Source organism: Glycine soja, chromosome 7 (assembly GCF_004193775.1).
Source record: "Glycine soja cultivar W05 chromosome 7, ASM419377v2, whole genome shotgun sequence".
Classification (NCBI taxonomy): Eukaryota; Viridiplantae; Streptophyta; class Magnoliopsida; order Fabales; family Fabaceae; genus Glycine; species Glycine soja.
In genome coordinates, this window is record NC_041008.1 from 40,341,131 (window position 1) to 40,404,683 (window position 63,553).

The 63,553-nt window shown below is 32.9% G+C and overlaps 4 protein-coding genes and 2 pseudogenes across 4 annotated transcripts; 5 read left to right on the top strand and 1 right to left on the bottom strand.

The window, feature by feature from the left end:
- Positions 1-5,279: 5,279 nt before the first annotated feature.
- On the top strand, positions 5,280-5,801 carry LOC114420687. Its single transcript, XM_028386518.1, has one exon. The coding sequence runs from the start codon at positions 5,280-5,282 to the stop codon at positions 5,799-5,801; it is 522 nt and encodes a 173-aa protein (XP_028242319.1).
- Positions 5,802-6,647: 846 nt separating this feature from the next.
- LOC114419671 (probable carboxylesterase 12) lies at positions 6,648-8,227 on the top strand. The gene has a single exon (XM_028385413.1). The coding sequence runs from the start codon at positions 6,922-6,924 to the stop codon at positions 7,834-7,836; it is 915 nt and encodes a 304-aa protein (XP_028241214.1). The 5' UTR covers positions 6,648-6,921; the 3' UTR covers positions 7,837-8,227.
- Positions 8,228-19,900: 11,673 nt separating this feature from the next.
- On the top strand, positions 19,901-21,206 carry LOC114419673 (probable carboxylesterase 2). The gene has a single exon (XM_028385415.1). It carries the CDS (start codon positions 20,120-20,122, stop codon positions 21,074-21,076), a length of 957 nt encoding a protein of 318 aa, XP_028241216.1. The 5' UTR covers positions 19,901-20,119; the 3' UTR covers positions 21,077-21,206.
- A 7,575-nt stretch (positions 21,207-28,781) lies between these two features.
- LOC114420688 lies at positions 28,782-31,793 on the bottom strand (annotated as a pseudogene).
- Positions 31,794-36,074: 4,281 nt separating this feature from the next.
- Positions 36,075-37,652, top strand: LOC114420689 (annotated as a pseudogene).
- Positions 37,653-53,047: 15,395 nt separating this feature from the next.
- On the top strand, positions 53,048-54,776 carry LOC114419674 (cyclin-dependent kinase inhibitor 7-like). Its single transcript, XM_028385416.1, has 4 exons — positions 53,048-53,432; positions 53,592-53,647; positions 53,787-53,942; positions 54,214-54,776. The coding sequence occupies exons 1-4, from the start codon at positions 53,148-53,150 to the stop codon at positions 54,278-54,280; spliced, it is 564 nt and encodes a 187-aa protein (XP_028241217.1). The 5' UTR covers positions 53,048-53,147; the 3' UTR covers positions 54,281-54,776.
- Positions 54,777-63,553: the final 8,777 nt, after the last annotated feature.

Consider the following 63,553-nt stretch of genomic DNA (forward strand, 5'->3'; position numbering starts at 1 on the left):
ATTACCAGAGAGTAAAAACTCTGGTAAAAGATATTTCTTGAAAAATTCTCTTGGACAATTTTGTGTTGCTCAATCTTTTCTTTGAAAAATTCTTTTTAACTTACCTTTAACTTACCTTGATGTTTTTTTTTAGGCTCTTGCATATCTTGAGTCTTCTCTTGAATCTTCACTTGAATCTTCTTGATTCTTTAATCTTGTTTGAATGGATCTTTAATAATATTTGGCATCATCAAAATAATCTTGGAAGCTTTGCTTCTACAAAGTTGACACGATCCTTGACTGCCTGAACGACCTCGCCACCTTACAAACCTCTTCTAATTCCCCCTCTCCCCCAACCTAACCTCACGTCAAGCTCAAAATCCTCATATTCGATGGACACGATCCTATGGGTTAAATCTTCAAGGCTACACAATTTTTTGATTACCAAGGGACATCGGAAGAGGAACGAATCACACTTCCGTAACAGATTCATCACATCTTGGAATGACCTTCTTCAGGCTTTGGAATCATGGTTTGCACCGTCATTCTATGACCACCCGAATGGGGTACTCTTTAAACTCTCTCAACACGGTTCTATCAATGATTATTTGACAGAGTTCGAAAGGCTTGCCAATCGAATCATCGGCCTACCACCTTCATTCCTGCTGAGTTGTTTTATTTTTGGCTTATTGCCAAACTTACACTGCGAGGTTTAGGCGTTGCAACCTATTTCTCTACCCCAGGTCACTGCGCTTGCGAAACTCCAGGAAGATAAGTTATTGGACCGACGATGCGGCCAACGTCCTCCATCCTTCCCGGCCAACCACACCACACACCACCACTTTCCCTTCTCCCTCTACTTCCAAACCCTCGTTTGTTCACTGTACCCCTGATGAAATAGCCTTCTGTCGCAAGAAAGGCCTTTGTTACAATTGCGACGAGAAGTGAAACTCGAACCATAGATGCAAAGGTCGTATTCTCCTTTTTATTGCCAACTTGACCCAGATCCCTCGCCTATTTCCTCTCCACCAGAACCCTTAAGCCCCAAATTTGAACTCAAAGCAACCCCTACCTTTCCCACATCAGCCTTAATGCCCTCTCCAGCCTAACGACGCTCGAGACATTTCAGATTCATGGCTCAATCAACCATGCTCGTTTAACGATGTTGACTGATAGCGGGAGTACTCATAAATTCATACAACCCAGAGTGGTTCGATTCTTGAACCTCCCCACTCAAGAGACATCTCCTTTGCGCGTTATGGTTGGCAACGGCTTTGTGTTGGACTACCGCTAGTTTTTCCCCGCCACCGTCCTGTATCTTCAAGGTCACACATTCACGGTGGCCCTCCACGTGCTTCCTATAAGCGGACCTAATGTCATTTTAGGTGTAGAGTGGCTAAAGATCTTGGGCCCAATTATTACTCACTACACCAGTTTCATTATGCAGTTCACCCATCTGGGACTTCCAGTGGAACTTCAGGTGGACGTTGCATGTGGGCCCATTTACATTTCAACTCAATAGGTTTCCCTTCAAAACCACTCTACTTCAGCCCTATTACATTTGTCTGTAATATTGATACCCAAATTCGAACCACCTTTAGAACCCATTCACCCAATACCCACCATCCAATCTATCCTCAACAAATTTGCTTCCATCTTCAACCACCCTACCCAATTAACACCACCCTGACAAATAGACCACCGTATTGCCCTCCATCCTTCTGCCTCCCCAGTGAACGTTCGACCGTATGGTTATCCTTATTTTCAGAAAGTCAAAATCAAGAAAAGAGTATCAGAGCTTCTCAATTCAGGCCTCATTCGTCCCAATTGTAGTATGTTCTCTTCTCTGGTGTTGCTTATTAAGAAAAAGGACGACAGGTGGTGAATGTGCGTTGACAATCGTGCACTTAATTCAATCACGATTAAAGATTGTTTTCCAATGCTGACAATCGATGAATTCTTAGATGATCTCAGCTACGCCTCGTGCTTTTCCAAACTTGATCTTTAGTAAGGATTTCACCAAATTTTAATAGTGGCCGACAATATCGAGAAAACCACATTCTGCACCCACCAAGGTCATAATGAGTATTGCGTAATGCCATTTGGTCTCTGTAATGCCCCATCGACCTTCCAGGGAACAATGAACTCCCTTCTCCAACCATTCTTGCGCAAATTCACTGCGATGTTCTTCGACGACATTCTTATGTATAGCGATACCTTGCCGTCCCACCTCGAACACTTGGAAATGGTTTTTGACACCTTATTGTAAGGGCAATTTTATCTCAAGCGCTCCAAGTGCTTGTTTTCTCAGAGGAAAATGGAGTACTTAGGCCACATTATTTTTGGTAATGGTGTAGAACCTGAATAGTCCAAAATCACTACAATGCTAGAATGGCCTATACCCAACACTTAAAGGGAATTACAAGGTTTTCAGGGCCTTATCGGCTTCTATCGTAAATTCATCAGAGGTTATGCATCCATTGCCTCTCATCTCACTTCACTTTTGTGGAAGGATAAGTTCGCTTGGACACCGAAATCACAAAAGAGCTTTGATTGTCTTAAGGATGCAATGACCAAAGCTCCGGTCCTGACCATCCCAGACTTCTCTTTATCCTTTATTTTGGAAACAGACGCCTCCAACAGTGCCATGGGGGTCGTTCTAATGCAATAAGATCATCCCATAGCTTTCTTCAGCAAACAGCTCAGCCCCCATCTACAACAAGTTTCCACTTATGTGCGTGAATTGCATGCTATGACTACAGCCATTCGGAAATAGCGACATTATTTACTTGGCCATCCATTCACCATCATCACAAATCACCAGAGTTTAAAAGACTTGATGTCTTAAGTGATTCAGACCCCAGAGCAACAATACTACCTCTCGAAATTGCTTGGCTACGAGTACAAGATTCAGTATCGGTCTGGATCTTCTAATGTTGTCATAGATGCGTTATCTCAAATTGAGATGCCCCGAGATATCCAAATGTTCCTCCTATCCATACCGAATTTCGTATTCATGGACCAACTCCATCAGGCTCTTTTCGACAACCCTGTCTTCCAAGAGAAGTTACAGTCAACAATGGCTAACCTTTCTTCCTACCCGGACTTCAAGATGCACAATGGGTTGATTATGTAAAAAGGTAGCATATGGTTGGATTCTGCTAATCCTTTTATCCAAGCTCTATTAATGGAATTCCATAATGCCCCATTGGAGGTCACCTGGGCGTTACCAAAACTCTCCACCGACTTCAGTCCAATTTCATTTGGGATCATATGAGGCGTGATTTTAAACTTTTTGTGAGACAGTGTCACACCTGTCAACAAATCAAACACATTTCCTAGCGTCCCACCGGACTTCTGCAACCTCTCCCCATTCCTTCCGAGGTTTGGGAAGATCTGTCTTTGGATTTTATCACCCACCTTCCAAGTTCACAAGGGTTCACGGTTATCTTAGTGGTGGTCGATCATTTTTCGAAAGGTGTCCACCTGGGAGCTCTCCCACCCAAATTCACGACTTTCAAAGTGGCTACACTATTCTTAGAGATAGTTTGCAAAATGTTGGATCAAGTGGCCTCGGAATAATTAAGAAGAGAGATTGAATTAATTATGAAAGTGTCTTGACTAATTAAAAAATTTATCCTTCTTAATATTACTATATTCAATTAGGTTTTACTACTGAGTTATGAGAAAGTAAAGAACAGAAATAATAACTTAGACAAAAGTAAAGTGGAAATAAAAAGTACACAGCAGAAAAGTAAAGAGTGTAGGGAAGAAGAAAACAAACACAAGTTTTTATACTGGTTCGGCAACAACTCGTGCCTACATCTAGTCCCCAAGCAACCACCGGTTCTTGAGATTTCCAATAACCTTGTAAAATCCTTTACATGCAAAGATCCACAGGGGATATACCCTCCCTTGTTCTCTTTGAACAACCATGTGGATGTACCCTCCACTTAAACTGATCCACAAGAGATGTACCCTCTCTTGTTCTCAGTATTACAGCCCAAGTAGATGTACCCTCTACTTGTATCATAAAGGATGTACCCTCCAATGTGTTAAGACAAAGAATTCTTAGGCGGTTAGTCCCTTGAATCTTTGTAAGGGAAAACAAAAGATATCTTAGGCGGTTAGTCCTTTGAAATCTTTTGTTTAAAGGGAAAAGAAAGAATCAAAAGAATTCTCAGGCGGTTAGTCCTTTGAAATCTTTTAGCAAGAGGAAGAGGGAATGAAGAAAAAGAATAGCACAATTTTTTGACCAATGAACTTTTCTTAAATAAAGAAAGTATTAAACAAAAACTCTTAGAAGAATGCTTTGGATGAATGAAAGAAATTTGAAAGTTCTCTCTTTAAAATTCGTGCCATGGCCACATATTTATAGCCATTTGATGGCTCTTGAAAAAACAAGTTAAAAGTTGTGACTCTTGGCAATTTCTTCAAAACTAGTCACTTTTTAAAAGTTGTGACTCTTTTGAAAACTAGTCACTTAAAGATTGTGACTTTTGAAAAAATCTTCAGAAACAAGTCACTTTAAAAATTGTGACTTTTGGTAATTTATTTTTCAAAATAAGTCACTGGTAATCGATTACCATCATAGTGTAATTGAGTACACATCAATAGATGTGACTCTTCATGTTTAAATTTGAAAATCAAAATGTTTAGAAACACTGGTAATCGATTACAAGTATTGTGTAATCGATTACACAAGTTTAAAATGATTTGAAAATATTTTATCACAAGTTGTGACTCTTGAAATTTGAAATCTAACGTTTTAAAATATTGGTAATCGATTACATGCTTATGGTAATCGATTACAGCTTTGTAAATCAGTTTGAGAAGAATGTTGGCTACTGGTAATCGATTACTGCCTTATGGTAATCAATTACCAAAGAGTAAAACTCTTTGGTAAAGATTTTTCTTTTTGAAAAATTCTCTTGATCAAAATTGTGCTATTCAATATTTTGAAAAAAATCTTATTATACTTATCTTAATGATTCTTGAAGTTCTTGCATATCTTGAGTCTTCTCTTGAAACTTCACTTGAATCTTGATTCTTGATTGAACGACTCTTTGATTCTTGAAACTTGTTTGACTCTTGATTCTTGACTTGAGTATTTGGCATCATCAAAATAAACTTGGAAAGCTTTGCTTCGACACAAAATTCATGGTATTCCACGAAGCTTAGTCTCAGACCGCGACCCCATATTCATTGGTGCTTTTTGGAATGAATTATTCAAGATTTTCGGCACCTCTTTGCGGATGAGCACCGCATATCACCCTCAGATAGACGGGTAAATAGAGGTGATGAACCAAGTGATTGAACAACACCTTTGTTCTTTTGTTCATCCACGACCCACTTATTGGCACAAGTTCTTGGCCTTTGCGGAGTGGTCCTGTAACACTTTGTTCCATTCCAACACAAGAAAGACACAATATGAAGCCACCTATGGCAAACCCCCTCCCTCTATACCTCACTATATCGTGGGGTCATCCACGAATGAGGTTGTTGATTCCCTGCTCGCCACAAGAGAGGTCATTCATGAATTGCTTAAGTGTCGCCTCCTCACAGCCCATGAGAAAATGAAGAAACACTCAGATATCAAGCGCAAGGACGAAGAATTTGGTATTGGACATTGGGTCTATGTTAAACTCCGCCCTTATCGCCAAATATCGGTTACTAGTGTCACACATAATAACAAGCTCGCCAAGTGCTTCTACAACCCTTCTGAAATTGTTGAACGAATCGGGAAAGTAGCTTATTGTCTTCGGTTGCAACTCAAAGATCCACCCTGTGTTTCACTGTTCGATGCTCTTCCCACACCATGACCCACTTGTTCGTGATTCAAACCCTTTGCCTCCTTATGCTATCGATAACCACCCGGTGTTGGAATCATTGTCTATCTTATCTTCCAAAATGGGTGAGACCTCAAATCCCCCGACCCGCTTGGTATTAGTTCAATGATGTGGTCTATCCCCCGAGGAAACTACGTGGGAGGAATGAGACAAGCTGCATCAACTTTACCACCTTGAGGACAAGGTGATTTTCTCATAGGAAGGTATTTTTAGCATAAGAAATGAGGACAACAACAACAAAAATGAAGGTAGCAATAAAAAATGAGACCCACTGAGAGAGGCCCAAAAGGAACATTAGAAGACCTATTTATCCGTGTGACTATGGATAAGTAGAATAGCACTAAGAATAAAGAAAGAGTGAGCAGTAACAGAATCCGTTAGAAATGATTTTGGAAACCAGTATTTGGGATTTTTAGATGGAGATTATAACACATTTAACCTCTATACAAACCAGTAAAAGTATGTTGATCTCCGTTAAAGTTTGAGAAAAGGTGACATGATATTTTAAATGATGTGACTCTTTATGATTGTGGGACAGAAAAATGAGAGAGAATTTAAATTTTAATCACTTATTATATGATATTTTTTTCTTTATTTAGTTTGAATTAAAAAAAAATATTTTATATTTCATCATCATATTATATATCACATTATTAAATACTATGAAAAGTCTCCCCCTTTTTCCTCCTTCCATGCCTAAAATGACGTAGATTCAACACCTTTCCATCCACTATTGATTTTAAACTGTTAAGACAAGTATTTTTTTTCTTCTTTAAAACTGTAATTAAAATGAAACAGAAGCAGTAGCTAGTGCAATTTAAAGTACTATGTAGTAATAAAGTTAATTGTTTGACGGTTAAAACAATGGTGAGTAACGTTAACACTGGCAAAGGCAAGATGATTCAGACGTATGGATTGGTGTATGCTTCAGGAAGGAGTTAAACCGTTCATTATGGTCTTGTCTTCCCCCAACAACCGTTTCCTTCTCTTTTATTCATGACACACCACACTCTCTCTCACATCTTCCATCTCCTCCATCTTTCTCACACTTTTCTCCCACATCACAATCACATCATTACGTTGCATTAATACAATGGACCAAACAACCGCCGCTGCCAACGAGGTTGTCCGCGAGTTCCCCGGCCTCCTCCGCGTCTACAAAGACGGCCGCGTCGAGCGCCTCCTCGGCACCGAAACCACCCCTCCCGGCACCGACCCCGGCACCGCCGTCCAATCCAAAGACGTCACCATCAACGCCGAAACCGGTGCCGGCGTCCGCCTCTACCTCCCTCCCACCGCCGCCGCCCAAAAACTCCCCCTTTTGATCTACATCCACGGCGGCGCCTTCTGCGTCTGCACCCCCTACAACCCCGCCTACCACCACCACCTCAACGCCCTCTCCGCCGCCGCCAACGTCGTCGTCGCCTCCGTCCACTACCGCCTCGCCCCAGAGCACCCCCTCCCCGCCGCATACGACGACGCCTGGGAGGTCCTCCAGTGGGTCGCCGCCTCCGACCCGGAGCCCTGGCTCAACTGCCACGCCGATCTAAGCACCGTCTTCCTCGCCGGCGACAGCGCTGGAGCCAACATCGCCCACAACACCGCCATGCGAGGCACCACACAAGGCTTCGGAAATTTAACCCTCAAAGGCATGGTCTTGCTTCACCCATACTTCGGGAACGATAAAAAAGACGAGCTTCTGGAGTATCTATACCCTACCTACGGAGGGTTCGAAGACTTTAAGATACATTCTCAGCAGGATCCGAAACTGTCGGAACTGGGATGTCCGAGGATGCTGATCTTCGTGTCGGAGAAGGATTTTCTGCGTGACAGAGGGTGCAGTTATTACGAGGCGCTGAGGAAGAGTGGGTGGATGGGGAAGGTGGAGATGGTGGAGTTCGAGGGCGAGGACCACGTGTTTCATTTGCTCGACCCCACTAAGGATAAATCTGTGGACCTCGTTAAGCAGTTCGTCGCTTTCATCAAGCAAATCCCCGCGCACTGTTGATTAATCCATTTAATTTTATTATAGTTAGATTAAGAAGCCATAATATATGATCAACGTTGTTGTTGTTGTTATGCTTTCGTTATTACTTCGGTTTTGTGAGTACTTTGTACTATCTAGCTTTGGAAGGATATGGAGTTACGTGAATTTGTGTAGGAACTATAGGAGTGATTTTGTCTGTGACTCTCTGTGTTCTTCTTCATCTGATCTGATACACTAAGTCAGACTTTTATTTCCAAATTTCAATCATCTTGTTCTGTGTTCTCGTCAGAATTCAAGTGCATAGAGAAATGGGCAAATGGCGTCGCTCAATCTGTCCAGGTTCTGTTTGTCGTTTCATATTGAATAATTGCTTCTGTCAGTTCTGTGTTTCAAAATTTCAAATTCTTATATATTTTTAAAAAACTCTCTGTTAGTATTATTTGTTTTATTGTAGTATTTTTTTATATAAAATACTTCACTGTAGAACTGGTATTGCACCCGTGTAAAGTGTAATGGTCTTCGTGTTTTGTTTTACGCATATTCCATTCATATACAGAAAATCAATCAATGACGTATTATTGGTATGAAAATATTGGGTCTTCCAGAAGATTTTTGACATATTAGTATATTTTATTGTTGTTTTAAAATGAATATAACTCCATCAATAACATGCGTGTATAACCATCATTCTAGCACATTTTTCCACTAAAACTAGCATTCTATTGGTTACAATCACTCGCTATTGACTTCCTATGGCTGTTAGTTCTATGCTCAAATGTTCCCAACACTACATTAGGCTCCAAGTATAAGGAACTTGTGTTACTTCCATCCCTAAAATTTCTGAATATAAGACTTTAATTAATTACATCTTTTAAAAAAATGGTTCATTTTACAAAGTTGAAGAAGGTTAGAGAATAGAGGTTCAAAAATTTGTGGCAAATTCTCTGTTTATTGTGACGATTTTTAACTACAACCAAATCTTGTTTTGGATTAAAAAAATGATACATTATAATTTTATGAAAAAAATAGAAAAAAAATTTGCAAGAAAGAAATTTGAACATTACGGATTTTACTTGGTCATAAATTTTTTAAGCCAAATTACCAATCCTATCATGGTTCAAATTAAATTTAAACTTTTATGGGCCAATCCATTAGATCCCGTCACCTGTATTGGGTCAGTCCACATTGAGTCGAATAGCTCATTTTGTTACCTGGGTTTTTCTTTGTGTGCCCAATAAATTGCTGGTACACCAGCATAACAGGCACAATTCCAATTTTGTTTTTCCCTAAAATTGATATGGATTTTGAATCTGTAAGTTTAATACGGATTGGTGTCTCATACGGATTAAATATGGATTGTCAATCCGTATTGGACTTAGATATTGCTAGTCCGTATAGGATTTACATATTCGCAATCTGTATCAATTTTACAGAAGGAAAAAATTGAAGTTGCGCATGTTGTGATGGGTGTACCAGCAATTTGCTGGGTGCACAAAGAAAAACCCTTGTTACCTATATAGACGGGCGTGATACTCTTCAAAGGACTTCGATTGCATAGGGTAAAGTGTTTTGAATTGTGTTTGTTAAGGGATGAAGGTGACCCATAAACATAAAGAAGTAGGAGCAATCTTCCTTTGGGCCCATATGAATTAAAAACAATTTTTTGTCGGGAATTGCTAAGGACACCCAACGTTTTGTTAATACACCCAATAGAAGATGTACAACTCCAATTTTATCCTTTCGTAAGCCTGATATAGATCGCCAATCCATATGGGCTTACGGATTGCCAATCCGTATTGGACCTACGGATTGCCAATCTGTAGGCCTAATACAGATTGACAATCCATATCAAACTTATGAAAGGGTAAAATTGGAATTACACATCTTCTGCTGAGTGTACCAGCAAAACTCTGAGTGTCCCTAGCAATTCCCATCTTTGTCATTTCAAGTTTTCTATAAAGAATGCAACCCATTGTTTTTCCATTTTTTCTCTTTCTTTAGTGGTATCTGATTATTTGAAAAAACCAAATACTGATAATCTCTAGGAAAACCAAAAAAATATGTTTTTTTTTATCCTAATTCTAATTCAAAATGAAAAATTACCTAAACACTTCATAAATTTTTACGAGTATTTTTTTCAGAGAAAAGTTATTTGTTTTGGTAAATCACACGGCTTCCATGAGACATGCGAATATTACACTATTTTCTCCTCTTATGTTAAAATATACTATTTAGTCTGCTTAACTTTCTTTAACACCAAGTAAATTACTCTTTTTTCTTAAGAAATGCAAGTATTACATTGTTCCTCATGTTAAAATATAAAATTGACTTTATTTAATTTGATAACACTAAAAAATATTCTTTAAAAAATTCTAGAATATATTTTTTATTAATGTTTATAAAAAATATATATATTTTGAATTTTTAAGGACTAAATTTTATTTAATACATTAATAACATTGATGTAGTGTGTGTATATATTGCTTCTCTACATATACATTATTTAACTAAATAACTTTATACTTGTAATAATTCTATTTTACCTAATACGTGGCTACTAAGAAAATCCCGAACATCTTCCCATGGGGGACAATGTGTAGTCAGAGCAGATCCAGTAACGTATTAAAGGGAATTAAATTTTTTTTGTTTGATGGTATAAATGTCTAACTTTTAATATGTAATAATTTTTTTAAAAAATATTTACTATTTTTATAGAATTTCAAGACGTGATGGAGGTCGTGAAGAATGGCGTAGCAGCGGAACCAGCAGAACACGCTACTGAGGTGGTGACTGGTGAGGAATGCATACAAGGATAGCAAGAAGAAGGATGCGAAGGCAATATTCTTCCTGCATCAGAGTGTAGATGATGTGAATTTCAATCTGATCTCGAAGGCGACTTCAGCGAAGCAGGCTTGGGATAAACTTGAGAAATGTTATGCTGGTGGAGATCGAATCAAGAAGGTGAAACTTCAAGTGTTGCTGCGACAGTTTGACTTGATGACGATGGAAGAGAATGAGAAGATTGCTAACTTCTTTGCACGAGTAAAGGTAGTCACCAATCAGATGGCTACACAAGGTGAGATTCTAACTGATGGAAAAATTTGTGAGAAAATTACTCATCTCTGTTGGAAAAATATGATTATATAGTATGTGCAATTAAGGAATCCAAGGAATTAAGTGAAATGGTTTAGAAGAATTGCAAAGTTCACTAGAAGCTAGAGAGCTTAGATTGCTAGAGAGAAATAAGCAAAAAATTGTTGAACAAGAATTCTGGTGACAGTAACAGAGGAAGAAGTGATTTTAGAGGAAGAGGTCGTGGTAGGAACAATAGAGGAAGAAGTGACTATATTTCTAGTAGTGGAAGAGGCCAGAATAATGTTGAAAATAAACCTGATCAGTCGTAGAGAGGCAGGGGCAAAGGCTACTATCGAAGTGGTAGCAATGGTAGAGGAAGAGGTGGTAGAAAAAGGTTTGATAAACAGAACATCCAATGTTATAATTGTGATAGATGGGGACACTTTGCATATGAGTGTTATGCGAAGAAAGATTCCCAAGGTGATGAGGCAAATCTTGCCAAAGGTGATGATGAGGAAAATGAGCTCGTGGTATCTTGACACAGGATGTTCTACACATATGTCTGGTCATAAAGAATGGCTTGTTAACTTTGATTCAAGCAAGAAAAATAGAATCAAGTTTGCTGATGGTAGAGCCATGCTAGCAGAAGGAGTTGGAAATGTGATGATCAAGATGCCGAATGGTACACAGTACTGCTTATCAGGTGTATTTTATGTACCTAGACTGGAGAGCAATTTGCTCAGTCTAGGACAATTAGTGGAGAAAGGCCATAAGGTGATTATGGAAGATAAAAAACTTAAACTGTTTGATTTAGGTGACAAAAATAGTTTGATATTTGATGTTTCTATGTCTTGAAATAGGACATTTAGAGCCAATCTTGAAGCACTTTGCCATAAATGCCTAGCTGCAGTAGTGAGTGAAGATGATTGGGTGTGGCATCACAGATATGGTCACTTGAATTTTAGAGACTTGCATGACTTGAATACTCACAACATGGTTAGGGGATGCCATTGATAAATGTACCAAAAGAATTATGTAAAAATTGTGTTGAGTCTAAAAAGCACAGAGAGCCTTTTAAGAAATTTGTTGAAACTAAGGCAAGAGAAAAGCTTAAAGTGATATACTTTGATGTGTGTGGCCCAATGCAGTGTGAATCTCTTGGTGAGAGTAGATACTTTGTATCATTCCTAGATGATTTCACTAGGAAGATGTGGGTGTATATCTTGAAGATAAAGAGTGAAGTGCTAGGAGTATTCAAGAAGTTCAAGAGAATGGTTGAGAGACAAACTGGTTTCTTGATAAAAACTATAGTCACTGATGGAGGAGGAGAGTATACTAGCAATGAATTTGATGAATTCTGTGAACTAGAAGGTATTGTGCATGATGTGACACCTCCCTACACTCCCCAACATAACGGTACAACAGAAAGAAGAAATCGAACAGTGATGAATATGGTCAGATGCATGCTTAATGGAAAGAAGCTACCAAAATTTCTTTGGGCAGAGGTTGTCTCCACTGTAGCGTATGTGCTAAACCGAAGCCCAACAAAAAGGCTCAATAAAATCACGCCTGAAGAAGCATGGTCTGGACGCAAACCAGTGGTTAGTCATTTTAAATTTTTTGGCTCTATTTGTTATAAACATGTGCCTGATCAGTTGAGAAAGAAGTTAGATAGCAAAAGTGAGATAATGATACTGTTGGGTTATCATGCCATTGGTGGTTACAAATTGTTTAATCCACTAACCAAAGAAGTGCTCGTGAGTAGAGACGTGGTAGTTGATGAATCCAAGGACTGAAATTGGGATAAAGAGATGGTAGAGAAGCCTACAAAAGTTGTGATTGAAGCTCCTATTGATGAGCCAAGTGATTCTTCTGCTGTAGTAATTGATGACAGTGACCAAGGAGGAGTAAGGAAATCACAGAGAGCTAGATAAGTCTCTAGCAGGTTACAGGATTATGAATTGATACATGATTCAACAATAGGGGAGGAAGGTGAGCTAGTACAATTAGCTCTATTTTTTGAATCTGAATTAGTGAGCTTGGAGGAAGCAATGAATGACACAAAGTGGATTGATGCTATGAAAGAAGAGCTGAAAGCTATTGAAAAGAATAATACATGGCAACTTGTGCCTCTGCCTGATAAGAAAAAACCTATTGCAGTAAAGTGGGTTTATAAGGTAAAAAAGAATCCAAAAGGAGAGATTTCCAAGTATAAGGCCAGGCTAGTGGCAAAGGGATTCTTGCAAAAGGCTGGCACTAATTTTAATGAGGTGTTTGCACCTGTTGCAAGAATGGAGACAGTGAGAATTATTACTGCTATAGCAAGTCAAAAAGGGTGGCATATGCACCATATGGATGTGAAATCAGCCTTCTTGAATGGTCCTCTAGAGGAGGAGGTTTATGTGAGTCAACTACCTGGGTTTGAAATAAAAGGAAGTGAAGAGAAGGTGTACAAATTGAACAAGGCTTTGTATGGCTTAAAGCAGGCGCTTAGAGCCTGGAACAGGCGCATTGATGGCTTTCTAATGAAGCTTGGATTCCTCAAATGCACAACTGAGCATGGTTAAAGAAGGAACAAGTGATAGCTCTCTCCTCATGTGAGGTAGAATACATTGCAGCTGCTATGGCAGCTTGTCAAGCTCAGTGGCTTGACAATATTTTTGGTGAACTGAAGATGAAGGAAAAGGGTGCTATTACATTGATGATGGACAATAAATCTGCCATCAATCTAGCTAAACACCCAGTTACTCATGGGAGGAGCAAACACATAGAAACACGATTTCATTTCCTTAGAGAGCAAGTGACAAAAGGCAAACTAAGTGTTGAGTATTGTCCAACTACTGTGCAAGTAGCAGACATATTCACCAAACCATTGAAGATTGATCAGTTCAAAGAGTTAAGGAGCAGATTGGGAGTGATTGAAGTGTGGTGAAGATCTCTGTTAAGTGCTGTAAGGGTGTTGTAGCACCAGAATAAGTGCTATAGCACCATATATGTGATTTGTTGTTTTTCTTTTACTATTATTGTAATGTTGAGTTTAAGTGATAGATACAGAATTAAAGGAGAGTATTAGAGAAAGGGATAATTCTGTCTATACTAATATAAGTAGGGGGAATAATTGTAATTTCACAATAGGAGAGTTTGCTATGGGATAAATACTGTGTAATTTCAATTTTCACAAGATATGAAATTCCGTTATTCTGTTTTTTTTCTCCATCTCTTTCTTGCTCATCTTCTCCACTTTTCTTGGTGAGTTTGTGTGTGTGATTCAAGTTTCCATTGCTTGATTTGTGCTAGATTAATGTTTTAGATCCAATAGTTAATACAAGGAGTTGCTCGAGAAGTGTGGGTGACACGGTGTTGTGGAGGTTATGGAGAGGCCAAAAGAGAAGGTCACGTGTTTCATTTGTTGAATCAGGATTTTGACAACGCTGTCTCTTTGCTCGATCGAGTTGCTTCCTTCATTAACAACTGTGAAGGATGTTGTTAGCCTGTTATACGTGTATCCAAAACTTTGTAATTTGCACATAAACTTGTTGACACCCTTTGGTTTACTTCCAGTTATGAGAATCTGCATTCTGTGTTATGTTTTTCTTTTCATAAGTACAAGATATACAACAGTTCACTATAATACTCAACCAATTAGGCTTTACTACTAAGTTATGAGAAAGTAAAGAATAGAAACAATAACTTAGACAAAAGTAAAGCAGAAATAAAAAGTACACAACGGAATGATAAAGAGTGTAGGGAAGAAGAAAACAAACACAAGTTTTTATACTGGTTCGACAACAACCCATGCCTACATCCAGTCCCCAAGCAACCACTGGTTCTTGAGATTTCCAATAACCTTGTAAAATCCTTTACAAGCATAGATCCACAAGGGATGTATCCTCCCTTGTTCTCTTTGAACAACCAAGTGGATGTACCCTCCACTTGAACTGATCCACAAGAGATGTACCCTCTCTTGTTCTCAGTATTACAACCCAAGTAGATGTATCCTCTACTTGTACCACAAAGGATGTATCCTCCAATGCGTTAAGACAAAGAATTCTTAGGCGGTTAGTCCCTTGAATCTTTGTAAGGGGAAACAAAAGATATCTCAGGCGGTTAGTCCTTTGAAATCTTTTGTTTAAAGGGAAGAGGAAGAATCAAAAGAATTCTTAGGCGGTTAGTCCTTTGAATCTTTTGGCTAGAGGGAGAAGGAAGAATCAAAAGAATTCTCAGGCGGTTAGTCCTTTGAATCTTTTGGCTAGAGGGAGAAGGAAGAATCAAAAGAATTCTCAAGCGGTTAGTCCGGAAGAATCAAAAGAATTCTCAAGCGGTTAGTCCTTTGAATCTTTTGGCAAGAGGGAGAAGGAAGAAAAGATAACACACTTTTGTTTTCTGCAGAATTTCCACTTGCAAAAAAACAAAGTTTAGAAAGCTTTTTGGCAAAGAAAAAGCAATGGGCAATGGTTAGAGAAAGATTGTGAAAAAGGATTGTTTGGAAGGATATCATATATCTTATGAACATGTGCCAAAGTCATGCTTTTATAGACTCTTCATGTCTGGTCAAGGAAGAGTTATGACTTTTGAGAAAACCATGTTAAGAGTTATAACTCTTAACTTTTTCTTTAAAACTAATCACTGGTAATCGATTACCACAAAGGTGTAATCGATTACACAATGTATTTTATAAAAAGTTGTGACTCTTCACAATTGGATTTGAATTCCAATGTTCAGATTCACTTGTAATCGATTAATAATATAGTGTAATCGATTACACTATTTGAAAATCATTTTGGAACGTTATAAATCATTTGAAAACATTTTGAAAACCAAACTGGTCACTGGTAATCGATTAGTGATAACTGGTAATCTATTACCAGAGAGTAATTACTCTGGTAACTTAGAAAATTTGAGAAAATTCTTTTTGTAAAACAAAACTGTACTATTTGGTTTTTGAAAAATTCTTTTAATACTTATCCTATATGAAGTCTTGACTTGTTGCTTCTTGATTTCTTCTCTTGAATCTTGAATCTTGGATTGGATTCTTGATGCTTGATCTTGAAGTCTTGAATCAATCACTTGGGCTTTTGGCATCATCAAAATTGTTTGGTTCATCATCATGAAGCTTGCTTCTACATGAACTACATATTCTTTAACCGGACTTTAGTACACAACCCCTACAATATTGGCATTCAATTAGGTTCTAATCAGTGATAGCGCGTTACACGGCCTTGCGCTTGTATCTTGTTTTGTGAGTGTCACTTAGAAATTAACTCATATCTCACAGTCACAGCCCCACCACCACACTCACTAGGTGAATCCTCAAAGAGTGGGTTGTGACCCTCACCCTTACAATAATTGTCATTGGATTCATTAAGAAGTATTTTTATACACCAAAAATACACATATGTAAATACCTCAACCTTAATATTGCCACAATTTATAATACACCTCGTCATAGGAATGAGAAACAGAACAACTCAGCCAAATTTCATTTTGGTGTACTTTAGTCAACAAACAATTTCGTTGTTACTCGTTGAACTCCATTCATGGGATCACCAATCACACGGAGATGGGTGTCCATTGTTGTAACTAAATAATGGGCTTTAGACCCATTCCCCTCGACGACTCAAGTACTTGTTGACATGTCAACCTTTTTGTAAGCGGATCCGCAATATTATTTTCTGACCTGACAAAGTCAAGAGAAATGCACCATGAGAAATCAAATTTCTTATAGACTTATGTCTCACTCTTAAGTGTCTTCTTTTTTCATTAAAATTTTGCTTGTCACTTTAGATATAGCAATTTGACTATCACAATGCATTGGAATTGGAGGTATACGCTTATTCAACAATGACAAATCACATAATACATTTTTAAGAAATTCAACCTCACTAGTAGCAGTATTTAAAGCAATAATTTTTGCTTTCATGTGAAATAATAATTTGTCTAGTAGATTTTCATGATACTGCACAACCAGCTAAAGCAAAGACATAACCACTTGTCAATTTTATTTCATCGAATCAGAACTTCAATTTTGTATCACTAAATCCCTCAATTACTTTCCAATCTACCAACTGCATGTGCAATATTAGACAGGCCTAGAGAAGTTTGTCAAATACAACAATGAACCGATACTTTGAGAATATTTATGTGAAGAAATTCATTTACTCAAATTTTTCTTTAACTTGATGGATGAGTCATAAGGAGTAAAAGCATGTTTCGCATCAAAATAATTAAGCTTCTTCAATAGCTTTTCAATATAATAAGATTGGGTAAAAGTCATGCCATCATTTTTCTTTATAAGCTTATTTCCCAAAATCACATCTACACAACCAAGATCTTTCATATCAAAATTTCTAGACAAGAAAAACTTCACATCATTTATGAAATGCATATTACTATCAAATATCAATATGTCATCCAGATACAAATATAAAATGACACATCCATTATCATTAAATTGTTTCACACACACACATTTATCACTATCATTAATTTGAAAATCATACGAAAGAACAACTTGATCAAACTTTTTGTGTCATTGCGTTGGAGCTTGTTTCAAACCATATAAAGATTTAACAATTTATTTTTCAAGGAAAAACATTTTCAAAGAAAAGATGTCATAATAGTATCATTAGAAATTTCAGACACTTATGAATTAACAACTACGAATTTATAAGTAATATTATGTAAAGAATATCCAACAAAAATACAAATAACATTTTTTTTTGTCAATTTTCCTTTTCTTGTTAATAGGGATGTTAACTTTTACTAGACACCCCACACTTTAAGATATTTCAGATTTGGTTCTCTTTTTCTCCATAACTCATAAAGATTTTTTTTTTTTAAATTATAAGATACCATATCAAGAAAATGACATACAAAATATAAAGCTTCACTAAGTGTTCATTTTATTGCTTTTTGTGTTGTATTCTCACATGTTTATTATTATTACAGCAAGAAGCTACATATATAGAGGCAACCAGTCACTAACATGTAACAACAAAATACTTGCAGCAATAACAATAACATTAAAAAAAAAACAAACAAACATCCTAATTTTAAAGACCTGTAACGTTCAAAGGAGAATTTGACGAAGTAAAAGATATTTTTCTAACATATAGGAATGAAATTAGAAGTATGCTTTTAGTTTTTCACATAAACTAACTCTAAAAGCATTTTCTCTTCAAAACCATCATCAATAAAGAAAATATATTTTAAATTTCAAATTATAAGAAAATATTTTCAACAATCTCTCACTAATTTAAAATTTAAGGAAATGAGATAGCATAATAAAACATTTTTAATAAAGCATAATACATTATGTCTTCATCCATTAATTTTTCAGACTTACTAAAAGGGGAGTCAATCATATTCATGACAAATATTTTGGTAAAATAAAATGCTACTGCAGAAAAGACTATGCCAGAAAAAAGTAGATCTAAGACTGTTAGAAAATAAAATAAAAAATGAAAGAAATAAATAAAAAGAAAATGCAAAACCTTTAATTTAATAACAAAATAACAGTAACAAAATCAATTTAATTGACACCACATAAATCAACAATGCACTATATCATACAATAAGCACAAAGAAAATAAATTAGGAGAAGAAAGATATAGCCTGGGTTAAAGCGCGTAAACATTATCCTTAGAGAGAAAACGCCCCACTGCACTGGTAAGAAAATTTGATTGCGCTCCTTTCCCAACCTGTTGGTTCCGATCATGTGCAACGAAAGGATCCCCAAACCTTTTGAACACCAATGTTATTGCTCTCAAGAAATAAGTTTTTTTATAGGAAAAGAAAGAGATTTTTTTTGGGGAGGAAGAAACGAGACTGTCTCTGCTTGTGCCTTTTTTAGAAATGAGGGAAGAGATATATATAGGCATTTATGCAACAACCAAATATGACTGGAAAAGAAAGAGAATTTTTTTTGGGAGAAAGAAACGAGACTGCTTGTGTCTTTTTTAGAATTTTAGAAATGAGGAAATAGATATATATAGACACTTATGCAACAATAAAATATGACCATTGGAAACCAGTTGTCAAAACAAACGTAACAAACTAGTTGACTCATTAAAACAAAATCTTAAGAAACTCTAAAATATATATTTTATTTTATAAAATAAAATTAATATAAGTAATATATATTTATAAATTTTAAATTAAAACGTAAATATTTACCAACAATTCTCCCCATCCATCTCTTCACGTTCAAATGTTGCATATAGGCTTTTAGTATTGGAGGCAAATAGGTGACTAATAACCCAGTGATAATGAAATATAAAATGGATACAGTTTAGTTTGCATTGCATTTGGTATCATAATAACCAGCTATTTGTATGTATATAAATTAAACTTTTAAAAAATTATAAATAAATTTTAGGTTTAAATACAATTTTGATCTCTCTATTTTACTCAATCCATAATTTTTATCATTCTATTTTAAAATTAAGGCATTTGATCTCCATATTCTAGAAAATCCGTAATTTTAGTTCTCGGGTTTTAGAAAATCTATAATTTTGTTTATGTTTTATTTCTTACTTTATAATCAATTAAATTATTTCTTAATGGTATTTTAAATGAATATGTTAGGTTTAAGGTTCAATTGAACAAAAAAAAAAATTAATTAAAATTATATTTTTTTTAAAAATAAGAAGATTAAATATCTCTAATTTAAAATAAAATGAATAAAATCGAATAATTTTTAAAATAAAAAAACCAAATATCTTAATTTTAAAATAAAAACACCAAAATTACACATCAAACAAAAAAAAAGAGATAATAATTACATTTAAAAGACTAAATCTTATATAAGTATTTTTTTTTTCTTCTCTCTCTATCTTTTTTCTAATTCCAATCCACCAACAAATGAGGATGTTTATCATTATTCTTTACACACGTTTGTTTCTCTTTCTATTTATCTCATTTTTTATGTGCATAAAATGCAGTTCACAAACATTTAACCGACCAATTACTTCCCTTTGCCTTTATAAAAAGGTGATAGAGTATTGATTGGGACTAGGGGAGTGTTTAGAAGACGATATGGTGCCCAATTTTCAGTGGACACCAACCACCGGCACTGAAATATCTTAACGTCCCAACAAAACCAAACTACCCATCAGTTGAAAAACTTGATTACCCATCCCTCCCCCTTAAATCACATAACCCTCTTCTAATCCCTTCTCACAAACTCAAAAAACCCTTACAGTACTTTATACCACCCTCATCAACTACTATGGATTCAACAACTTCCACAGAAAGTGAAGTAGCCTATGACATCCCACCCATCCTCAAAGTCTACAAAAACGGTCGCATAGAGAGGCTCGCAGGCTTCGAGGTTGTTCCTCCGGGTCTCGACCCCGAAACTAACGTGGAATCGAAAGACGTCGTAATCGCCGAAAAAGACGGCGTATCCGCCAGGCTTTACATTCCGAAAACCACTTACCCACCAACGCAAAAGCTTCCTATTTTAGTTTACTTCCACGGCGGCGCCTTCATAATTGGAACACCGTTTTCTCCGAACTACCACAACCTACTCAACAACGTTGTTTCAAAGGCTAATGTGATAGGCGTTTCCGTCCACTACAGGAGGGCACCGGAGCACCCGGTTCCCATTGCCCACGAAGATTCGTGGAGTGCCCTCAAATGGGTCGCTTCCCATATCGGTGGAAACGGTGTTGAAGAGTGGCTGAACAAATACGGGGATTTTGAGAAAGTGTTCGTTGCCGGCGACAGCGCCGGCGCCAACATCGCGAGCTATTTGGGCATTCGGGTCGGGTTAGAACAGTTACCTGGTTTGAAGCTAGAAGGGGTTGCTTTGGTGCATCCTTATTTCTGGGGCACGGAGCCGCTGGAGTGTGAGGCGGAGCGGGCAGAAGGCACTGCCAAGGTGCACCAGTTGTGGCGATTTACGTGCCCCACCACGACGGGATCCGACGACCCGATTATCAACCCGGGTCAGGATCCGAATCTGGGGAAACTGGCCTGTGGGAGAGTGCTTGTTTGTGTGGCGGAGAAGGATTTGCTGAAGGACAGGGGTTGGCACTACAAAGAGTTGCTTCAGAAGAGTGATTGGCCTGGAGTTGTGGACGTGGTTGAGACTAAGGACGAGGATCACGTGTTTCATATGTCGGATCCGAATTGTGACAATGCTAAGGCTTTGCTTAACCAGATTGTTTCCTTTATCAAATAGAATTGAATAGTTTAATGTGTGCTCTATCTTGTCTATTGTGTTTTACTTATCGTTTTTAGTTTTCAGTGTAGTAGTGTATGCATTCTATCTTATATCGTATCGGGTTAAAGTTGAATAGTTAATTGATTCACATTATTAATTTGCTATCATATGAAGACTTTCATTGTTATTATCAAGCGCTGCCAATTCACAAGTATGAAATTTACAACAATGCCATTTAGTACATGGAAATTCTCACTAAATTAAGGGTAGTTTGAATTAGGATTTTAAATGACTTTTGCATAATAAATTCTATGGATTTTAAAAGATTTTGTGAGTATGTAACAATTTTTAAGATTTTTATTATTTGAATTTTGTAGTTTAGATTTTAATAAATTTATAACACATAAATTCAAAATTATAAGAGTTTATAAAAAAATTGAGAATGTGTAAATTTTTCTTTCACTCACAAAAATCCACCAACTTTCAATATCTTTACTTTTTCATGAAAAATAAATAAGTGAGTCATGTAATTCTTTTTTATCCTATTTGATTCAACTTTTGAACACCATAAATCCTATTCAATTAACAATTGAAACTAGAAAATTAGATTTTCGTTATTGCAAGTGTTTTTTTTTTACAACAAATGATTTTTTTTAAAAGGCAAAACAAAATATAGTACCGATTATAAAAAACAACATTCACAAGTCATGAGTAAAGACACAATCCAGGACATAGACATATCTACCATGAGGAATACAAGGTTCCTGGTTGAGTTTCAGCTTTGTACAATAACAACTTCTGTGAATAAATTTTAATAGATTAGATGAGTTTCAGATAACTCGGTCTACCATTGCTAAAAATGATAAGTTTGCGAACCTTTCTAGTGTTGAAACAAACCCCAATTTGAGTATATAACTGAGAATAATTGTATTTGTATTAATAATGAAAAGTTGAATAAGTCACAACCAGTGTCATAAACAACCGCATATACAAAAAGATAGAGTCTCCGTGGGCCAAAATGCCTACATGTCCATAATACATAGCAAATGAAGTGCATGACAATGACAACGGTAAAAACATGCTTTTATTGAAGATTATCAAGATATTGAAGGTTATGAAGTTGTATCTGAATGTCTATATTGTCTTCAAGAAAGAGAAAATGCATTAAGAGTAATGAGAGGAAAAAGAAAAAAAAAATGAATGGAGGAAGTCTCAAGATTTTTTGTGGAATTGTTTGATGTATATTTTCTTTTGAAAAGTCACATGAAATCCATACTAAAAAAGAATCCATCAAAATCTTTATATTTTTTAATACTATGAGACTTTTTTTAAGTTATCAAAATTTTTAATTAAATATCATTGAATTTTTTTGTACTTCTAATAAAATCCTAATTGCAATTTTTAAAAGTCTTGATTAAATACCTCAAGACATGTTTTATATATAAAAGTATTTTAGAATTCTTTAAAATCGTAATCCAATATAACTCTAAGTTATTTAGATAAAATTTCAAAATGTTGAAATAATTCTTTTAATTTTAATAACTTATTATCTTTTTTGAATGCAATAAATTATTATCTTAATAACTAACACAATGTTTCTTTTTTAATTTATATTATAAGAGAATGCTAAAAATTTAAAATTTTATTAATATTGTTTAAAATCATTTTTTAATAATAGCACGGAAATAACGTAAGAAAGTCATTTTTGAAAGAGAAAGAGAGTAATATTTGAATTTATTTTTAATAATTTATCATCTTAAAAGTAGGATTTTTTTTTTAAATTTTGTATTGTAAAATAAGGCTAAAAATTTGAAAATTTATTTATATTTTTTAGAATCATTCTTTTAATAAACGTATACTTTTTTTAACATTTAAATAATATATAGCACGAAAAGAACGTACAGAGTAGCGATGATGAATTGATGATTGTCCATTGTCATGTGCATGTGAGATGCGTGAAAAAATAGACAAAAATATTTTCAAATAAAAAAATTAATATAAAGAGATTTCAAATAAATTAATGTAGTGAGGTAAAACTAATAAAATAGAGAAATTTAGTAATGAATTTATGAACTAACTTATAAGTTATTTGAAATAAATTATATGTGAAACTAAGGTTAAGTAATTAAAATAATTACTATTAGAAACTTAGGCTTTAATATTGCTATATTTACATCAGTTTTAAAAAATCATGTTGTTTGATAATTGTTAACATCGATTTAGACTAGATATATGTTGTGGTTTTGTCCAAATTAAATTTGTTTGAGTGTTTTGTTCTTGCGTTCACAATGACTCAACCAAACCTTCTCCGATTTCAAGGAACCTCTTGAGGAAAACCCTCTCTGACTTCAATCCTCCACTGCGGTGCTTGTGAATCCCTCCGCGACTTGAAATCCTCTACGACAACACTTCTGAATCCCTCCATGGTAGCGCTTTAAGTCCATTGGTTGCTGGCACAGTGTGAACCAACTGCTATTCTGAATCTCTCTCTCTCTTGGTAAGTTTGTGTTTTGGAGTTTTTATCTGCTCGCTTTATCTGCAATATCTTCTTTGCTTTGATACTTTGATTATGCATCCTCTTCTACTCACTTTATTTGCAATATCTTCTTTGCTTCCACTTTGTCGTTCGTAGCCATCCTCAATGTTGAAGTTATTTGTGATGATGGTAAATTAACATTATAGAACAATGCATCAGGAAAAACAAAGAGCATGCATCAAATAAACTTATGTTGAAATTAACTATATGAATCTTTAGCTAAAAGCGTTTGAAAGAATATAACTTCGTGTCCATTTCATTAGCAAAATTATGGTTATATACCACCATTACAAGAGAGATCCTAGGCTATAATAAGGAAATTAAGTATACACATGAGAGATCTTAGGCTATAATAAGGAAACTAATTATACAGCAGATCACTATTATGACTAGATACAAAAATATATTAACATATATTCTAACATACCCCCGCAGTCGAAGTAAGAGGTTGTCGTATGCAGAGACTATTACAAAAATCCTCAAATAGAACCAAGGAAATGCCCTTTGTAAAAATATCTGCAATCTAATAATGTGATGGGACATGTAAGACTCAAACTTCCCCACAAGTAACCTTTTGGCGAACAAAGTGAATATCCATCTATATATGTTTAGTGTGTTCATGTTGAATAGGATTTCCAGAGAGATATATTGCACTAACAATATCACAATATACCAAGGTAGTTTTCTGAATAGGACAATGAAGCTCTAGAAGAAGGTTTTGTAACCAACAAGACTTAGAAACCACATTGACAATGCCTCGATATTTTGCCTCCGCACTATATTGTGACAATGTAGCTTGTCGTTTGGCGAACCAAGAAATTAAATTATCACCAAGAAACACACAATAACCCGATGTAGAGCGTATGGTATACGTACACCCTCCCCAATCAACATATGTATAAGAGAGAAGAGTGGATGTTAAAGATGGACATAGATGCAAGCCATGATCAAGAGTACCTTGAATGTAGCGCACAATGCGCTTGAGAGCGTGCATGTGTTCTTCCCTCGAGTCATGCATGAATAAACACACATGTTGCACAACATAAGCAGTATTGGGTCTCGTGAAGGTGATATATTGAAGAGCCCCTGCAAGGCTTCAATAATGAGATGGATTGGCATATGGTGTGTTGGAATTAGCACTGAGCTTTGGTTTCCTGTCAACCAGAGTAGGAGATGGCTTACAAGATGACATGTCGATCCGTTCAATGATTTCTACTACATACTTCTGCTGAGATAAGAATAGACCACCTATATGACGGGTCTGGAATCCAAAAAAGGAGTAGGTTGATATGAAGGTGAAGGTGCAGGCTCTGGGATGGGTAAGGGTTATTGTTGTGGCGATTGTAGACTAGGTGTGGATGGGTCGGATGGAGGTGTAGGTTGGGTAGCAAGTTTCGGGTTGGGCAAGACCTGCTGGGCTGGTTGTTTTGGGCCTAACGAAGAGGTTGAATGGTGGACCACGTAAGGGGAGGGTTCGTCATCCATAAAACCATAAGTGTGAGGTTGTGGAGTGTGCAACTTAGCAAAAGGGAATTAGGTTTCATAAAAAATGACATGGCGACTTAGTATGATTTTACGAGAGGACAAAGCATAGCACTTGTACCTCTAATGATTAGATGGGTACCCCAAAAAGACACACGGGGTGGAACGAGCTTAATGCAAAGCATGATGCCAAAAGGAAGGTGGTAAAGATTCATAGACTAGTAGAGAACGAATAATGTTGTTAATGGTACAAATTTTTCTCTCAAATTTCCCATTTTGTTATGATGTACATGGACAAGAGAAGCGAAAAGCTAACCCATTTACTTTATAAAATTCCTAAAAGGGATCAGTATCAAACTCCCTACCATTATCACATTGAATGTCCTTTACTTCCCATTCAAAATGAGTGTGGATGAAAGTTCTAAAAGATAAAAATGTGGAAAAACTTAAGACTTCTTAGACAATGAAAATGTCCACAAAAAATTAGAGTAATCATCCAACAACAAAACATAATATTGGTGGCCCGAAGAGCTCAAAATGGGAGATGTCCAAATATCATTGTGGATAATATCAAAAGGCATAATAGTGCAAGAATGAGAAGAAACAAATGATAACTTAACATGTTTTCCAAGAAAACAAGAGTGACAAACATGAGAACTATGAGTTTGATTACACTTAATAAATTTATTTAGCCTAAGGGAGTCAAAAACAAGTGCTCCCGGATGACCCAAATGAGCATGCCATAACGATGGTGCTAAAGCGGCAAAAGTAGATGGTGAAGGAGCTTGATTAGTGGTGATGGTGGTGGTGATGGGATAAAGGTCGCCCCGACTCTCACATCTCATGAGATGTATCCTCGTTTGGAAATCCTTCACAAAAAAATGAAAAGGGTCAAATTCAACTGAAATTGAGTTGTCAGTTGTAAATTTTTTAACCGACACAAAGTTTTTAATAAGTTGAGAAGCATGAAGGACCTTGTTGGTGCCCCGATGGATGAGTAGTATGGGCAAGGTGGAAGAGCCCGAGGCATCCATGTCCCCTTCTGGTGCCCCAATTGCCGCTGGTCGGATTGCTGCTGCCAGCCATTATTGCAACCACCACCATCGTTGCTTTTGACGCCACTCAAGTATCGTCCTTAGATTCCTCTTGTTGGACTAAACTTGACCAGAACCACATTAAGACATACATACCAACAACTAGGTTACCGTACCCTGGTCCCTTGTGACGATACGATAAACTAGCCCATGTTATCAAGTTCTAAGGATCAAACCATTTCCCAATGTTGAGTGACCCTAACTATGTATGCATCTACGTGATCAAGGAAAAATCATACTAAAATGAAGCACTGATAGCACAACAAACATATAAAACATCATCAGATAGATATAAAAGTATTTACATCAAGTACCCCATAGGAAGAACCAACTGAGGATTTAACTCTCCATAACAGGGAGACTTCTTTTACAACAAGGAAAAGAGAAAGTGAAAGATTGAAGAGTTGCAGGTAGTCAGGATGTCTCCTCCACCAATAGAAACCTCACAATCACTCAAAATCTCATCCAATGCTCCGCAAGATAGCTTCCTCTTCAAGCTTAGTTATCTCCTGGTCTCTCCATAGCCAAAACTCTAAAAAAACTCCACACCACTCTCAATTTCGAGATTCAGCTTTAAATAGACAATTCTATTGGGATGCGTGTGCTTAGTGGGAGATGGGCTAGCTTAGCGCGTGTAAATGACTTCTGGCTTAGCGCCAGTAATGCTTGCTCAGCCTGGAGGTTCAAGCGATGCGCTTAGCGAATTTATTCTCGCTGAGCACATCATTGACAACTCATATACTTCCAAGATCTTCTACGCTCTTAGCCATGAACTGCTGCGCTCAGCGGATGGCTCGCTAAGCCAGAGAATTGGCTTAACGAGCGGCTCAAAATCAGCACTTCCACCAAACTTGCCTAATTAGCCTAAAATTGCAAAGGAATGATCATTAAATACATAGAATGGGATACTAAGTACTTATTACCGATATTTAACAAAGAGTAATTACAACACTACAAAATGACCATAAATGGGAGGATTTATATACAATTTACCCAAGTTTCTTACACAAAAGTTAGTCGTATTATCCGACTAACAGTTATCCATGCATAAAACTCAAAATAGCTTGCAGAAGTATAATAGGGCACTATAATGTCTTTTTCTCTCTCTAAACTTTCTAATCCAATCAAACGTTTCACATGTCTTTCACTCTTGTACAAGAACTCCTAAATTTAGATGCTTTCCCCATTTGAAATCTTGTTCTTAATTGGATTTGGGAATTTGATCAATGCTTGGCAGAAGAAAGGAAAACATGCAAGTTAAATAAATAAATAAAAATTGATCTAGAAAACCTTTATCATATTAATAGATAAAAGCAAAAAAGTGCTAGAGAGATGTATAGTAAAATGGTAACCTTAGGTGCAACTCATAATTGAGTCATTACACTTATAGTTTGAATAGAATAGGCATTTGCTTCCTCCTTCATTTAAGTTGATTTATCTGCTAATCCATCTAATGACTAGTAATAAGGCCTATTATCTTGAAGTTTCAATTATCTTTGAAGTATATATTCATACACACACACACACACACACACAAATTCCAGCACATCACCAATGATTTTTTTCATTTAGCATCTTAGGATTTTTCTAAACAAACATATATAGAAAATCAAAATTTTAAACATTATTTTTAAATATTGGAATAATTTAAGGAAATTCCTTCTAACCCAACAAAGTTTTTGAGATAATTTCCTATTCTCACCAATACAACAAATAGGAAAAAACAATGAAAAAGAGCTCCCCCCATACTTAGATTATAGTTAGGGCCAAAAATTAACTTTATAGAATATACATTTTGTCTTCTTAAGGTTAAAAATGCACTTTGTTCTATTTTCTACAAACTGCATAGCCATACCTATACTAGCTAGCACATCTGCTCTATTTGCTTGGCTCCTCATTATTGGTGTTTAATTAATCAATTCCAATAGGAAAGCCTTAGGCTATTATTAATTCCATTATTTGACATAGCAACTCCATATATTCTTTATATATTTTTATCTATCAAAACAAAGTTGAAAGGGAGATTTGAAAATGAAAAGAATAAACATATTCATGACTAGCACTTTAAAAAGCTCCTTTATGGATTCCAGGTCGTGCTAACGGCGTTTAAAATATTAAATATATCACCTATTTTCCCTGTTCAGGCATCCAATACATGACATTAGATTCTTTTGATCATCCCAAATATTAATTTGAGATTAAAAAAAAAACCCTTCTGAAAATAGTGAGTTAGATTTTAAAAAAATTGGTAAAAGTGGTGAATACTTTTCATCTTATGATAATTTAAAAAAATCCAGATTTGTACCCTATTAATTTTTCAACCTATTGGTTATATTATTGTATATTTTTTTAAGGTAGTTATATTATTGTATATTGTGTCCTTTATTTAATTTAGTTTTCCTATGTTATTATGTGTAGAATATTTAACAATAGCACTTTGCCTAACATACGGTAAATTAGACTCACTAAAACACCTCATAATTACTTTGGAATTGAGATACAAAATGATAAGGAACACAACATAATCTTGCTACTAGCAAGTCCATTGAATCAAAATGCCAAGTTAATATAGGTGAGCACAAAATCTTCCTCGACATCAAGAAGAAAAGAGTTAAAATACTAAGAGCGCATCTTGAAAATATACCAACTCCTATTTCAATCTGAAATCTAGATTATTGATAAATTCCATGGAAATATCAATCTCAATCAAGTTTTCATCCTCATTCATCTCCTTAATTTATGCTAAGAGCTCTATTAGGCCTTGCTTCTTGAAAATGGAATCTAGTACGAAATCTGGCAACTTGGATAGCAATTTTTGCTTAGGATCTTCAACCAAGTCAGAGAAGTGGCTACTTGGAAGGTTGATTTATATCAAGCTATATGTGGAAGCAATGCCTTCCAAGGTTATTTTGATGATGCCAAAGAATCAAGAGTTAAGAAAATTCCAAAGATTCAAGAATCAAGTTTCAAGAATCAAGATTCAAGAATAATCAAGATCAAGATTCAAGACTCAAGATTCATGAATCAAGAGAAAACTCAATCAAGATAAGTACTAAAAAAGTTTTTCAAAACATTGAGTAGCACAAGAAGTTTTCACAAAATCATTACCAAAAAATTTTTCTCTCTGGTAATCGATTACTAGAAGGTAGTAATCGATTACCAGTGTTTTAAAATGTTAAGATTACAAATTTCAACAGTTACAACTTATGTTTAAACAGTTTTAAAGTATTTTAAACTTGTGTAATCGATTACACAATACTTGTAATTGATTACCAAAGCTTCTAAAGGTTTTAATTTTCAAAATTCAAAATGAAGAGTCACATCTGTTGATGTGTAATCGATTACACCTTAATGGTAATCGATTACCAGTGACTGATTTCGAAAAATACATTTCCAAAAGTCACAATTCTTCAAGTGACTTGTTTTTGAAGATTCTTTCAAAAGTCACAACTTTTTAAGTGACTAGTTTTAAAGAAATTGCCAAGAGTCAAAGGCTTTGACTTGAGTCATCAAGAGATTATAAATATGTGACCATGGCATGAGTTTCAATAATCATCAATCATCTTTGAATCATATATCTTTCAATCTTAACAACATCATCTCTCAACATCTTTCAATCAATCTTTCAATATCTTTCTACAGAATTTTCTGATTCATTTCTGTTCATCTTTCTAAAAGTTTTTGATCAACACTTTCTCTTCCAAGAAAAGTTCTTTGTTCAAAAGCTTGTGCTATTCATCATTTTAATTCTCTTCTCCCTTTGCCAAAAGAACGAAGGACTAATCGCCCGAATTCTTTTGTGTCTCTCTTCTCCCTTACAAAAGATTCAAAGGACTAACCGCCTGAGATATCTTTTGTTTCCCCTTTACAAAGATTCAAAGGACTAACCACCTGAGAATTCTTTGTCCCAACACATTGGAGGGTACATCCTTTGTGGTACAGGTAGAGGGTACATCTACTTGGGGATTGTTATACTGAGAATAAGAGAGGGTACATCTCTTGTGGATCAGTTCAAGTGGAGGGTACATCCACTTGGTTATTCAAAGAGAGCAAGGGAGGGTACATCCCTTGTGGATCTTTGGCTTGTAAGAAATCTCAAGAATCGCATGTTGCTTGGGAACTGAATGCAGGCATGGTTTGTGGCCGAACCAGTATAAATCTTGTGTTTGTCTTCTTCTTCCCTACACTCTTTAATTTCCGCTGTGTACTTTTAATTGTCGCTTTTACTTTTGGTTAAGTTTCTATTTCTGTTCTTTACTTTCTTAACTTAGTAGTAAAAGCCTAATTGAATCTAGTAACATTAAGAAGGTTAAATTTTTAATTAGTCAAGACACATTAATAATTAATTCAACCCCCTTCTTAATTATTCTGAGGCCACTTGATCCAACACTATCCTCTTCCTCTTCCTCATCCTTATCATCATCTTCCTCTTAATCATCAACACAATCCAAGCTAGCAGATATAATATCCTCATTTTGATTTCCAATGTGATCCGTCTCAAAACTTACCCTCATTATTCACCCATCACTGCTTTCATTATCTGATGGAAGTGAATAATTTGATTGCAAATATTCTTGTAGCCTATGCTCTTGAACATTGAGCTCAAAAGTTCCATCCATGATTAAGAAATTGCTACTTTCTCTATCTGTTGGAAATGAATGGTCTGAATGTGTTTCAGCTTGCTGCTCATGATTCTTATCAGGTTCAATTTCTTGATTAACCTCAGTGTGACTAACATCAAGTGATGTGTGCAGCTCCTCTTTCTTCTACTCATCTTGAAATTGATTTTCATTTTGAGACCCTTTTATATTTCTAAACCTCTTCTCTGGTGCCTTACCCTAGCTTTCGAAACCCTCTTCACTATGTTAGGATCCACTTCTAAACCTCTTCTCTGGTGCCTTACCCTAGCTTTCGAAACCCTTTTATATTTCTAAACCTCTTCTCTGCGTCACCCCACCGCGTCTCTCATACCGGGTTTGTTCTTAGATTCTCTTCTAATTGCTCCAAAGTAGATATTTATATGTATATGCGTCAAAGTCCTCCTATATAGAACAAGTCTTTATATTAGAGGTCAAAGTCTTCAGTTACTCTAATGATGTCCTCATAGGCTATGTGTCCATCGTAGTTCCATATATAGAACAAGTCTCTATTCTTAGTGGCTGTTTTTATCTGGGCATTTTTTAAATGCAATACGAATGTGCCTCAATCACAGAAATAGTAAGAAGGCCATCATTAGAAAAATGAGGATAGGAAGAACTATGACCAACAAATCGTGCATTACTTTGTTGTCTTGGGCTATGATTACTTTGTTGTTGCGGGAAGAACATGGGTGGAATTGGAAGGTTTGGATATATAAAATGTCAATACATTCACCCTGGTTACCTATTAGTACATCTGGAAGGAAAGCATTTGCAATGGCACTGTTCAAATTATTGAAGGAAAGGTTCACATTTGAAACATATTGCAGAGTAAGAAGCTGTTCTAGTTGGATTATTATAGCTTAGATTTAGCCTCTGGAAATATGGAAAATATCCAATAATAACCACTAAAAAGGTTGTGACACAATCCCCATAATAACCATACCAAAAATAACAAGAAAAGTGGCCACAACAAAATGCGGCATCCTCTACAGAGGAAAATATTTAAACTTGGCTGTGAGCTAACTAGTTAATAGTACTTTACAAGGGTAAAAAGTTTGATTTTGAGATTTGTGAGAAACTAAACTTTTGTTATGTTGTGGGACTAACATGTCGATTTTACCACTAGAAAATCTAATGGTCCACAAAAAAAAAAAATTAAGGACCTGTTTGGGGATCATCGCTCGAGACAAAGTGAACGTTAGATATGTTAGCTAGAAACAGGTTCCTGATGCTCAAAAGGATTTGATTTGGGAAGACATTCAGGTATTTCAATTAAACCTTGTATGTTATTGCAATTGGATGTAATAAATTTCTTACGTTGGTATTATTCACTAACTATTACATGTCTTTTTGTATCTAAAATTTGATATTTCAGAAGCGTCCAATAAAAGGGCAAAGAAAAAAATCCTCCAAACCATAAAAGAGCGATGAAGGCAATTTAAATCAGATTTGACTTCCAAATGGGTTTTAGAAAAAGGCAAGAACAATGACACAATTCGTGACAAGTACAATATCAGTAAATAAAAGTGAAATCGATTTTGTCAAAGGTATAGAGACCCTTCATGGGAGGTTACTTGACTTCCATTGCTTTTGAAATTCACATTTATGCGTTATTTTGGAACACATTTTATTAACATAGTGTCTAATTCTCATAGGATGTTAGAAAGAAGGTGCAATCCATCCAGAAACAAAATATTGCCCCCCACTGTTGTCTCGTGGGGGTTATGACTATCTTGAAAAGAAATTAATGGAGGAAAATCAAAAGAAACGATTGGAGCAAGTAGCTTAATCTGGGAGCACTGAAGCAGTTATTGATCATCTGTCTCTCATTAGACGACACACGAAGAGGAAGCTGGCTCACACAAAAAAATCAGGTCAAATGACATCTGAGGTAGCACGCCAAATTGATGACATGATTGTAAGTTAATTTATAGTTTCAATTGTTTATATGTATAATAACAAGAATAGCTCATAATTAGTTTCATATTTTGTTGGTTGTAGGAATCCTTGGAAGAGCGGTCCGCACATGGTAGCTTTGTATTCCATGGACGTCAAGATGTATTGACTACAATCATTGGGTGACCAGAGCACCTTGGTTGTGTCTGTGTTGCTGGAGCCGGTATGACGATTAGACAATACTTTGGATCGACTTCAGTAGGCTCCCACACATCTGCCTCGATAAGCAGAGAAGAGTTGGATTGATAGAAACAAAATATTAAGGAGGAGCTGACACTAAATATTAGGGACGAGCTAGAGCAGTCGATCACAGAAAAAATGACAAGACAGTTAATATTGTCATTCAGCCAGATGTAGTCTCAAGGAATCGTACATCCTATTGAGCCTAAGTTAGCTCTTTCTAGCAAGACCTAACACAAAGGGAAGCTATGTTGATCCCTTCAGGCAGGACCCAAACACAGATGCATCAAACAAACGTGGGTTGTATGTTGATGATAATTTGCCTCGCTTGGTTGCCCTTGAAAGAGTTTATGAGGGATCGACAATCGTGCACCACATGCCTTTAGGCAATGATATGCTGAAGGTGGGTGTTGAGGAAGTTTGAGATGTTGATGCTCATGTCCTTATACCCACTGAAGAGGTTTAGTTAGTGAGGCAGACCTTTAACATCATCTTTTTTGGCTTACACAACTTGTATAACCTTTTTCATAAAAAGTATTTCCTTTTTGTTGTGTTTATTATTATTAAAAAAGGATATGTCACAAATAAAGTGTTGACTGTCATTGACTTATGTTTATTAACTGTGTAGGATAAATAGGTACCAAAGGGACTAACGAAGCCTGTTGATAAGTTGGAACCTGATGATGATCCCTTAGACCATATGACATTGATGATCATGCAACTTTTCCTCAACCCTATGCAGATGTCGTGTGATGCAACATTGTTTGGGTTGTATAATGATAATGTCCCCTTGTACATAAAACATGAAGATCTTGGGGAAATAGTACACAGTGGTCAATGTCTGAACATCATTGTTATACAATTGTGGATTATGTAAGTCAATTTAAATTACAAGTTCATTACCAAATTGATTGTATTAAATTGATGCATAATTTACTTTATTTCAACAAAAATAGGCATATGAATGAGTTAAGTCTGTGACTAGGAAATGACTCTGTGCATGGATTCCTTAAGCCACAGTCCATACAGAGATCTGGACAATCACAATTTGAATTTGAGAATTATATTAAGAAATGGATGCAGAATTCACAAAGAAATGTCTACCTAGGAGCCTACTTGAATGGGTAAGTAAAACTGAACAAATAAATTTAAATAATGTATGTATTATAATAGTTTAATGTTCTCCAATGCAGAGGACATTGGCCATTACTTGTTATATGTTCTAAGAACAATGTTGTCAGTTGGTTTTGTTCCTTGCACAATAAGTCCGACAACTACTTGAAATGAATGATTAACAGGTCAGTTTTAATTCGTAACATATTTATTTTATCATTAGTATTTGACATCAATATTTTAATTGTACAACATACATGCATGTTTCTCTTAACCAGTGCTTTGAACGGATTCAATGATAAACACGAAAGAAAATCCCAAGCAACTGCTAAATGGATTCCAATTAAAGTAAGTCATCTAAACAATGTTTGATCTCTTCAAAATGACATTTTATTACTTTGTACACTAATTTTGGGATAATTGAATTTCTTATTGAATTTAGTGTAATAAGCAAAGAGAAAGCACTAAGTGTGACTATTACGTCATGCATTGGATGTCAACTATAGTCCTAGGAGGTTTCAAGGATAATTGGAAAATGATAATTGTTTATTTCATAACTAATTTCATTTGTTATACTTGTTATATTTACACTAATTAACTTATGTTTTATTATATGATGTAGAATTTTACTGATCAAAGACCATTAGAACCAAAAAGAATAAAAATAATTCACATTTAGTGAGCAAAATATTTACAAAGAATTAGGAATGAAGCACGGGGTGTTTAAGGAATTTTACAATTGTTAGAGTTATATTTAGCTTAGATTATAGTTGATTTTATGTATTGAGATTATTGTTTCATTACTTTAGATGTTTTTTTATTTGATAGTATTTATCCAATAATAATTTGAATATAATATATTATACTATCTGGATTGGTTCTATTTTCATTTTACAGATTTGAGTAATATTAACAAAATAGATAAAATATTAAAAAAATACAAAAACAACATCAATTATGCCAAAACGGATATTGTAATACAACATCAGTTCTAGAAAAAATGGATGTTGTAAGTGCTATACAACATCAATTTTGATAGAACCAATGTTGTATAGTACTTACAACGTCAGTTTTTCAGAAGAACCGATGTTGTTTTTGCATTTTTTTTGTCTATTTCTTATTATACCATATCAGTTTTGAGGAAAATTGATGTTGTATATTGTAATATCTGTTTTTCCAGAACCAATGTTGTATAGTATTTATAACATCAATTTTTTTAGAACCAATGTTGTTTTTGTGTTTTTTTGTCTATTTCTTATTATACCACATCAGTTCTAAGGAAAATTGATCTTGTATAGTGGGTTTCAACATTAGTTTTCATAACCAATATTAAAAATGATATTTTTAATGATGGTAATTTTAATATCAATTCAAAATCGATGTTAAATATCCATAAAAGTTAAACATCCATAAAAATTAATGTTAAAAGTCTATTTTTTAGTAGTAAATATATAATACTAGTTAAATGATTAATTTATTTGGCACATTGGTGGATACTAAGATATGTTCTATAAAACACTTAGAAAAAAAATTGCCAGATGATTATGTAACAAAATAATTATAATCCTAATAGAAAAATAATATATGAACTCTCATGGTCCTATTTAATATCTAGAGAGGAAGAAAAAAATTATAATTATGATATAATAAGATAAGAAAGAAGAGATAAAAAGAATGAAAAATGTTTAAAAAGACAAGGTATTTAGGTAAGATTATTCTATTTGATATTAAGAGATATTCACTCATTGCCCATTTCTCTTTCCACTTTATATATAGTGAAAAAAGTACTGATAAAATTTTTAGACGACAATATGATAAGGTCCTCCAGCAGCTTCAGTGGACACCAACCACTGGCACTCAAATATCTTAACATCCCAACAAAGTCAAACTTTCCATTAGAAAATTTGACGAGCTATTCCTTCCTTCCATCTCTTCCCCTTAAAGCACATAACCATCTTCCAATTCCTTCTCAGAAACTTGCAAAACCCTTAAACTCTACACCACCCTCATCGACCATGGCTTCAACCACCACAGACGACAGCGAAGAAGTAACCTACGACCTCTCCCCTGTCCTCAAAGTCTACAAAAGCGGTCGCATAAAGAGGCTAGCCGGCACCGCGATTCTTCCTCCGGGCCTCGACCCCGAAACCAACGTGGAATCGAAAGACATCGTAATCTCTGAAGAACACAAAATATCGGCGCGGCTTTTCATTCCCAAAAACACTTACACTTACCCGCAGAAGCTCCCTCTCCTTTTCTACACCCACGGCGGCGCCTTCTGCATCGAAACCCTATTTTCTCCGAACTACCACAACCTCCTCAACAAGGTTGTTTCTGTTGTAACAATAGTTTATGGCAAACCGAAAAAATTACTGGCTGAGTCGCGGACAATGTCGCTTTCTTTAAGACGTTTCGTGGCACTGCCAAAAAATGTGCAAGCAGACTATCAACCACGAAGTTCCCAGAATAAAACAACCCAGATCACTGTATAAAATTCCCACTGCACTGAGGGAACCTTTTCTAGAATTACACCCTCTTGTATGACTTGAAAAGTCACTCTAAAGCCACCAAAAAATATGACTTGAAAAGTCACTCTAACAGCCAACCGAAAAGTATGACTTGAAAAGTGACTATTATAGCCAACCGAAAATATGACTTAAAAAGTCACTCTTATAGCCAACCGAAATTTTTAGAGCGACAGAAAGAAAGAGGGAGAAGTTTGCCAGAAATGCATCGGCTGATATATGAGAGGGAGAAAGAAAAGTTGAGGAAATGCTTCTCAACTGGGGCAAAGAAAAATGAAGAAAGGAGTTCTCTATATATAGGGAGTGAAACACTATTCAAGTGTTTATCCTGAGCGATGTGAGACTTGAAGCATTTTTTTCTTCTTTTTTTTCCTTTCTTTTTTTCAAACTTTCATCCACATTCTTCTTTGTTCTAACAGTTTCCAAGGCTAATGTTGTCGCTGTCTCTGTCCACTACCGGAGGGCACCGGAGCACCCGGTTCACATCGGCCACGAAGACTCGTGGTGTGCACTCAAATGGGTTGCTTCTCACGTGGGTGCAAATGGCGTTGAAGAGTGTCTGAACGAACACTTAGATTTTGAAAAAGTGTTCCTCGCTGGCGACAGCGTCGGTGCAACATCGCGAGCTATTTGGGAATTCGGGTCGGAACAAAAGGGTTGCTTGGGGTGAAGCTTAAAGGGGTTGTTTTGGTGCATCCTTTCTTCTGGGGCGAGGAACTGTTTGGTTGTGAAACAAACAGGCCCGATCAAGCGAAGAAGATTCACAATTTGTGGCGGTTTGCGTGCCCTAGTGAGAGTGGATCTGATGACCCGATCATAAACCCGATTAAGGATCCGAAGCTGGGGAAGCTTGCTTGTGAAAGATTGCTTCTTTGTGTTGCTGAGAAGGATTTGGTGAGGGATAGGGGTTTGTACTATAAAGAGTTGCTTGAGAAGAATGGGTGGTTTGGAGTTGCTGAAGTGGTGGAGACGAAGGATGAGGACCATGTTTTTCATTTGTTCAAACCGAATTGTGAGAATGCTCTAGTTTTGATCGACCAGATTGTTTCCTTTCTCAAACAGGATTGAAAATTATTGTGTGTGCTTGATTTTTTGTGTTTAAATTTCCCTTTTTAGTTCTCAGGGTAATAGTGCATGTGTGTTTGCATTTTACCTTCTTTATATTGTATCCTGTAAAAGAAAAAAAAGAAGTTCAATAACTATTTTATCTAGAATTTACCCCGAAAAATATCAGGATATATGTTTCTGCAGGAGCATCACTTCTAATTCCCTGGTAGTCTACTGCTGTGTAAGTTTCATGAAGACACTAGAAAGATCAAGTAGTACTTTTTAATCAGGAAATTTGATTCATTTGTATGTATCTATGATGATTCAATGACAGAATTATTAAGCCATGGAACATAAAAAGAAAAGGTAGAAATGAATATAGGAAAAAGCTGAAAGCTTTTGGGCAAGTGTAGTAACGCGTGTCTAACTCGAAGTCAGAACTTTTGTTGGCGTTTTGCTACAAGCGTGGAGTGCAATAAACAACAGGATTGTAGGTACCAGGATAATGATGAGGCTCACCTTAATTGCTCTGAAAGAAGGGCTAAATAAGTCTAGCAAAAAATAAAGGCCCCGAATGGGGCATATCAATGTATAGTCTAATACGTGGGTCTTACATTATTGTGCTCATTTGATTTCCATGTCATAGATCGGTCTTTGTCGTGGGACAGACGGAGGAATAGTCCTGAAGTTGAAAATGCTTCAATGTTGATTTTCATGTGTTTGTCCTTGCTTTACTCTCTAAGTTAAAAATCTCCTCGCTAACCTTGCGTGTTGTATTTGCTTAAGTTAATAGAAAAAAGGAGAGTAAGGGAGGAAAGTTATTCATGATCAATACTCAATCAGTTTCAGATAGGAAAATAAAACGATGGCATGCTAGTGTGGAGTTCGTTTTATATTATGTGACGTTTACTATACAGTCTCTGTCATTATCATCATTCATTACTCAGTTTTGGTAGGTTTCGGGCATGAACTGTTGAAATTCGGAGAAATTATGAACCATTTTCACCCATTGTTTGGGCCATAAGGTGAACTAGGCTTGAAGATGATGTGGCCTTATTTATTGGCTAAGTTAATGCAGACTTTGGGCCTTATATGGTTGGACCAAGACAAAGCTTTGGGCTTGATACAAACTTCTGAGTTAAATTAAGATTTTTTTTTTGAGAGGTAGTTAAATTAAGAATTTACAACATACTTTTATTATATTAAATTGTACTGAACATACTTTTTTGACAGCCATTTATTCTGATAGTGAAGTTGCTTTTATAACCAGTTCAAAGTTTAAGTTGACATTTTCTCTTAATAGCACAAAGTGACATAACTAATCAAATTTAAAATTAATGAAAAATATACTTTAACATATATCGGGGATCAATAATGTCATCAAAATAAAATTTAACATATTTAGAAAATGGTTCCTAAATATTATTATATCTCTTCTTCATCTCTAAACACGTGATATTTAAAATAAAATTTAAAGATGTATTCGATCAAGATTTTAAAATATATTTTTTTTTTTATAAAAAAGTTAATGTCGTATTCCATCAAAATATTTAAACAAGATAAATAATTTTATGATATTTAATTAAGATTTTTAAGATTATTTTTTATGACAATAAAATCAAGTAATATTCAATTAAAATTGTTTACAACTTAAAAAAAATTCTGATATTTAAAATCATACAAATTTTAATGGGTCATTTTTAGATGGATTTTAATAAATTTCATATAATTTTTTAATATAAAATATAAATATTACATCCATTAAATAATCTTACTCAACTTTCTTTTTTTTGCCATCAGTTTTCACATATAATCTCTTCTCTCTTCGTTGCACTTAATAACTTCACAACAGACGCATTCTCATAAATTTCCACTTATTGACAAAGACCCAGCAGGTGTGAACAACTTTGTTCTTTTACCGTATTAATCTATGATGGGCATCAAATTCCAAGTCCTAGGACGTTACAAGTGAATTTGAGGAGCAAATAGCAAGCTATATGCTGCTGCTTCTATTCTGTACTAGGGCTTGTTCGTGAGTTCATTCATTAAAAATAATTTCTTTTGTTTGATTTTTCTTAAAAAAAGTATTATTGGACCAAAAAAATTATAATTTTGCATCTATTCTTCAAACTTAAGAAGAAGAACGAGAAGATGGTGATGGATGAAAGAATAATATAGGTGGACATAAATCAATTAACTATTTAAAGATTTAAACTTCAAACTAAAAATATTAATCATAATTTTTTTTTTAAATCTTATAAATTATAATATTCTTACAAAATCTTTTAAAATCACATATTTTTTATATCAAAATAGTGTTTCAAAATCCTAATCGTATGTGTCCCGTTAGTGTTCATAAATTATTATCTCAGCTCAAAATAGATTAATGTCGATTGGTGGAATGCAAAATCAAATCTCACATGCGACAAAGATAAAATAAAAGAAAAAAGTCTTAGTGGATCCCATAGATCTTAAGAAATTTTCATGAGTTTTCAAAAAAGATAAAAAAAAAAAACTAAAAAGAAAAAGATGTAAAACCTGTTATATTTTATACTACTTTTAAAAACTAAAATTAAATAACAGTTTCTAAAAATAGGTTTATAAAACATTTTTATTTTTATAGTGATTAGTCCTCTTTTTTTTAGTTAGGACAAATATGACTAACACATTATTGATTTTGCTCCTCAGATAAGGTCATAACAGGTTGGACTTTTCCACATAATTATTTCAGCCTTTTTATACAATTGGAGCCATTTAATTACAAATTTACAACAATATTATCTTGGTCGATCGTTTTAACAAAAAAAAAAAGTCTAAGATAAATAGAGACGGGAGAGTGATTTTAAAAGAGGAAAAGAACCAAATTTTTGTTTTTACTGTGATTAGTTCAATTTTTGTAGTTAGAAATATTAAGGATAGTCAAAATATAATAGGATAAGATTAGATATGAGAAAAAAAATAAAAATAAGATAGTGCAAGAACAGAAAAATAACAAAATTTAATGTTATCTAATATTTTTATCTAAATAAAAAAATTATAAAATTATTGCATTACTTTTGTCTTACATTGACATGAACAACATGTTTAAGACTATAAGTATTATATAATTATTTGTAATAGTATATTTTATATATATATATATATATATATATATATATATATATATATATATATATATATATATTATGTAGATCTCCCCTTTCTTCTTTTCTTTCAACATCCTTTCTTATATAATTAAAGTCATTCACAATACATTACTTCTCTTCGTTACCTGAATCCTTCCCTACTTTCAATTCCAGCCACATTTTTCTGGTTTAAATATATTTTGGATCTGTAAAAGTTAGTATTTTTTAATATTTGGTTTTAGTAAGTTTATTTTTTTAACTTTAATTCCATTATGGTGATGATTTTCCAATTTTAGTCCTATAAGTCTTTTTATTTATTTTTAATTTTTGTAAGTTTATATTTTTTCAATTTTAGTCCCTTTAAAATTTTATTTTTTTCATTTATAATTCCTACAAGTTCACCCTTACATGAATCAAAATTAAAAAAAATACAAATTTACATAAACTAAAAATAAATAAAATATCCTATATGAATCAAAATTAAAAAAAAAACATAAACTTACACAAATTAAAATTAAAAAAATAAACTTTTACGAAAATTAAAAATGAAAAACCACTAACATAAAAAAACTAAAGTGGAGGAGAATACAAATTGATTTTCAGTACAAAAAAATGTCGCCTAGCCGCAAGCCACGGGAGGCCCATCCCCAACGTGTCAGATTGTGTCCCAAAGGATTGGGCAATATTGTCTTTCCATCGAGGTGGGGGCTTTCTAGTTGCTAACGATCATCCCAAGGTTTTTGTTTGAGACAGTTAAATGGTTAAGAATGCAGAACGCAGGTTGATTCAATGGGGCAGTTTCAAATTTAAGAATATGTTGTGTTACCAATTACCATATACGTGAACTAGCAGAACAATATGCACTGAACAAGGAGAAAATTTATCAGCAGAGATGAGTAGTTGTGCATCAGTAAGCAAATGCTGCATCACCATCAGTAATTGCAAACCTTGCGGATGGATCCATCAGACTCATCCTAGGCGTGTATGAACACTTTCAGAGTGACATATATACTATTTATATGAATCAGGTGACAGGTGATGCCATCAATATACGGAAGAATGCATATATGGGTAGTAGATCAAATTTGAATAACATGAGTTTAATACTCATTCACTGCTATTAGTCTTCTTTTTCACTCCCCCTTTTAATTTAACTTTTTTAATTTTATGATGGCAGTAGTTTATATATTAGTTTAATTAAATGTTAAAAAAATTAAATATACTAGAAGTTATACATATTATCAGACATCTTTATTTATATATTTTTTAAGATAATTATTACATATTATTCTATTAAAAAAATAATTATTATAAAAATTAATAAATTAATCATATAAAAAAGATTTATGCTTTTTTTCTTTTTACATTATGAATGTAATGTATATACTATTTACACTATACACAAACTTTTGGTGAAATATACAAAGTCTTGGATAGTTTTATTATCTTAACTATGTATATTTTTATCAAATGTTTCCTATTGTACCTATATGGCATAAGGCATAATATGTGTAATTATATTATATGAGAATTATCATTGTGAGAATGAAGATAATTAATTCAATCATTATATTAAAATAAAAAATTAAGATTAAAATATTTTAGATTCAAAATAAAACTACATTTAACCATAAAATTCCTATGAGATTTATCAAATAGAAAATCAAATATCTTAAGGATATAATTTACACCAGGATCATCATCACAACTATCACAATGATTATTATTAACATGATTGTCGTTGCTACCACAAATAATTATCATGACAGCAACAATTATATTAGTGGTGACGGTAACAATAATTAATGATTATGAGGATGGTTGTATTGACAGTTATAGATCTTGACAATGGTGGTAATCATAATAATGATGATAAATATGACAATTCTTGCTATCTTTTTCCAATATAGAAATAAAACACAAGTGATAATTCGGGTACATCATACGGTAGAATAATACAGCAAAAGACTAAAAGGCAGAGGAATCCAATACTCGAAAATTACTTCCTTTCCCGTTATTAATAGGGTACACGATAGTGAGTTAAAATACTATAATACAAGGAAACATATTAACCCTCTCTAAATAAAATCCTGTAACAGTCCTTGAATTGGAGAAAGATAAATTTTCACCAACTTAGAAAAAGATTAAGATATACTAGACTGAAATTAAAAAAAAAAAGTAAATAATGATCATGAAAAGTGAATCGAAAGCTTGCTATGCTGGCGTCCTTTTGAATGTTTTGATGCATGTAAATATGCAATGTGGGAACCTCCAATATAGAGCTTGTTACCGTGAGGACATGTGTAAGGATTGTGGAATCATCGTTTGTCTTTTTCTTTTTAACACTTTTTTGGCCCTTTTGTCCTCAACACTGGAAGTAGTGTTGCCAGCAAGTCACCACCGTGGTTTGCGGGTTTGCCCATTTTTTGTTCATCGGCCCCTTTTACCTTCAAATACTTTAGGGGATGGATTCATTCATGCAATGCAAGTACAAAACCACAAAGTCCCAACTAGTCTCTCCTCATTAGTATTCAAATCCTCTATAATCCTACCTCATTTTTGAAACATCATTGGCCTTGATATTTGCATTGCATTGTTCTTTGGGTTGGGTTGTCATATGGACTTTTTTTTTTCCAAATCCTATACAAGTACCTTTTACAGGAAACAATTCTACTTAAATCAAGTAGGGTTACTGTATAAAACTTTTTTTCTAAGCATTTAATGCTACTGCATGTATATCAAAATTTAAATTTAAAATTTCTTATTAAACTGAAACAACTTTACACCAATTCATTTGGGTGCTTCATGATTGTTGTCCATGGACATAATGATAGATAACTAGACAAACTGAATCCAAATTGATATCCTCTAATGGTATAGTCTCCATGCACTAAACAAACCAAACCAAATGATGGTACGGTGTAATAAATAGCAGTTAACGCTATGATGGTGTTAGATCAAAGTCCTTCATTTCATTAGACACTACAATATATAAGCCAAATGAATACGATACCTATTTACATCACTGTTACTATCCACCCCTTTCATTGGAAGGAGTGCCCATCTATTGTTCCCACTATATATCTCTAACATACTGCATATCTATACTCTCTGTAAACAATAAACTTACAATTTAATCATTAGCAGAGTACTTTCTCTGCTTCTTTTTCTTCACTCCTTCCTTTTCTTTTTCTTATCTGTCTCTGCGTTGTTTGGATTAAAGCAGAGTTAGTTTTTTTTTTTCTTTTTACCAAGAATGCTTCGGGCACAATTTTAGCTTTACACTGCCACTTCACTGTTGGCTAAAATTTGGACTTTGCATATTTAATTTTTTTTATATCAGTTACATTTCGCCTACTATAAAAATATCAGGAGAAATCTGAGAATCGTAGTGTGAGTGAAATATTCAACCAGTTGTATCAGTATCAATATCCCTGCGCATGACAATTTCTATAGTAAAAACTTTGCAAATTTAAAATAATGTAATTAATGATAAACAATATAACTAAAAAATGAAGTGTGCGAGTAGTAATTTTCTAAATAGAAACGATTTTTGCACCGACATTTTTCTCTCTTGATGTATAAGGCATGAGTGCAAAAGATTACTAATGTATATATACATACAAAACGGTGTTATATTCAATAATAGTAAAATTTACATCTCGCCTACTATAAAAATATCAGGAGAAATCTGAGAATAGTAATGTGAGGGAAAGATTCAACCAGGTGTATCAATATCCCTGAGCATAACAATTTCTATAAAAAAAAAACATAGGAAAAGGAATAAAAGTATATGTAGAATAAAAAAAAAGTAGTATGACAAAGAAAAAAAATAGGGAAAAATATTATAAAAAAAAAGAGATCAAATTAAATTTGTGTAACTTTGATAAACTATTATATTATTTAATAACTTCTAATTTAATAATATTTCTTTAAAATTTACAGTTGAATTGAAAATTTATTTTATATAAATTATTTGTATAAAATTTTATATTAATAAAAAATCATTATTATTTTGTTGATGTTTAATTTTAATAAGATTTAACATAGATAATTCTAATAATATGTAAATATAATTTAATCGTTTGACTTATAAAAATTACATTTTATATAAAATTATTAAATGATGAAATAGTTGTTTAAATTAAATCGATAAAATATAATCTCTTCTCATTAAAAAAATATTAATAAAACGTAAAAAGAAAAATGTGTAAAAAAAATTATAATAAGTTTTGATCGATGAGCGTTACCTTACTAATTTATGGACTTTATTGCATGCATGTCATATACATAATTTACCTTCCACCAAAAAAGTAACGGAAGCAAAGGAACGTACGTTACCTACCCATATTTACCACCATGAATTTTTTCCGTTTGAGTCCATCTACTTTCTGCCAGTAATAAACCTGTTCCAAAATATAAGCTGCCACACTTCTTGAAATTAAAGCTGATTTCAAAGCTTTCTCAGAGAAACCTAAAATTTATCCAAATTCTCTTCCACTTTAAACTGCATATGCAATTAATAAGGAGGCGTGACTAACTTACCTGCACAAGTTGGGATGAGTGATATCTTGATCAAGTACTCACAGCAACGGTCTTTTCCAAATTTCTAATAATAGAGTCACAGCCAGTACGTGGTCCATTTCCAATGTTGTTATGTACATGGGCATAAAACAGTGCTCAATTGAATCTGCAAGATTTGAATTTGAATCTAGAATCTCAAGTGTTGATGTAGTCCCTACTAACAATTTAATATTTAATATTCAGATAAAAAGCTAATAGTCGGAGCCATGCATGGTCCTATAATTTTTGCTCAGTGTGTGCAAATATGGCAGTCCAAATGGGAGGGGGAAAAAAGAACAGAAAGAAAGTTTGAAAGTGGCATGCCAACACAGAGGAGCCCATGGTGGTGGGCTTAGCTACAAAAAATAAAAGGTCAAATAAATTGAATTAAACCTCACATGTGGTTGATAATGTATCGAGGATAGAAGAAGAGTAATCTCTGTCTGTCCTCTTCTGTTTTTCTTTTTTATATATATAGTATTTATTTGCACAAGTACCTCATTATTTGAGTCATCAATAATATAAAAATCAAAATAAGTTCTCGGACACCCAATTCATTTTGTTTAGATTTATCAATGAAAACATATTTTTGGTGATTTGGCTTCATGAATTGTTTTTTTATTTATTTTTCTGTTAATTTGGGATATATCTCCGTCTGAGTCAAAAACTAATTTAAGAAAGTCTACCTTAATTAGTTAATTAGTTAGTAACATGAGTTGTTGTAAACTCAATCTATTTAGAAAATATTTTTTATATTTATTTTATATATAAAAAAAAAAGACACTGTACACGTTATTTTTCTTTCATGTGCGTATATCCTTCATCCTAAGCAGTCATATAGATAAAATAAATTATTCCAATTAAAGGGTTCACTTCTAACAAATACTCTATCATATTTGTTTTAAAAAAAAGTGAGGGATGTTGTCTTAATTTATTTAGTGTGACATCCTTCATGCTAAATAGCACTATCGGTGTTATAAAAAAAATAGCATTTCAATAAAATAAATTAACTAAGAATTATATATCACTACTAGAATTTATAGATTTAACATCGCACGGTTAACATTAATTTTTCAAAAAACCGATGTTAACAAGAGCACGATAACATTTTTATAAATAACTTGAGTTAATTCACATCGGTTTTTAAAAAATCGATGTTAAGTTTAGAACGTTAACATCGGTTATTAAAAAATCGATGTTAACATCAACTAGTTAACATTGATTTTTTATAAAACCGATGTTAACATTGGTTTTTTTTTATATAAAAAAAAAACCGATGTTGTCTTATCCATAAATTAAAACCTCAAACCCTTTTCCCCCGTGCGCTCAGTCTCGCAAACCCTTTCTCCCTCACTAGCATTTTGCGACACCGCCGTCTCCTTGTCACGACACTGCATTTTGCGACATGTCACTGCCATCTCCTCGTCACCATTAGTCGTTACGTGTCACCATCGACGCCGCTGAACCTGCAACTGCTCCAAGAGTTGGTGTTCATCACTGCTGTCGCGAGATTGAGGTATGTGGTTGCTTCTTTTCTCATTCTGAGCATTAAGATACAATCCATTGAGGTACGTGGCGGCTTGTTTTCTGATTCTGAGCACCCCTTGGTATCAAAAAGTTTGAATCCTCTTCATTACTCACTCGAAGATACAATCCGTTGAGGTATGTGGTCGGGAATGTTGTTCACTTAGGTGGCTTTCCAATTTCCATGCATAACAGCAATACAATTTTTCTAATTTTGTTTTTGGAAACTTGATGCTTTTCAAGGATCGATCCCTACCACCTGCTGAAGTTGATAAGCTATTTGATACTGCTCCAGAATGGTGACCTTTCCCTTAATAGTATCATCCTAATTTTATGTTTATTTTGCATAATTGTACTTTCTTACCTTGATGAAATAGTCTAGAACTTGTTGATTACCTCTAACAGCTTGACTTATTGCTTCAGGGTGTTGGGAAATTATTTATTTGTATGCAGAGTGCTAGGAGTTATTCTTTCTCCATAGGAATTACAGAGGTTCTTAATACAAACCTTGTGCTAGAATTAAGTGTGAATGATGTAGAGTATGTTTATCAAAGGTATAATATTTACTTGGTATATACATATGATTTCAAAAATGTCACAAGTGACTTGAAACTTTTGTTCTTTTTGTAATATTTCCATGTGAAAGTTGATGTGTAAAATTGATTTGTTATCTTGAATGAGATTGTAAGATGACAAAATCATTTTGAGATGTTGGACTTTGTAGTCATTCAGTGACAAAATTGTTTTACGATATGATGTTGAACTCTATTTTTCTTTTCTTTTTTGGTGGGGGGTAGAAGGCTGTTACCAACCACTTTTTCATATGCCAAATACGGGTTGCCAATAATGAAGTTCTTGATCATAAATGGATGTAAACATTTTGAAAATGAGATGGGCAGGGAAAATTTTGAAAAATGATTGTGAGAAGTTTCTGCAATTTAGCCAATTTTGTTTCTATTGATGCTAGGGTGTGATTTTTGGTTTTAGAAACCTATAATGTCTAGCAGCATTATTGTTTTCATAGTAAAAAAGCTTTTCTAAATTTTTCTAACATGGTTCTTTTTCTCCAAGATCCCAGGAAAGATAATAAGTGTAAGTGTCCCTACATTTGAAGCCCTAACTCAATTTGGTGTTGCTACAATCACAACTAAGAATATCGGTGAGGTGGAAGCGTCATATAGTTTGATGGTAGTCTCTTTCGCTATATTGTGTTTCATGGCATCTATCTTTATTATCCAATGCTCCTTATACTTGAACAATGGAATATTTGATTTGATTTTTTTTGTATTCAATGTCAGATATGCATTATATTAATTTCTATACTTGTGGCATAGTTCTTTAAGGCTTGAAAGTGTTGGTGGAGTTATGTTCTATTTTTTTTCTTATAATGTCTAATAGGAAACTGGGTTGTGATAATTTTTTTATAAAATTTTTTGACCTGTGCTCATTGTTGATATGAGGACATGATTGTTTAATTATCATGGTACCTAAAGTAGGTATTTGATTTGATTTTTTTTATGATTTTTAAAAGCAAATTAAGTGGTATTGGTTTTTTACATAAGCATTATTGTTACTTATGCTCTCATTGATTGTGTGGATTTCATTTCCCTTGCTATATAATCTAGAATTTATTTTTTACAAAATTCTTATGTGGGAATGGTATTGTTTTTGGATTTTAGGATTGCTGGATCAAATAATGCAGTAGAACTATGTGTTTTTCCTTGGTACATTCCCTTGTTTGTTTAATAAGGAATTATTACTAATCTAGATAACTAGATCTAGCTTATTTGTCATCACCTTGTTTGATCTCAAATGCTTTTTTTTCATCACCCTGCTTATTAAGGCACACCGAGATAGTGCTACAGTACTTCTACATGGTTGTGATTGACTGATTGTTGTGAGGATTAAGATTCTCTGCACCTTATGTTTGTGGTGTGGTGTGCCTCTTGCTACTATCGCATGCTTTCCGTTATGCTATAATAATCATTGCACTGCAAATCAAAGAGTATATATATGATTCAAATAGAGTATCAGAATAATAGTATTTGATATCCATTAATTTTAGGCTTGGTAGTAAATGCAATGCAAGGAATTCTAAGATTTTTTACAATAAATTAACCACATTGACTAATATTTGTTAGCATGCAAATCAAATTTCACTACAGAATAATGATAAATCAGTCACTAACTACACGAATTCATCATTTCATCACTCATTTGGTGCATTAGATTGAAACGTTCTCATTTTCTGCAATAGCATGAAATAAGTTAAACGTGCCATCATATATTCAGCTGCTTATTCAATTCCAATTCTAATTCAAATATTTAATTTGTAGGCACTACTTGTGTTCTTGTTTACATCGTGATCCCGACATTCGTTGTTGGACATTATACTGATCAACATCATAGGTACAAAGTTTTTCATAAACTTTTTATGCTCATTTTTGTTATCAATGTTTTTCTATGTTGTTGTCTGTGTTTAATGACCAATGTTTTATATACAAGTTTTGTTCATCATGAGTAAACTTTAGATTCCTGTTTGAGATTGAATACAATGATTCTTACTGACAGTTTACATTAATCATTGTATTGAATATTGAAATCTCCGTTTGGACGGTTTAGGAATAGTTATATTTTTATGGTAGATTCATGCGTTAAGGATAAGATTATTTTGTTGAATTTAATGAAATTTTTGTACAATGCATTTCTAGTTGTTCTATGAGTGCATACTTGATTGTCAGAAAATTAATGTCACCGCTTTCATATCGTGTACTTGAAGATCAATGCGAAATACTACCAAAATTTCGTCAAATTTAACAAAAGAGACTTAACCTTAACGTATGAATCTACCATAAAAAAGCCATAAAAAATCGATATTATTTGTTGACTACTAACATCGGTTGTTAAAAAAACCGATGTTAATATATATATACAACATTGATTTTTAGTATGTTGTATGTATAAATTAACATCAATTTTAATAAAAATCAATGTTGATATCAACATATATGACTTTTTTTTTTATAATTCTTACTATATAACATTAGTTATTTAAAAAATTAATGTTATTATTTTTATGTTAATGTCGATTTTTTAAAATCAATATTAAAGATATTATTTTTAATATTGATTAATAATCGATATTAAAATCTTATTTCGTAGGAATGAGAAGTTTATCTATTTCAATTCTTTTTCGCAATTATAGTATTCGTATGCGTTGTACCTGCCCAAAATAAATTTCTTCGAGGTCACCTGCTAAAGAGATAGATCGCATACACTGTTGATGATCCTACGTATGTGACATATGCCTAATACAACAACTGACATGTAAATAGCTAGTTGATGGGGAGAGATGGAAAAATAGAATTAGGTACGGAGAAATGGATGCAGATTTGTGTATATGGATTGTTTGGTACCATAATAATAATTAATATATTTTGTTTGGTGATAAAAAAAAATAAACTGACATATGTAGCACACATTAATCGGAATTGAATTAGAACACACGTTTTGGATGATTTTTTTTAACTAAATCTATAAACTAATTGCTTATTTAAATTAACTTAAATTTATTTATTAATATAGTTGCTTATTTTCAATAACTTTATAGGGCTTTTTTCTTCCATCTTGATTGTAATCGATTCTATATGATTAATTAATTGAATAGCAATAGACGTTAAAAACGCACATATACTTCAATTTCTACATCAAACATTGGATAAACGCATATATAAAAGTTAAACATAAATATGTTTTTAGATTCTGAGTTATTATTATTTTTTTTTTCAATTTTGACTATTGTAAAAATATTTGTTTATTTTTAATTTTGGTATGTTTGTGTTTTTTTTGTTATTTTTAATTATGATTTCTGTAAGATATTTTTTTTTTTTAGTTCTTGTAAGTTTGTAATTTTTTAATTTTAATCTTTATAAACATGAACTTATGGAATGAAAAAATTAAAATCTTAAAGAAATTATTTAAAATTAAAAAAAAAAACACAAACGTATTAAAAAAACTTACAATAACCAAAAACAAAAAAAGGTTAACTTACAATAACTATAAATAAATAAAATAAACTTTCATAACCAAAAATAAAAAATACTAATATAAATTAAAAACTTATTTAAGCCTATATGAGCTGCTAAAAATAACTTCGAAACGGAGGCAGACCACACTCATTCATACATGTGTAACCAAACATATGCGAAATGCTAAAAATAGTACTTTTAAAATAAAATATTTCTTAAAAAATCTGTACGATTTAGTGAAAAATTTAGATTAAATTTTATCTGAGTTTACTTGATAAAAAAAATACGAATATTAGAAATGAGTGCAACAATACACTTTACAAATGAAATCTACAGAATATATCAACATTGAAGTAAACCATCTGTCTTCAGTCAAGCATAACGATCAAAATATATTATATACCGACTTTATTTTCACTTTTACCATATTTTTTCATCTTTTTGCTTTCTTTCTACCAAATCAAGCTTATGCTCAACTAAGCTATATTTGGAAATTTTCAGTTTTAAAATCGAAATTATTCACTTGAAACGAAATTATTTATAAATACTATCAAATGTGGCATAATTTATTAGTCATGGCACATGTATAACTAACTACACATGATTCATATTCTCCACACACAAAAAAAAAACTACACATGATTCATAAACTAAATAATTCTAAAAAAATAAATTTATTCGCAAATATTAGAATTCATTTATAAACCGGATAAGTTACTCCATTTTAAAGATTCCAAACGTTAGGGGTAAATTAAATCTCCATAAAAACTATATTGAAACGGAATCATAATTCGCTTTATGACAGTTGAAATTCAATAAAATTTACCCTAAAATTAATTTACAACTTAGCTTGTAATTACCGCGATATTTATCTTTTTATGATTCTTGTAAGATTTTATGATATTTATCCTTACAATGTGTTGTAAGAACAATTTATTAAAAAATATTTCCATTGATAAAATTTTAAATATATATTCAGTACGTCATTTTTATTTTTTATTGATAAATAGTTTTCATATAATTTTAGATTTTAACCTAATTTTGCTGTATACCAAGGAAAAAAAGTTCCTAAATAACAAAATGAATAACACTATCATTATATATATATAAACACCCATGTGACATTTTGTTATGTGTTAATTTTATATTAGCAAATCCATTTTAACTCAGCCAGTAAGGGTTGTTGGATCTTATTTTATCATACAGTTAAAACCCTTTTTGAATTTATTGTACTCTTACTGATGCATGGTGAATAAGATCTAGTTTAAATATGTACCTTCATAAATATTTATGGAAAAGAAAATAAGAAAAAAAAAACTTTTCTTATAAATTAAAATTAACACGTACATGAATAAATTAAAATTATTTTTTTTGGAGAATGTATAAATTAAAATAATTTTTTAAAGAAGCTAGATGATTTTAGTTTTTCCAAAATGAAAACTGATTTTAACTTAGGATTAAGGCAATGGAAGAAATTTATTTCAATTTTTATTTTCCTTATAAATATTCATGAAAAAGTTCGTCTAAGATTCTAAAAGGGAGGGGAGAAAAAGCCCAAACAAAAATTTACCCTTGTAAAGGTGTAGTGCATACACAGATGGAAGCGTCTCACATGGGGTGTTGCAAATCGGCATAGGAACAGATTCGTATTTTTATCGTGTCGATATTCGGCCTAGCTTGGCCCCACCAGCGGGAAATAAAAATCCTAAATGACATCATTTAATTCTATAATTTCAATATGTGTGTGATTGATTCAACTTATTTGTAAAACAACGAAATAATAAGTATTCTTATTTACTCATTTCAAATTATTCTGCGTTCTTCTTCTTCAAAAAAAAAAAATCTAAAACTAGACATAAATAATGTGGCTGATGATTAATCACGAATCCAAAATTTTATTTAAGAAAACGGAATTCAGTATCACAGAAACGACGTACTTAGTGGTTCTGCATAAATTTATTATTTAGAAGAACAGAACTAAACTACAGAAGAGAAGAGAAGAGGCTAAAAGGGTAGCAATGATCGTAACGATGTCGTTTAGTGGCCACTGTAGCTGGAGAAGGACGAAGGGGAGGGAGACAAGAGGGACCCACCTTCTGATTAATAAATTAAATCTGAACCGTCCAAGGATCGATTCACTGCGCTCAGTAAATATTCTCTGCGATCACCCTCTTTTTAAGCTCCCTCTACCTCTCTCCCTAAGCCTACCCCATCTCAAAATAGAAAAAAGAAACTCTCCCACAATACAAACACAGACACAGAGAAAGAAAAGAATAATGGGTGAGTGTAAACGCTGCTGCTCTCTCACAGTTCTGGCCATGGAAGAACCTTCTTCAAGCCAACATTCCATTTTCAAAAAAAGAAAAACCACCGCTACTGCTGCTCATTCCACTTCCTTCCAGTTATGCTCTTCCGATATGCAGTTTCCCCACACTATCGTCTCGCCGGAAGTTTCATTTAGTTCCGCCTGCACGGTTGTTTCCGGCGAGTTTTGCTCCGATCGCTCCTGCTGCAGCTCCAGCCACGTTAAGGACCTCCACTCCGTGCCGTCAGATCTGCAGGTTCGGTCCTCGAAATTCTGAATTATTATTATTATTTTTATTTTTATTGCGAATTGTTTTTACTTTCTTAATTTTCCGAGTTACCTTTCCAAATTTTCCTGTGTTTAATTAACCTATTTAATTTCTATATTTATTGATATTCTTCGCCGATTAATGCAGACCAAGGGTTTCGAAACGGTAGAAGACTCAACCAGCCTCAATTTCAAATCGTTCAGGTTTTTGTTCTACTTATTTTTATTTTTTTTTGTTCTACTTGTTTCTCATGTACGCACGATCAAATTTTCAAACGAAACGTGTTGTCGCAACTGAAACGCTACATTTATTTATTTATTTGTTTCGGTTTTGGTTGTTCAGTTTGTTGAGTGAGTTTTCCGGAGACTCGGAGGAATCGGCGATGATTCCGGCGAAGTCTTCCGCGGCGGTGCTGAAAGTGAAGGCGCCGCCGAAGGCGGAGATCGAAGAGTTTTTCGCGATGGCTGAAAAGTACGAGCAAAAACGGTTCACAGAGAAGTAAGTAGTAGTATATATAGTTGATTGCTACAAATAAAAGTTTTAATATTGCAAATTACTGGTGCAGTCTCAATTACAGTCACAAGCCTTGATGATACGACCTAAACCAGGGTCGCGAACCCTTTTTTAAAACCTTCTATGGTCTAAGAGTATTTTATTTTATTTTTTCATTTCGCGCGACACAGGATAAGGAATGTGAGCCACCTCGCACTCTAGCGGTACCAGAAATCGAACCCTAACTAACTAACTAACAACTTTCCCTTGGGTGCAGGTACAACTTTGATATTGTTAGAGATTTGCCGTTGGAGGGTCGCTACCAGTGGGTTCGTTTACATTGAATGCCTTCAATGAGAGAGAGAGAGATAGAGTTTGCATTTTTAGTTTTAGAAAGAGAAATGGAGGTTGATGAGAGGGTGAGTTTGTAGTGTATGTTTAGCCATTGGAGTACACTGGTGAGGAAGCTAACCTGACACGAGGTAAAACGAAAACGAGCATGCAACTTTTGTTGGTTGCTCTGAAAAGACGGTGCTAGTGGTAGTGGTGATGGGTTGGTTTATGTATAGCTAACTGTTTTCTCTTTCTTTTTATGTGGGATACAACAAGGTGGCTTTTCTGCAAACTCTGCACTCAGAATAGAACTAGTAGAACCTTCTTTGTGAGGTGATGAAGAAAAAGAAAGAAAAGGAAAAAGTAACTAAATTGGGTTTTGTGGGAAATATACAAAGAACACAAAAATTCCTGCTATGAAAAAATATTGGTGATCTAAAATATGGGTATTGTGGGAAATATTAATTGTTGTTTGGTAATTTTCTATGAAAAGTGTCTTTTCTTCGACCTTCCCCTCTTGCCTGCATGCTTCTTTTCAGCTTTCCGTAGCTTCATTCAATTACCTGTTTTTTGTGTCTCGTTTTCTTTTTTCCTTTAGGCCATTTGGAATATCCTCTCCATCCCGAGCTATGATTCCCCTTATTTGGTGTGGGGACCATGTGTGTGTGCCTGCTGGTATATAAACTTAACAAATGACTGCATAAACTAATTAATTAAAATCTTCTTCTTCGCATTGTTTTCTTAGAATCACTTTTTTAAATGTATATAAGAGAATCTGGTCCATTTTGCAAGTGTTATTGTCTTTTTGGGGTTGATCCTTCAATTATTGAAGTTGCTAAATATGTTTTTCATCATTTAAAGAGATCAAAAGTGCCGAGGAGCCATTGCATGGCTTTAAATTGAAAGTGAACGCTTAACGGTTCACATGACAATTATCGTCGTCATAATGTACCAATGAAGCAAATTGGCAAGTGCTGCTAGCTCCATATATTATACATATCTCCTAGCTTGAGCGAATAATAGGGAAAAAGCAAAGTAGCTTTTTATCTCAATTTTGTATTTTTCCTTCTTCTCATGGCATCTCGCTTAACGGTTGTTCAGTAAAGGATTCATGGACGTGACATAATATTCGTTATGAATCAGAGAGAAGCAAGAATATATAAGAAAGGTTTCGTGATGACAGAGTGAATTGTCAAAAGAATGATAATGATATCTAAATATCTCATCATCTTTTTTTATTTCTATCTTTCACTATATCAAAAAATTTATTATACTTGTATTTTTTTTCTCTAAATATTAATAACAACTAGTCTAATAGATGTTAATGTAACATTTTTGTTGTGGAAGACCAAAAGAAACAGGGTCCATAGGTCCCTCCCATGTACAATGTCATCATTACACACGTGTCCAAAATGGCACCACCATCACCCTTATCCATGTCATCATGGATCCAAATGTGCACTTTCCAGCCTTCCAGTGTCCATCTTCCTTTTTTCTAATATGATGGAACCAAAAATCGATAGAAGATAAATGATGAAAGTAGAAGACTTGCACGTGGTGTGGTGCATTAATATCGCGAGGTTTAACTTGCTTCGGATCTGGTGCCGTTTTAAAAATAGAGAGTGCGCACCACGCTAGAGAGATATGCCGGATTTTTTACGTGCAATGTTAAACTACGAGAGAAAGAAAAATAGAAAAACACCTGTAACAAAATTTATTATTGTTTGTCCGGTTAGGTATGTTAATTTCTTCCATCACATATTATATATTTAATCATTTTTTGTAGAATTTTACATTGGTTTTTAAGATTATGTAGAGAAGTCTTAAATAATTACTTTATCTGTTTCATTATAATTTTTATGAAAAATAAAAAAATTAAAATAATTATCATTTTAAATTTTTAGTATAATATTAATTATTTTTTTTACTTGTATCTTTAAAATATTAAAGATGAACAATAAAATTTATAAATAAATTCTTAATAATATAATGTTAATTTTGTAAAATTAATATTCTTTGTCATCCATTTATTATCTGGATATGTGTAGAACAGCGTTGACAATTGTTTTAAGATGGGAGAGTAATAAAGATATACAATCAAAATCACATAACGTGGAGGAACATACTAATTATTTTAAATTTTTATGATTTTATATTTTATACTATAAATGTAGAAATAAAATATAATTATTATGTAAATAGAAAAATACTTATGGGATGTTAACTATTTTTTTTGTTGACCTAATAGTATGATTACAAAGTTGTCCCGATGACCAAAATTTAAATCCTAGATTACTTAATTAATAAAAACTAATCGCTATCAATTGTGATAACTGTTATCCGCTAGCTAATTCAAACTTTATTTATCTTTCTTTTATATTTTTTATAATATGGCATTGCTATTTTATTAAATATATTCACAAGGTTAAAATCTTTGGTGGTGGGATGTTAACTAATTCAAACTTTATATTTGTCTTTCTTTTATATCTTTTATAATATGGCATTGCTATTTTATTAAATATATTCAGAAGATTAAAACAGTTGTCGAGAATAGTAAAGCAATCTGAAGGATAAGAAAGAAAATGCAAGGTACATAGAATCGTAGCAGCGTAGATGGTGGGAATGGAATGTTGCTTATTAATGAAAGGTAGACAAATACTATTGGTGTCTGCTTTTCATGTAACTAGTGTTTAGACTTTAGCTTTAGCCTAATTTTTTTTTAAACGATTTGACTAATTAAGAGCAAGGTTAAAAGAAAAAGTCTTTCTTGATCATTTTCCTCTAATATTGGTTAAGGAACTTAAAAAAATAAAAATTATAAACCTATATAAAATATTGCAACTAATTTTTAGCTTTTAAATTTTTAGTAGTTAAAAAGTTTATTTAAGTGTTTGATAAATAATTTTTTTGTAATTTTTATCATATTTTGAAATGTTAACTTTTAATTTTTTATATTTTTTTTATCTTTAATATATTTATTCAAATTTCTAGGTATTATTTTTAAATAAATTGTTTTGATTGTATATCTTTATTACATGTAATCCCACGGAAATTTGCATGTGTGTATTTGTCCTATACCAGTTTCAGTTTCAGTATATTACAAGTAATTACTCGTCCTTGCTGATATTTTTAGAGTACTTCTGTGATTCAAGTAGACTTTATCATTCCATATCAATGAGAAATTAAGAACATTTATATAGACATTCAAGTAGATTAATAATAAATAATTTATTAAAATCTTTTAAAAAAATTAAGATCCTAGATAATTTGGGACCAAAGTCGACTGCTTCAATGGTCTTGTAGTTTTTTTTTTTCTGACGTTTAGTTCTTGTAGCTATTAGAGCCCTCATGTGCTAACATGACTTTATAATAGGGAGTTATGTTAGTATTTATGTTAAATATTCAAATTTTTTTTTTTTTTACCGAAAATATTGAAAAGTTGTTGACAGGATGTTTATATATATATATATATATATATATATATATATATATATAGTACAAAATCATTAAAAATAGGAAACAGAATTAAAATAAGGTGATAATTTTGTAACTAAAAAGTGATGATGCTTGTGTTTTTTTTTTCTTACCCATATTAAGCTATATGAAACTGAAATTCGTGCTTACAAAGAAGGAAATACTACCCTGTATTATCGTGATTTTTACTTTTGGTAAAATATAAATCCCCGTTAATTACCACTAATCTTGAGAATTTCACACATGTCTCCAATTTTAGGACAGGATAATGTAATTGAGTTTTTAAAATTCATTATAGTTTTGGGATCATGCAACTTAATTCCTTTTCAAGCAACATTCATTATCGAATATAGTGCAAAAGAGGCTAGCAGAAAAACTTAGTGGAGGGTTTTTTTTTTTTATAAGAAGAGAAATTATTAAATAAGAAATTAAGATATTCTCGGCCAGTAATATATACACCGTAACCATAATAGAATTATCCACATGATGACGAAACTTTCTCCAAGGATATTATTATATCGAGACCCCCTTAGGCAAAGAATGCAAACAATAAAGTGGAGTGATTCCGTGAGATACTACACATGAAATGAAAAACAAGCACCTAGTCTTTTCATCTGAGCTAACCAGTGTGTTTAGTAAGGTTTTTAGGTAGCTTATAAATAGTGTGTTTAGATAACATCATAAATTAAATTAATTTTATTTTATAAAATTATGGTGATACCATGAAAAAATAGAAACAACTATTTATTGTTTTGTCTTCATCAGAAAAAAATAATTGATTATTTCTTCCCATAAATCTAACCCAAACACGCTATTTATTCTTTTGACTAATTTATAAGTTATTTTACCAAACATCATATTCTAGCTTTAATTAGTGCCTAAACCATGTCATGGTTGGTAAAATTCTCAAAAATAATTTCATTTCTACCCAACAAAGGAAACCAAATGCAACAAAATCAAATTAATTACTAGCAATGTCGATCCCTATATAATAGAATTGATAGGTGTAATTTTTGTTAATAAACTGTGTTTTAAAATTCTGATCAACTAGTTTTTAAGATCATCAATTATTTTAAACATATGAAAATTTAAAAACACAATAAAAAAGACATTATTTATAATTTCCTGATGAAGTGTTAAGTTAATAAACTATCAATGTCATTATTACATCACATTTAACCCTATTACTTGTCAGTAAAAGACTAAAAAAAATTAAAAGACTAAAATCAAAATAAAAAACTTAAAGAAAAAACTAAAATAAAAGCCTTCTCTCTCATAGGACCAAAATGTTATTTAAGTTTAATAGCTGCAATCGTTGAGGTTGTTGGGCCGATTCTTCCGCCCACTCTTTTACCCCAGATTTGTACCAAAACAACTTTCCTCTCACCATCATGACACACCTTCCAGGTTCTCACTTCTTTTTTAAGCATAGTGCATTTTGGTTGGGCATGTTTCAAAAGTACAAACAATGAAAACATATTTTTTATTGTGTAAACACATATTTATCGCGTTAGGAATTACAAACACAATACACAACGAAAAACACAAGTCCTTTTATCGGAATACACAACAAAAATAAGTTTTTTTTTTATTGTGTAATTAGTTTGCACCCTTCTTGTACAACAGAAACGCATTTATGTTATATTTTTTTATCAACACAATCGTGTTTTCTTCCGGAATATTTTTGAAGATCACAAAAACCAAACAAAGTACGAGGTGGCAAGAGCATAAACTAGGATGGCAGTAACAAAGCCCAAAAAAAATATGCCAATAGAATCTCGGTTGTTGCTAGGTGCACCCAGTATTATTGCTGGTGCACCATCATTTTTAAAAAATATCAAAACTGCTCCTGCGCTTTCTTTGTATTTGTGATGGGTGTGCGTGAGGATGATTCATAAATCGTACAGATCAACTTAATCCATAAGCCTTTTACGGATCAAGTTGATCCAGATGTTGATATTAAGCACATACAGATCAACCTGATCTGTAAAAGGCTTACGCATCAAGTTGATCCGTAAGACTTCTATGGATCAAGTTGATATGTAAAAGGCTTACGGATCAAGGATATTTCAATATTTTTCCCTTAAGTGCTGGGTGCACCAGCAATAATGCTAGGTGCATCTAGCAACACCATAGAATCCCCTGGCCAATTTGTAACCCATTTGATTTGGGTTAGCAAATACTATTACTTCCTTTGTCTCTGCAATCTGCATTGCCGTCCCTCATTTTGCTTTTATTGACAATTCTGCATCAGATGCCATAATTTTGTTCTTACACTTTCATTTTTTTCAATGTTTTAATCCGTTTTTCTCCACTTTTATCTTTCTGCTTCTCTCTTCTTTTGAAATTCTCCCTGTTTCTTCTTTGCTTTTATTCAATTTTTTGTTTTCTTTCTTTTCTCCTGAAGCATACAATGTTTGAAAGGTGTTATCACTTATCAGGACTTTGAGTTTGAGAGGCCATGACACATCACCTTTTAGATTCTTCAGATATTCCTCTTATTTGAAGAGAAATGTTCCCCCGAGCTTTTATTTTTTATTCTCATTTAGAGAATTTTATGTAACCAAACAACGTAAATAGAGAATCCATTCCTCTTGCATGTTTTTCTTCCCCTTAAATATGTTTTTAGTGTTAAATTTTGGTATAGTTCTTTAAAAAATTGTTTACTTGAGTTTGAGAAATTTTAAAATGTTTCTTATCATTATTTAATCATGATATATGCATACTTATCGATATGATGTAAGTGTTTATTCTGATGAGACATGTAATATGATTATTTTAATATAACATGCAACATGATATGTTGGAATACATGTCAAATTATTAATAAATAATGAGAAATTATTTTACGAAATTTTAAAATTTATGCAATTAAAATAAAAATAAAAACAAATTTAAGAATATTTATAAAAATTAAAAATTTATCTTACCACTTTAAAGTTGTTTTTATGTTTTTTTAATTATTTATTTAAAGTCATAAAAGATTTTGCAGCTTTCAAGTCATGTTTATTTTTAAAAAAATTTAAATTAATTTTACCAAGATATAACACTTCAGTGGTGTTTAATGAGATAATTAATATTACATCTAATTGTAGAAATGTCTTGCTAAAAATTAAAAAAATAACAATTTATGAAATGACAACTTTATATATAATAATATTATAATTAAAATTAATAATGAATAGATAAATTTAAATAAATAAATAAATTATATTTTACATTTATAATAAATAATTCAAATTGTGACCTAAAGTTATTGTTAATCGTTTATAGATTCTTTAAAAAAAAATAATGAAATTTAATTTTTCTATTTTGAATTAGAAAGTATGAGTATCTTTCAATTCATTGAATAACAGATTAATTATACTTGTAGTGCATTGTTGTAGTCAATCTAAGAGAATTTTGTATACTATAGAAAATCAAACATAAATTCTCCTGTAGATCTTTCATAATCAAGTTGCAAAATTTTTTACAGCTTCAAATAAATAATTTTAAAAATAAAATAACTTTGAAGTCATAAAAAATTTAACGACTTCATATAATTTTTTTTAAAAAAATTAAAGTGAAAAAATATCAAAATCCTGAATTTTTTATGACTTCATCACAGAAAATTAAAAAAAAAATCTTATAACTTATCTGTATTTGAGTAATAATTTAAAATTTATTCCTATTTTATAAATTTCAAAAAGAATTGTCTGTTTTAGTGGTTCGTCCTCTCCTATGTTAGGAGCTTCTCTAGATATATAAGATCTCATTGGATCATTTGGACCCAAAGATGCTTAAGCTGAAAATAAAAATATGTAGTAGAAATAGTAGGGTTTAATTGGTTTTTCGTATAAAATCTTAATATTGTGGTTTAAGCAAAAATTAACAAAATTTAATTTAAATTATAATTTTTAAACGAAAAATAAACATACATTTAGTATATTATATTGCATGGATAGTTCTAGGTTCATTTTATTTTTTTTAAAAAATAAATAAGATTAGGTATTTAATATTAATTAGGTTAAAAAAATTAAATTAGGATTTAGAAATTAAGACACTGACATTTAAAAAAGGAGAATATGAAATTAAAATATGTATAAGTAAAATACATTAATTTTAATTTAATAGTTTTTTTTTTTACTTTGAAATGACATATATCACCAAAAAAATATTTGCTTAGAATTAGATATGACTATTATAAATAATAAAGTTTTCGTTCTCAATACTTAATGTATACAAAAATCAAACTTAAACGATTGATATAGCTAAATCAATAAATAATAATAAATGTTTGCTCGTTTTGTTTTCAAGATATAGAAGTCGTTATCCGGTCAATTCAATTGAAAATCATAATTTCATCATATGACAATCATACATAAATTATGGACATTTGTTTGAACATCAACTACGTCATATTAGAAATAAGTACTTGTTTCTATAATTTAATTTTGATATATTACTACAAGTGTAATTTTTTATATACCATTAACTAAATAGAAATTGAAATTAATTAAATTATATTAATAATATAGTTTTTGTTACTATCATTTAATTAGAATTTTGGTGTGATAAGATTATCAACTTTTATCATAATTAATTTAAATTTATATATAAAATTATTTATAACAACAAGTTGTTAGTCTGAGTTATACTCAATCTAGTTCTCTTAAGTAAAGTCTCAAATTCAAGTCTTGTGGATGAAAAAAATTCTAACTGAAAGGAAAAAATCATACTAAAAGTAATCAGTTAGGATTCTCAATAAAGATTAGTCATCAACAAAGTCAAATGATATTTTATATCAACATGATTAAAAAAATATAAAATTATTTCTAATTGGTTTACATAGTGAATCAAAATAAAACTCTTTTATAAATTTTCTTAAGTAAAACATGTAAATTAATTATTACAAAAATTAATAATTTTCAATTATCTATCAATTATTTATTAGATGACAACACTAAAAAAATTATACTATCAATATATTTCAATTAAATTCTTAATTTTAAAGAGTAATATTATACTTACAAAAAATTCTTACAATTTTTTTCATAATTCATTTATTCTTTTATTTTTTTTATTATATCACTTGTCTTATCTAATGTTTCGTTCTTTTTTTTTCTACCTCTCTTAAATTATAAGACTATAAGAGTCATTGTCGGAAAAAATATTTGTAAGTGTTGGCAGCTAAATTTAACAAAATAACTTAAGCAAAACAGAATTTAAGAAATAACCTTTAAAAGTATTTTTTTTTAATAAAATGACTTTGAAAAAGAAGGTACTTTTAAAAGTTTTTTTTTTTATAATTAGAAGGTATACGAGGTTTTGTATTTGATGCCCATCTAATCTTTCTCTTATCATGTTGACCTATTTTAGAGTAAATTTGTATTTTCATTGTGATTTCATATCTAAGTTAGTGATCAACCCCTAAATTAGGGGTGGTAAAACAAGCTAGCATCCACCCCCAACCTATCCTACCAAAAAATAGTTAGGTCACCCCGCTCGTTTATACTCAAGTTAGCGGGTCGAAAAATTCTCACTTTTCTCTATGACTTCTCTCAACTCTTTTCATTTTTTGACATCATTTTCTCTTCATCTTCTTATAGATAGGTAGTTGGTCTCACCCTTGTTGGGATAAATCCATCATTGTGTTTACATTCTAATTATAATCTATGTTTATTGTTCAATATTAAATGTTATCTTCTATGCTTATTGCATGTCTTAACTTGATCATCCATTACTTGATTTTGTTGTTTGAGTATGATTGGAAAATATATTGAAACTTAGAACTCGAGGAGAACACCTATGGGCCTTATTGCTAGGAATAT

Coding starts and splice junctions, on each gene's coding strand:
- LOC114420687 (XM_028386518.1), top strand. CDS start 5,280: ATGAACCAAGTGATTGAACAACACCTTTGTTCTTTTGTTCATCCACGA.
- LOC114419671 (XM_028385413.1), top strand. CDS start 6,922: ATGGACCAAACAACCGCCGCTGCCAACGAGGTTGTCCGCGAGTTCCCC.
- LOC114419673 (XM_028385415.1), top strand. CDS start 20,120: ATGGATTCAACAACTTCCACAGAAAGTGAAGTAGCCTATGACATCCCA.
- LOC114419674 (XM_028385416.1), top strand. CDS start 53,148: ATGGGTGAGTGTAAACGCTGCTGCTCTCTCACAGTTCTGGCCATGGAA. Junction 53,648..53,786: donor CTCAATTTCAAATCGTTCAG/GTTTTTGTTCTA, acceptor TTGGTTGTTCAG/TTTGTTGAGTGAGTTTTCCG. Junction 53,943..54,213: donor CAAAAACGGTTCACAGAGAA/GTAAGTAGTAGT, acceptor CCTTGGGTGCAG/GTACAACTTTGATATTGTTA.